A 72,089-nucleotide genomic window follows, 5' to 3' on the forward strand; every position below is an offset into this window, starting at 1 on the left:
TAGGAGAGGGGGTTTTAAGTACCTTGGGTCTATTATTCAGGGGGATGAGGAGATTAATGAAGATGTCGCACATCGTATTAGGGCGGGATGGATGGAATTGAGACTCGCTTCGATATTTTGTGTGATAAGAAGGTGCCACCGAAACTTAAAGGTAAGTTCTACCGAGTGGTGGTCAGACCAACGATGTTATATGGGGTTGAGTGTTGGCCAGTCAAGATCGCTCATGTCCAGAAGATGAAGCTAGTAGGGATGAGAATGCTGAGATGGATGTGCAGTCACACCAGGTTAGATATGATAAAAAATGAGGTTATTCGCGACAAGATGGGTGTGGCCGCTATTGAGGACAAGATGCAAGAAGCGCGACTTAGATGGTTTGGTCATGTAAGGAGGAGGAGCATATACGCCCCGGTGAGGAGGTGTGAGAGGTTGACATTAGAAAGCCTACAGAGAGGTAGAGGTAGGCCAAACACTACTAAAAAATGGCCCATTTCCGACCGAAATTTCCGACAGAAAATTGTAGTCGGAAATTTCCGACGGAATCGGTCGGAATATGCATAAAAATATAATTTTCAATTTTTAATAATACTTACGACTAAGATTCCGTCTATGTCCGTCGTAAATTTTGGCGGAAAATTCCGCGCCACTTGTAGCGACCAATTCGGTCGGAAACAATGAAAAAAATGAAATAAAAAAAAATAGTGACCGATTCGGTCGGAAATGTTTAGTAAAAGTTGACTACTTTTGACCAAATTACCGACCGAATCGGTCGGAGAGTTTTTTAAAAAACTCTTAGCGGCTTCCTTTCTTTTCCTTTTCCTCTTTTCTTCCTTCTCTCTTCTCTTTCTCTCACTTAAACTTCCCCCACCCAAACCCGCCGCTTCCATCAACGAGCAGCACTCGCCAGCGCCGCTGCAAGTCCATCGAGATCCTCCACTGCCAGGTAAGTTCCCCCCCACCCACCCACCCACCTAAACCCTCCTTTGTTATAAGAATTTAAGGATTATTGCAAATCTGTTGCTCTGTGTTCCATTTGTTAAAACAAAAGAGTTAAGGCATGAAATTATACTGACGATGGTTCTGTGAGTATTATCATTGTTGAACTTGTTAATAGGTTTCTTTGTTTTGTGTGATAAAGTGTACTTTTTGATATTATATATTTCAGTTGTTAAAATAATGTATTTTTTTTTTTTAAAAATTCAGTAAATAAATGAGAAGTGTTCTTTGGAATTATAGTTCCATACCTGGGGATTGCTGAAGTCGGTGCATAGATTTACTAAAAGAAGGCTGCCATAGTTCATCAAGTTCCTTTTATTTCCATATTTTTCCGGTAAATAGTTTGATGTCATAGTTTCTCTAGCAATTTTATATCTTGCCATCAGGAATTCCAAAGAAAGAAAAAAAGAGTCAGCAAAATGCGTCAACTAGGACAAGCCAAGCCATCACCCTTAATTTTAATTTAATTGATTTGGTCCCTTTTGGGAAACAGAGATTCTTGTTGAAATTTCTAGGTAATCAAACCTTTATCACCTGGAGCTTTGCAGCTAGTTCAATTCTTATTAGGCTGTAGCTAGAGAAATTTGACCCAAGTCTTTCTTCCAAGTCATCTTTATCATCCTTATTTTCCTTTTTTCTTGTTTCTTTTTTCCCCTTCTGCCAAGCCCCTAATCTCTTACCAATTCACATACTGACATTCATTATGTAATAGGAGTATTACTTGCAGTCTTTTTGGCTAGTTTGACTCGATACATAATTTAAAATAAAAAAATTTTGAAATCTGTGATTGTAAAGGCTTAAGGGATAAAAAAATTATAGGGTCATAAAATTTGTGTGACTACAAAATTTTTTTATTTAGGCTAAAATATGTAAAATAAAAAATTTAAAATTAAATTATTTTTAAATATAAAAATATTTTTTTAGTGAACTAATAAGAAAAGTGTATTATATAAATTGAAACGGCGGGAGTAACTTTTTCACATTACTCATTGTTAAGCTCGAAACACAAAGAGACCAAATTTGTCTCCTCTTCAATATTCTTTTATACTTATCTTAATTTTTTTCTCGGGAGAAATGGGTATGAGAAAAGACAAATGAATTATGCCAAGTTGGGCTTATTTCATTATTATCACTATTATTCCATAAGTACAAACCCTCACATCAAATATATAGCAAACACATATCACTTGGAGAGAAGAACCCTCCATCCAAACATCTATATATCTATATAAAGTTAGGAATAGGAAAGATGATGTGGCATCTTTCATAGCTCAAAAAAGTCCTCCATTTTTTTTCTAATTTTTTTTTGGCTTTTATCCATTACTTGATGTAAAAATCTATAGAATATTAAAATATCATATTTATGTCATCCTTATTATTGTCATTTATGGAAGGCTTAAATTGCATATTTATCTTCTTCCTTTTAGAGAGTGACTAAACAAATTCTACAATCAATTTGAAAATGAAAACGGTCAATCAATTAATTAAGGAAATTGAACGGGTTCTCCACCATTATCTTCACCGGACTTTCATGGTAGTCAAAATGGTGGCTCACCAGCTGTTGCACCCTCGGTTTTTTATGGTAGTCAACATACTGACTCACTAGTTGCTGCACCCCTGGGCTTTCATGGTAGTCAGCATACTGGCTCACCAGCTGCTGCACCCCCCAGCTTTCATGGTAGTCAGCATACTAGCTCACCAGCTGTTGCACCCCCGAGCTTTCATGGTAGTCAGCATGATGGTGCATCTTTTGTTGCTCCATCATCTTCCAGTCCATCATCATCATCCATTCCCAGCATATCTAGGTTGGATATTGGAGGCTCTCGCCCAGCTACATCTAGTGTTGCTTCTGCACCATCTCGTAGACGCAGACAGAATCTTGGAGGGGATGTACAATTTGATAGTTATAATCGATTGATAATTGTCCCCCACAAGGATGGGTAAGAAGGTTCTTATACAAATTCTTATGTTTTGAATGTACATTTAGATATGTTAACATTAAGGAGTATTTATATGAAATTAAAAGGTGTTTATTAATTATATATATGTTAATTTAATGCAGGTTTTTGCCATCCTTTCAAGCTACACATTTGATTACAGATTCTATGAAGCCATTTTATCATGAGTCGTGGACTTCTTGGAGAAAGATACCGTACAGCATTAGAGAGCAAATGTGGAATCAATTTAGGGTAAAAATTAATTATATTTATTTAATAATTATCGTCTTCATCTAATGTTACTTTTTTATATTGTAGACAAGGTGTACATGGCATCCTTAGCATCAAAATGCAATAAATAGTATTTTCGAGAAGAAAGCTGCTACAAGGATTAAAGATACTATGTGCGCTACTCGGAATTCCGGTAATATGCCGGAGTGGTTAAGAGAAGATGTTTGGGATAAACTTCTTGAGAAATGGAATACTCCATAATGGAAGGCAAAGAGTGAACAAGCAAAGGCAAACTGTGCCTCTAAAAAAGGTGGCTCGTTGCACACATGAGGTTCGATTACTTTTGAGGCCCATAAACTAAGAATGGTAATTTTTTATAAAAAATTTCTTAGTTTTACATATAAAATTTTACGTTTGTAAAGTCTAACTCATACTTTTTCTTATGAAGGAAAAGGAAAGAGGGCGAGATGTGAGTTACGCTGAGGTTTTCGAGGAGTTGCATAAGAAAAAGAAAAAGGATGGTACAAGAGAACACTGGGTGGAAACGCGTGCGTCAGACACATATGTAAAATTCTAACTTCATAATTATTATGGTTCATTAATATTAGTTTGTTTACATAATAGTTATGTTTTTCATTTCAGGAAGATTATCATAAAAGGTTGGAAGAATGGCAACAAACTCAGCCTCCTTCAACTCAACCAACACCTGATGATATGGCTTCATTGTGGACAGAGGCAGCGGGTGGAGCAAACACAGGCAGAGTCTACGGACTAGGAATACATAGACTTACAGGTCATCCAAACTCACTCTTAGCCAATTCTTCTTCTCCTCAAAATCAAGAACAGATGGAAGATATGAGAAACGAAATTCGTGAATTGAAGCAACAATTGGACTCCCAATACGGAACATTTGTTAAGATGCAGAAATTCATGCATAAACATTGGCATGATTTATCTGATAATGAGGATGAATAAACTGAATCTGATGTGTAGCAGTTTAGTTGTGATGTTTTGGTTGATTGGTGAACTTGATTGTGAGAGACAACTTTATGTATTGCTTTTAAACTTGAATATGGGCTGCTATTTGGATGTTTTTATGCCCAAAATTGTTAGGTTTAAATGTTGGTTTAAGTTGTGTTAATGGTTGGCATTGTTGGTTTAGAATTTGTTAATGTATTGTTAATTTAGATAGTGTTAATGTATTGTTGGTTCGTATTATTTTATTATTATATTAATGTATCGTTGGTTTAGATTGTTGATTGGTATTTTTTGGTTTGTGATAGTTTGACATGTGGGGTAGCTCGAAATTGGGCAGAATTTTGCCTAGTTTTGTACAAAATTCCGACTAAAACGGTCGGAAAGCTCCCCAGATTTAACAATAAATTGTCAGATTTCTGACTGAATCAGTCGGAATTTTTTTATAAAAAAATTAATCTTCAGAACTTTTCGACGGATTCCGTCGGAAATTAAATAAAATTTAATTTTTAATTATTAATTTCCGACATATTCGGTCGGAAATTTCAAAAAAAAAATATTTAATATTCAACAGTTTTCGACAGATTCCGTCGGAAAATAAATAAAATTTAATTTTTAATTATTAATTTTCCTTGTATTATTACGACCGATTCAGTTGGTAAATTCCGACCACTTTAGTCGGAAAGGTGAATTATTTGGTAGTTTGACCTTTTCGAAATTTGCGACCACTTTGGTAGGAAATCACCGACAGATTCGGTCGGAAATTGTTTTCCGACCAACTTTTTTCCGACCGACCAAATTCGGTCGGAAAGTAGTCGGAAATACGTGATTTCCGACCGAATTTCGACCATTTTGGCCGTCGGAAATCTACCATTTTCTAGTAGTGAAAGAAGAGGTGGGAAGAGGTGATTAGGCAAGACATGAAGCAACTTTAGCTGACCAAGGACATGACCCTTGATAGGAAGGTATGGAGGTCGAGGATTAGTGTAGTAGAGTAGGTAGTCTAGAGTGTTCATAATAGTAGTATTGACACGCAGTCTTGCTTTCTGTTGGTAGTAGATTTTTATGACTAACCGTTATTTTCTTTTATTGTTGATCACATTACTGTCTTGTTGTTTTTATTCTACTTTTATATGGTTTTTGGGTAATGTTCCTTCTTGTCTATATTTTTATTAATGTGGTACTTATGCTTTCCTGAGCCGAGGATCTATTGGAAACAACATCTCTATCATCACAAGGTAGGGGTAAGGTCTGCGTACACACTATCTTTTGAGTACACACTACCCTCCCCAAGATTCAACGGCAGTGGCATGAAAATAACAATTTTTTAACGAATGACATGAATAGACTATTTCTGAAAGTTGAATGGCATTTTTAGGCCTTTTCCGTTTAATCAATCAAGTTTCGGGGTACCCCGGACTAATTCCCTCTTTTCCGAAGATCAAATGCCTTTTTTCATTGTAAAAATAAAAATAAAAAAATTGCACGGTAAGTAGGGCGTTTTGGTAATTGAGCGTCCAGAGTGGGCCTCCAAAAATTGAAAATCCGGTATTCTCCTAAGCTCCTTTCGCGCTACATATGAAAAGACACGTCCTGCTTGACGCCTTCTATATTTCTCCTTCCTTCGTGAAAGTCACCTTCAAAACCCTCAAAGACATTTTCAATAGGTACATTCTTGTATGGAAAAACAGAATGTACCTATAATTCCCTATGAATTTTGCCTCAGAAACTTCGAATTTTGAGTATTCATTGAAACAAATGGAAGAAATGGAGGATTTCAGTGTAGAATGTTTGGACGTATATCCGGAAATTGACTGGGAATACGAGTTTGACGCGGCATGGTTTTATGATTTTTGTCGTCCGGAATCACCTTCTGAGGCTGCAGAAGCCGAACGCTGGTTCCAAACAGCCGGAAACTATCCTCCATCTCGTAAGTCTTAGATGAAGGAATTAATATCTGATTGTCTGTTCTCTTCTTTTGTTGGTTGATTGAGCGTGCAAAAGTTCCCCACTTTTACTTTTCTTCCTTCATTTTTTTTCCTATGTGACATAAGGGCAGTGGCGAAGCTAGGAATTTTCCCAAATTCAAATTTAAAAAAAGTGAAAAAAAAATTCCGACAAAGGGTGTTCGATATTATGTTATACTTCTAAAATGTAATATTTTATCTATATAAACAGTGTAAGTTTTCGATCAAGGGGCATGTCTTGCTTCTTTGTGTTGAAAATATAATTAAGTAACAACTTAAGTTTTTTTGATGAGAGGGTCACACAATTCAATATGGTATCAAAATAGGGTGCCAGTCATTATCAAAAAGAATTTTCACATCCTTGGCACATGAAAAGATAATAATCATGTCCATATGGTGCAAGTGAAGGGGCGCGTTGAAGATATAATTAAGTAAATAAATGACTGTTCTTCCTATCCTAAGCTTTCAGTTGAGATGGTCATGTTTAAGAAGTAACACGTTTCTTATGGAACCCTATATTCCTGTACTAATACGAGCACTTCATCCATGGGATATTAAAAAAAAAAAAAAAAAAAACAAGCTTGATGATTGTCATGTTATTTCCCTTTCAGGTTTTAATTTGGAGAAAAAAAATGAGCGATACATACGACTCATTGAATACTTTCTGGTCACTTAAGTTAAAGAAAGGCCAACTCTCATGTTATGCAAAACAAAAAAATGCTTGGTTACTGAATTGATGGGGCATTTACCTGAGAATGCTGATATATACAGTGGACATGTCATGGAAGTGATTGTTGTAATTTTGAAAGAGAGAAAAGATGTGGAAACTGTCACACCTAATAGCTTACTGTTGGACTTTGTAAGCACCTCATATGAAACTTAAACTGTTAAGAACTTTTTGATTTATTGATTTTAGGTCAGCCATATGCAGTTGGAGTGAGAGTATGGTTCTTTGTCTTGGTTCAAACACGCGAATGTCTTCATCAGTGTTGATGGTAGGCTCAAGTTCATGATCCTTGCTATCCTTATAACCCACCTCATCTTAAAAGATTATACTATTAGAGAGGGAACACTAGATTTTCTTAATCAATAAGCTTCTTTCAGTGTGTAACTTGTTGTTTCCGTACTCCTGCAATTTTGATTCACTAATTCTTGCTCTTCCCTTTATCTGTTTTATTTCTTGATCCGCTAACCGGAGTTTTTGTAGGGTGATACTGGTTGATCACTGTCCTCACTTTTTCTTTTTTCCCCTATTTCTTTTGGAACTTCATAGCTCTTGTTGTAAAGTTGAACCTGGTGAAGGACAGCGCAGCAGAATGTTCGTGTGGTCCCTCTAGATTACGAGAAGAGCAAACTGCAAAATCAAGCAGCAACACCTCGTATATTCATATTAACTCTGCAGTTTCACCCTGTAAACCGAAAAATGAAGGTGTGTTTTTATGCACAATCTCATTAAAACCTTTGTATTATCCTCTAGTTACCCAGAAGGTTGGCTTAGGTTACAAGCAACAACTTTTGGCAATGACTTTCTAGTTACATGTTGGCTAAGCTTTTCAGGGTTTCCCTTATTATGACAAAGTCTAATTGGTATAAACTCTGCAAATTCAGGAACATTTTCTAATAGTCCAATGGTTCATGAAAGTTCTAAAGCTAAGATAAAGTCAGAGCCCAGATCCTTGAAAGCCAGAGAGTCAACTTTAATGAAGCCCACTGCTAGTCATCTGGCTAAACTAAGGTGTGTAAAAAGACTTTCTAACTTCTCTTCTGAAAGGTTTTATCCATTTCAAGGTGATATTATGTTGCTTAAGCGCGGCTTTGTTTACTTTTCTTCCAATCGTTCTTGCCAAATGATTTCTGATCTCTAACTACTTCCAATCAAAGCGGAAATATACTGTAAAAATTTCTCTTCAGGCTTATGTATGTTTCTGCAGTTCCAGTCTGTTCACTTTGTTAGTCCTATTCACTTGTAGGTTATTTCTCAAACCATATTTTAGTGTTTTCTTTAACTAAGTATTTAGATTTTCACTTGGCTTAACTTAGTATTTAGATTTTGTTTTGTTTCTAATTTTTCAATTGCTAGGTCCCAGAAACCACCTAACGAGACCGATATGAGAAGCTCATGGAATTCTTCAGGATCTTACAATTTAGCTACTAAAAGACAAAAGCTAGAGAGTGGTTATCTGCGCAAGGTGCATGCAGTTAGTTACTGTTTTTTGATAATTTCCTGTTATGATGTGCTTGAAAGTGCTATGAATTATAAAGCTATCTTAAAACAGAAGGGAAGAAATTCTGAATTCTCTGTCCACTTTCAGTTCAATGTTCCATCTGCCTTAATTCCGTCCAAAGGATTAATATTTTTTCCTTTTAGTATTCCAAGTTTAGATTTGAAACTTTTACTTCATACTTCCTTGGCTACTCTTTTCCTACATCTTTGTGGCAATGCCTTATGAGTTCTGATTCGATAACTTGAAAAGGTATTGCCAAAGGACTACATTGTTTGTTCACTTTGAACTTGGTCCACTTGAGGGAAGTGACAATCAAATCACTAGCTCGTAATTATGGTCAGATACCACCACAGCTAAAAGCTTGAAATTCCCTGGATGTACACAATATCTTCACTTTTTTTTGTTACTAATATTTAAGCTGCTAAAAAAAATCGTCACCATTTTATCTTGCCAACCATGTTGAGCATCAAAGTTCTGCTATTGCACAAGATATCCAAAAAAGTCTAACGCGAATATTTATTGCAGTTTACAGAATATTTATCCTAGTTTCAAGTTTCTCTAACTTGACACGTTCTAAATTTAAGGTCACTGTTCCTAGAGATCCTCAACTGGAGACCATGCAAAGGGCACAAAGACGAAGGTATGTTATTGTTGAGTATAAAGGTCTTGAGTCACTCTAACAATTATCTTACTTTCTCATGGTATTTAAATGAACCTTTTGTGAGTCCATTCTCACACTTGTAAGTTGCACTAAAGTCACATATAGGGTATAAAAGCCAATTTTGGCTACGTTACTCACTGTGAAAAGATTTTGGGTTGACACTCAGATTCTTACACAATTTTAACTGGGTAGATTTCTTGGTTTATTTAGCCCTTTATCTTGGTTTGAAACATTAACAGTTGAATGATCAACTTTTGGGTTATCTAAAAGTTTCAGGTCCAAGAATGATTCTGAGTCAAGTGATTATGCAAAAGCTAAAGGCCAACCTTCAAAGGCACAGCCCTTGAATATAAAAGTTGGTAGTTTTAGATACTGCTCTCTTCCTGAACTCTACAAAATCAATTAAACAGCTTTGACACATAATTTACTAAGACTTGTTCTTTGTGCTTTCTCTAGATTCTCAAACCTCCTCATCCGAAGAGCACACTGCGGTCGCCAAATTTTCATGTAATGTGATTGCTGATCTTTTGGCTTGGAAAGGACTATATAACTGAGTTCTTTCACTATATAGGATAGCTAATTTCGACACAGAAATTTTAAATGCTATATGAAAATTTGACTCTACAACAATTAGCTAGTCGTATTCAGTTTCTCACGGAATTGATTCTATATGTAGAGGGTACAGGATGAAATCTCTTTATAAATTGATAGAAGCTAATCTCTCTCTGTTTGGTTATTGCAGTTATCGAACAGCCAAACTGCTGAGTCTGCTGCACATAGCACTTCTGTGGACTTCAAAAGGTCAGATTGATGGGTTTTTGACTTCATCCAGTAATTGAATTATAAGAATTTAGCTTATAAGTGGTATGTACTAGGTTTATTCATCGACTAAACTTCACTAACTGTTTTAAAGGCTCGGATCATCACTTCAGAAGTTTCTCTTCTGGAACTATTTGTAATTTCCTCTCGTGGACTATGAGATTTTGATTGATACCGATTACAGTTACGCTTTAGATAATGATATTTTTGCTTGAGATTCTAAATTTTCTCTTTTACATCAAGAATAACATTACCTTTTCAAAAAGGAAACTTGTTTCAAGCATCATAAAGTATCAGTCCTAATATTGCCGCTCTTTGTCTCTCAGACCAAACACTAAAAATGCTGTGAAGCATGGGAATTCTATAACACTGCTCAAATCAAAAGCTCTACGATGTAACAAGGTACACAATTAATCTAACCATGTGAGCCTCTTTTGTATTTTTTCTTTTTGAGTTTGTGGTATATGCTAATTGTGAAACCATATCATGTCTTTATACAGATCTTCCCAAGTAGTGAAGATACTAGAATATGTGAAAACATTGGAGAAACAAGTATAACCTCAACTGTAATATACTACTTACTCCTTAGTTTACTTCGATAGATCTTTCATTAAGTGTTTCTTTACCTTTTCTTTCTCTCTTGTTATATGAGGCTCTTGTATCCTATCCTTCCACAGGATTCTAAATCTACACCTGATAAGAGGCTTCCACCAGTTGAATTGTTTAATAAGGTATGGACTTCAATATGAAAATTTAGTCATATCGGATCGCTTTTAAGTGTCAGTATATGATCTAAGCCATGAATTGAATGAATTATCTTTATATTCAGCAATCAGCAACTTACTCTTATGCGTTCCTGCCAAGCAATTCTAATATTTGTTTCCTTTTTAATCCCATGCAGTTGTCCCTTAGATCTGAAAGGAAAACTAGTGTAGTATCTCGGCCAAAAATCCATGCCTCTTGAAAGGTGCCTTTGAAAATTTTGAGGAATCCCTTGTGCGTGATGGAAATGAGTTAATTTCAATACTTGTTTCTAAAACGGACCTAAAAGAGAATTCACCAAACACTTTGGATGCAAAGGGGTTTGACGAATAGCACAATTTATTCTTATACCTGTTGATATCTATTCAGAAATGTATTCGGAAGCCAAATCAGTGTGGGCTCGGAGGAACACACCAAGGATTGGATACCGTTCAGCATGAAGAGGTAACTATGTCTTGAATTCCATGAATAAGAAACAGGAAGATAGTAAAATGACATTAATTGCTGATAATCTGTTTGTATATGTACCTGTCAACCTTTTCGTCAAGATTAATCTTGTATATACATGAAAAGGCCAAGAGGATTCAACATCTATATACATAATAAATTAATTTTGATCATGTATATACAATGTAATGTTCTGGAGAACCCCCTTGCACCCCTGGATCTGCCCCTGGTATGAATACACCAGCTATGTGGGCAGATACCAACAGATTCTATAGGACATATAGTTAATTAACCCCACATGATCAACTCAGTTCAAACTACAAGTCCTATCAAGATCTGATTTCCTGTCAAATTACGACAGAAATCTCAATGACAATAGTGAAACATGCAAGGAGAGAACTCAAAGTTGTCTACATCAATAAATTAAGGAGAATAAAGGTATAATGATCTTGGTTAGAAGAAGCCTAATATGGATGATTCTTGATGTAAGTGGATATCCGAATACATGAGGAGAACAGAAGAAGTTACTCTTAGCTGAATAACTAGAGGTCTTATGCCTTGTTGGGGTCGTCTTAATTAATGGACCATCAGGCTTAATTTTATTCAAACAAGTGCGAGAAACAATGGAAAAGAGAAAGCTAGCTTCTACCATCAATGACCGTCGGCTAACATATTCAGTGTCAGTGTGATTGGAGAAAGTAATGAATTTGAAGGAACTTATCTTGTTAGAGTTGAATGTCGATGCTTTATCCACGTATTCAGTTGGAATGATCAGTCAAGCAAGCTAGTTAAGAAAAGTAAGGCAACCTTTTAAGACTTAACTGCTGAGTGATGTATCGAATGTTGACGTAGAAATTAAGCTAGCTTAAGTTAAATATAACTGAAATGAGTAATAAAATAATTAAGCAATAAGTGGATTTGAAGAAACATTTTACTGTTTTTCATTCTTTAGAAGGAAAAAATGAAAAAGAACCCAAAAGAATGTCATGGGAAAATTCCAAGAACATGAACAAATATTGACATTTTACATAATATAAAATTCAAATATTATTGGCTGTTATATCTTAAACGAACAACCAAATGTAAGATTAAGAGTTAGTTTTGTACGAAGGAAAATATTTTTCTAGTTTTTGGTGTTTGAAATTAAGCAAAAAATATTATTCCAAGATAGTATATTATTCCAAAAAATATTATCCCATTTACACCTTAAAATCCAACATGACAAGCGCAAAACACAACACAAAATTGATGCTCGCTAGCCAAAGATAGTATAGTATGATTATCATCTCCACGTGGATTGGATTTAAGCAATGCTCTAGTAATTCCTTGTTTAACTGCTATTCAGGATGATCAAAACTTAATTGGAATGGTTACGAACTACGATTAACTACTATAAAGCAATTGACAATTGACTACAAAGAACTAGAGATTATCAGAGTTGGTTTCTTATCAATGTGAGAAATAAATGATTTGACATGATAAGTGCAAGATTGTTATTATTTCACTCTTGACGTTCTATCGGTTCTCACGAATTCAATCGGTGATTAGCTTAATTATACTTCCAAATCACATTCCTCTCTCAATTAAATCAAAATCTTTCAAATAAACTAATGTAAAGTGTGGTGAAACTTGCAAGACTCTATTGGTAGGAATGATCTAAGAGAAACTTCTCGCGAATATTTCTCAATCTTAATTTAAACGGTAACTCAAAAAGCTCTATCGATTACTTCGAAGAATCACCAAAATAAACTAAGTCATACGCTGCAATAATATTCAATAAGATATTCCTCTTTCGATTAAACACTATAATAATAAAATCACAACTATATTAAAGTTCCTCCAATAAATTCAAGCAATTAAGCGGTAATTAAATCCATAAATAACAACCAAGTCACCAAATAATGTCAAACTCTAAGGTAAGCTACTCCATAATTATGGAGGAAGTCATCACAAATATAATTAAAGAGTGAGAAAGCATCAATCTAACGTTACAATCCAAACCCCCGTATTGAATTGACGGAAAGATGATAAATTCTGTGTCTTGTAGCCTCTAATGCTCTCCCAAAGCTTCCAAGGTCGATAGTCCTCTAAAAATCTTATTTTTGGTGTATTTATACCAGTAGGAACGGACCGGACGAAACTATCATTTTCAAGCCGAAGCAGGAGAAATACTTTGTAAAATTTGCACATGCGCGGCGCATGATATGCCGCCCCACGCGGTGCGCGATATGCCGCCCCACGCGGTGCGCCTGTGGAGAAGTTCAAAGAGTTGATTTTTACACTCTGCAGGAACTTTGCACTAGCGCCCCGCGCCGCGGCGCTGTAGTGCATTTTTTCCAGAATAATCTTTTCTCACTTTTTGACTTCCAGACTTGGTCCTCGACCCCCGAACATGATCTCGACTTAATTTTTTAGGCTTATGTTCAGACTTCAAAGCTCCAAATCATCCATTTTATCTCTAAACTCAATTCTTCACTCGAAATCATATCCTACACAACATAACACACGTAATAAGTACAAGTACTAATAATTAGGCTCAAATACAATCAAAGTGTAGTAACTAGAGTGCAAAATATTATTAAAAGCGTGAGTTCCTAGCCTACCATCACAACAGCACCATATTTCCCAAGAATAAGGTTCTTATGATCCGCTGCCATGAAATATTTTTCGATCAACTTCAATGAGTTTCTGAAGGAGCAAATAAAGTTTTTTATTGTTCTAGTAAATTTTATTGGGTTTTGGGTAAGAGAGAAGGCGAGAAAGAGATAGAATAAAATTCAAATCTGTTTTATCTATATTTTGAGAGCTGTTAGCCAAAACATAATCCTGAATCTGTTTAGAGGGAGGTTTTGAGAAAATAAGGTAGAGAAATGGGTTAACGAATAGAAAAGGGACAGAAGAAAGCAGTTCCATGGTGACAGGAGTGGAGAAGGGGTGGCATAAAGGAGAAAGTAATGATGGAGAAAGAAAGAAAAATAAATAAAAAGTCAAAAAAAGGGAAAAGTCAAGGTTATTTTTTACTTTTTGGGGAAAACAAAAATAATGTGGCGTATATGATGCGGATTCTGACATCAGTAAAATTAAGAGTGGCAGAGAGGTTTAAAAGAAACTTATTTTGAATTAGTTCATATGTATGGATGAAACCTCGTAGAGCAGGGGAGCTGAAATATCAAACCGGCGCAAATAAAGGTATGTAATAAGTTATTATGACGTAAATGAATAAGATGAAAAATCTGAAGTGCACCTAAAACCCTAAACCATCCAATTTCACATAAAAATTTAGGCGAAATGGCTTCGTGACCACTTAAACTTGTGCCCGTTTGTAAATCGATACATAAACTTTTAGTTTTTTCATTTGAACACTCTAACTTGACGAAATGAATATTAATAAATCACTTTGATCATTGACTATGCTTATGTGGCAGTGACATAGGTGATGTGGACAAAATGTGTATCAATCACGCAGAAAATGCGCATGAATGCAATAATCTGATTAAAGAAAATACTATAATCAGTAGGAAAAAAATTTAAAAAAATAAAAAAGAAAAGGAAAAAAATGACCCCTAGCCTGTCAGTACTCATTTCCGCTCTCTTTCTTCTCTTCAACTTAAGCGAGGAGAGAGAACAACAGAAACTTTAATTTCGGCTAAAATTCGATATGAAGATTGTGTATATTTACTTATATCTTACGATTTTGGAGTTTTAGAAAAGATGGGATTATGATTAGTTGCTAGCGAAGTAGAGGTGGCAGCCATTTAAGTTTCATGGTGGTCAAAAGTACTTACCACTCTAAACCACTGGTGGTCTGAAGAAAACCCTATCATCGAATCTCTTTGCCAAAACAACAGCGAAAAAGGGCAGATATTTGCAATGGTATTCAGCGGCCTCCATTGTTTCAAAACCATAGATTCCTATTGAATTTCTGAAATTCCAAAATTCAAATTTTTTTTCCTGGTCTAATCATGACCATAGTGGAGTTGTGAAATTGATTCAGAATAAGAGAGAGAAAGAACAGTAAGGAAAAAGAGAAATGAGAAGAAAGAATAAGAATAAGGTAAGAAAGGGAGGTGGGTGAACTGAGAAGAAGGAAGTGTCACGCCTTTTTCCTCCTTTTCTTTTTTCTGTTTTTAATTTGTAACTTCTTTTTTGTTGATTTAGTATTTGAAAATGGGAACCACAAATCACATGTCAAGTAATAAATAATCTAATATATACCGTGTTGTACATGTCTCGCAATTGATATACACGCTCTACTAGATGTATTTACTAGTACTCATTCTGTCAAGCTGGAGTGTTCAAATAGAAAAACTGTAAGTTTATGTATCGGCTTTACAAACGAGTACAAGTTTAAGTGGTCACGATGCTATTTTTTTCTCCAACTTTAGACAGTCATTAATACAGTATATTCAATTTGAATTGATTATGGTAGCTAATTGCGGGGAACAAAATGAATACAGTTGGATGTTCACTTAGATAACACTAAAAAATATATATGTAAAATTCTAAAGCTAAGGAAGCAAATTTTAACTCGTTTTAGCCGAAACAAAGTCACACATAAGTATTACTAGATTCTAATCCATTCCTTTTTGATAATTTTAATCAATCATGAATCCTACATTTTAGTGATCCATAATCAGATTGAGCAATTGATGAATATGAGTAGTTAGGTTATGCAATTGTCTTTTACATAAGAATCATACATCCTTACTGGTGCGGAGCCGGAATTTTTTTTTGACATATTACTTACGTCCAAGCACGTGAATCAATACTCCTAAAAGCTCTTTTCATGCGAATCGACCTCCAAACGGCTCGAATCTAGTAAAAAATAACACAATAACATTAATCACGACTATAGAAATCGATTTCAAGTATATAGATTGTGGTGACGCGGGATCACCCATGGGTATGTGCGTGGCGAGCTTATACAGTAATTGGAAAACTTTGGAATGATTCTTGCTACGTTCGAGAATGAATGTATGTATAAGTGGGGGAGAATGTAATGACCCGATCAGTCGTTTTGAGTTCTAGCATTACATTCTGTGACTTGAGACTTTGAGCAACTTCATATGATGTATTTGACTTGCGTGCAGGGTTGGTTTTGATTTTCGAGTGGTTTGGAATTGATTTGATAGAGTGATTCTCAATTTAGACGCTTTAAGTTGAAGAGTTGACTAATTTTAATTTTGAGTAAATGACCTCAGATTCGTCTTTTGAATGTTTCAATAGGTTAGTATGGTGGTTTTGGACTTGAACATATATTCGGATTTGAACGCGGATGTTCGTAGAAGGATTTGGTACTATTTGTCCAAAGTTAGCAATTTGAAGGTTTAGAAATTTTATAAGTTTAACCATGACTTGATTTTGAGGTTATCAGGTTTGGATTGTTATTCTAAGACTTGGAATACGTCTATTTTATCATTTGAAACTTCTATGCAAAGTGTGGTTTCATTTCGAGTTGATATGTTAGGATTCGAATGTGTTCCGCGAAGTTTGAAAGTTAATAGAATGATTTTGATCTTCGATTCTGGGTTTTGATGCTATTTGCGATGTTTCGAGCCTTTGGATAAGTTTGGATGATATTGTAGACATGTGATTTTTGACCTTCCCCAAGATTTTTCATATTTTAGCATATAAATATTTAATTTAGGCTTAATATAGCTATTTCAACTATTTTTGACTTCTTTCCTTTATTTTTCGTCATAAAAATGGAAAATTACAAAAAATATTTTAGCTCACGTATCTTTCACAAATTTAAATAAAAATATACAAAAATAGTACCTTATTTTTATCTTTACATAATCTTGAAAATACAAAAATATATAATAGTTTCATGTTAGCTTTTGCATTATGTAGTATTTTTATCTTATTTTAAAAGGAGTCGATTAAGGTGTTGGATCATAATTTTAAGAGTTTTAGAACCCAGTTCTTGGCCCAATTCGGATTAGTCCATTAAGCCTAGGGACCCTTCTAGACTCTTCTTTGAAATAAAAACAAACAAAAAGACCCTAAGGACCTAATACACAAAAGACCTAGGGACTAATGGGCAAAATACACAAAAATATACCTAAACCTAGATTCTACCAATAAAGTAATGCTTAAAAAATCTAAAAGGAGGGGAGAGAATAACACTGAAGGAGGACATCAGCGCAGCTTTTGACAGAACTCACTCCCCATCGTTCTTCATCTTCTTAAAAGAGAAGCCAGCCCCATCTCTCTTCTCAAGGATTAACTCCATAAAGTAGCGATGAAACCTCGCTAATTTTCGATCATGTTCAGCCATAGAAATCAGCCTTAAGAACAGCCCCAAATTCTCTGTTAAACCCATCCCAAAATCCGCACCAAAAACTAGCAAAAACAATTCCAAAAATCAGCTCCAAAACCTTCCCAAAATCACCTGAAGCAACTCAAAAAAAAAATGCATCTAATATCACCCTCTAAACTCGAGCAAAAGCAGCCCGAAAACCTTGCGAAAAGCAGCTCGAAGACGCAGCAAAAGTTGTTGTCGAGCTCACACAAAAACCTTTCTTTCGAGGTCAAGTTTGAAGCTTTTCTCGTCCAACTTCCGCCGTGGTTCAATTTGCAGCCTCTCGTTGTGTTTGCAGTCAGTTGGAAGCTTTGTTTCCATTGTACAAATTTGGAGGAACATATTCAATAATAAAGCTGAGCTCTGGCTTTTTCTCTGTTGCCTTCATTTGTTTTTTTGTGACTCTATTGTCACCTGAATCATAGGTACACAATGAAATCCCTTAGTTTTTGTTTAGCTCTACATGGTCGATTTATGAAGTTATTTGAATACCCTTGAAACGTGATTCTGCTGCTACTTTTGTTTTTGAATTTTGGTGCTTTCATTTGCTTAGTATGCTATCCTTGGCCAATTTTTTATTGTTTTTCTTTCTTTCATTTTTTATATCTGTTTTGAGCTTCAATGTTTTATTTTGTCTTTGGCTCTTTAATAGAAATCAGTCATTGGTTGTGTTTGTGTTTGTGTTTGTGTTAGAATCTGTATTTTAATTTAATGGATTGTAGCTACTGTTGAGAGAGGCATCTATATAATAAACTCTAGATCTGGATTATAGTAATATTTTGTTCTCTTTCTTAGTTGGATGTTTGTTAGTCTACAGGGATGATGGGAAAGGATTGTGTACCACCGTTGGCCATTTTTAAACTATAATGGCAATTTTCTTTTTGATGTAATAGGTATAACTAACAAAGCATGAATCACTTACTATTATTATAGTTAAAGTTTTGCAATGACATTGAGTAGTCGTGCATATTTGCCATTGCGTGTGTGGGGTTGTATTCATTAATTTCACAATGCAAAGCTTGCAGAAGCATAACAATTCCATGTATAAAAAAAAATTAACGATTGAAGCATATGGTCTCCATTATGTGAAATCCATCGTTATCTTTTAAGTAGCAATTTGCATATTTTTGTCCCTAATTGAGTTCCGTGATTTTGGCTTCCACGCTTGACGTAGGAAAATAAACAACTTACACATATTTGTAGTTTACTTTCGACGCGATTAATAACAGATTATTGTGGCCATGGGTACGGCTCTCGTAGCATGGTTATGATACGTAAATCTCAATTGAGGTGTGCCATGCCAAATAAAATCTCAAAACCCATGGCCCTCATCTAATTAATTTTAACCCTTTAGAAATCGAGGTGTGCCATTTAGTTAAATTTTTCATGGCCCTCGCAAACTTGAAAGTGCGTAGTTGCTTTAGGCGCGTAATTTAAATTAATTTACTTAAACTCGGGTGTGCATTTCATGTGACCCAAATCCAAATCTCAACAACGTTAAATAAAATGTGTCTCGGACTGCGGGTGCATTTCATGTGGCGTGGTCCAAAGACGCATTTTAGATGACGTTGAAATCTTCTTAAAATTAATTAAAAGCGGTTAATTGTTTAAAATATACCATAGGCTAAAACATGTATTAAAATCATATAATATGACAATTGTGATAGTTTAAGCAACCGTGCTAGAACCACGGAATCCGGGGGTGCCTAACACCTTCCCTCGGGTTAATCCTTACTTAGAATTTCTGGTTCACAGACTTCACAAGGAAAGTCGAATCTTCCTCGATTTGGGATTTAAAAATAAATCGGTGACTTGGGACACCAGAAAACAAACCATCCCAAGTGGCGACTCTGAATTTTAATAAATAATTCCATTTCGAATAATGTCACTTAAAGTGGAAAAACTCCCATGTACTACCTTCGGGTGTGTAAAAAGGAGGTGTGACAGCTCTGGCGACTCTGCTGGGGATCGAACCCAGAATCTCTGATTCAGGGTTCAAGAATTCGCGCTTAGAATAATTGTTATAGTTAGCTTTATCCATTATCTGATTTTGTTACATGATTTAGGCCTAATATGCTAATTGATTGCTTTTACCGCTTTGATATTTCGTGAACTGTATATAAACTGTTGCGAAATCTCTCTTCTCTCTGAGTTTTCTAAATCATGAAGAAGTGTGCACTTCGTGTGACTTATTTTCTGTTAGAGACATATTCCAAATTTAGAACGAGGTTCGGACAAGTTGCAAAGCCGGTGAAGCTTCTGTATTCCCGGTACGTAGCCCCCCCCCTCCCGGCTCGAGTTGTCCGCTCGGGTAAGCCAGGTCTAGAACAAATAAACCCAGGTTTTTAAACCTAGTATAACAATACCTCATGCCGGATCCCTAGTAGGAACGTTTGTTTGCATCATGTGCATTTTGACTTTGGAGACTCAACACAGGGGTTGGGTCTGTCTAGGACAGGTGCACCCAAAATAAAAAGACCATCCTGATGCATCTTACTTGCTACTTGTGCATTTATTTGCTTCGGATTTGCATGTTGACTGGCTTTTGAATAAAAGGGAGAGAATTTGGAAAAGAAAATAGCAATGTGAGGTAATTACCTGCGGTGAAAACCAATGTCCCTAAAAGTATACTGAAACTCTGCCGAAATTTTGAAAAAGGAGGGGAATTTTGTGAATTTTAAAGAAAAATAGGAAAAAATATCTTTGTGTTTTTGGGATAAGAAAAAAGAAGTTGGATTTATTTTCTTAAAAAAAATTCCCGAACTACGTCAGTTTGATTCTCACAGGGTATGAGATACGTAGGCAACCCCCATCGGGCCCAACTTCCTTTTTGCAAAAATAACACAAAAGAACAAAAAATTTACTTTTATTTGAAAATAATTAGGGTGATGTCATTCTTGTCAAAAATAGCCAAATGTCCCTAAAAGGGCGCCGGAAGTCTGTTTTTGCAAGAACAACCACTTTTAGTCACTTTTAAAGGTTTTGGCTGGTTAACTGACACAGCCTTAAAATCTTCATTTTCGAAGTGCTGAAAGGCCGTATTGGCAAAGCCGGATATTTGTGTGAAAATTTTGGGGAAAAAAATATGGTTATTTTTCTTGAGTCAAAAACGAGTCATAGTTTCCTTTTAATTAAAATCACCTTAATAAATGTGCAGGATGAGCACAATTCAAAATGAACCTTTCTCAGTCCGTGAAGAGATCCCTTTAGAGCTACATATATGGTGGCATGATTTGGGGGAAGATAACATAAAGGCTGTGACAAAAGCATTGGGCGGTCTTATCGGGCTCTTGAAGGTTAAGCCAAAAAAAGACATGATTAAGGCCTTGATACCATTCTGGGACCCAGCGCATAATGTATTTCACTTCGCTGATTTCGAGTTAACTCCTACACTGGAAGAGATAGCAGGCTATGTCGGTTTTGAAGGGAATCTTAGAAGTCAATACCTGGTGGCACCAATAACAGTAACCCCTCATAAATTTTTGTACTTGTTAAGCATCAGTCGTGACATCCGAGACGGAAATTTGGCCAAAGGATTCTGTACCTTCTACTTTCTGTATCGACGTTATGGGAATCCCCGTGGCTTTGAAACGCCAGATATCGGTCTTACTCACGCGGGAAACCAAAACAAGTGGGAAACTCGGAGAGGATTAGCTTTCATAGAGGCGTTCCTGGGTATTTTGGTTTGTCCTAGAAAAGACGGAAACATAGAGGTGGGACTTGTAGGGATAGCCGACTTTATGATGAAAAAGGCAAATGGGACTATAGTGCCGTTGATCTTGGCGGAAATTTACCGAGCACTGACCCATTGTCGAAAAGGAGGGAAGTTCTTTCAAGGGTGCAATATGTTGTTACAACTATGGATGGAGGAACACCTTTGCCACCGTTCCGGATACTTGAATTGTGGTATGACTGACCTTGAATGCATCGAAAAACATGAAAAGTGGGTAGAGGGTTATGAGTTCCCGGATGGTACAGAAGCATGGCATGTTCATCTGAGATCTCTGACTGCAAACAAGATCGAATGGTCGATCGGGTGGCTCTCGATCAGTGAAGTAATCTATATGTCGGCTGAGGCATGTTTTTTGCTGTTGATGGGTCTTCGAAGTATTCAGCCTTATGCTCCGCACAGAGTCCTACGTTAGTTAGGCCGATACCAGACCATACCACACGATGAAGATTTGAGTCGGCAGGTCATTGAGTTAGAGCCAAAAGCTGTCTTCCCAGAAGAAAGAGTGCGTCGGATTTGGCATCAGTGCATATTCTTAGGGCCTAATACTCAAGTACGAGATCTATCCAGAGGCGAGGTAGAGCCTAGTTATACTATTTGGTATGGTAAAAGGTCCTGGGTTTAACATGAGCCCGAAAGGCCTACAAAAAGACCACATGTCCAACAGTTCACTGACGGAGCACAAGTGCCATGGGACTGGTTGGCCAAAGAAAACGAGTATAGGGCTACCATAAGCAAATTAGAAAAACAAGTTAGGGACCTTCAGTTTGAAAATAGCTTGCAAGCCGCGGCGGACAAAGGGGAAAAGAAAAAGCTAGTCATAGAAAATGAGGCCCTTCGAGCCCAGATTCAGAAAATGAAAATAGCGGCAGAAAACCCAGCCCGAGGTGCCAAAGATGACAAAACTCATAGCTAACTTAAGGCAGAAAGTGAGTGACTATAGTTTTGATTTGAACAAATTAGAAAATGAACTAGCCAAGGCTCGAAAATAGTTGGCTAAAAATACAGATGAACGACCACACCTGGTTAAGAAGTTGAAAGAAAAGTATGACGATGAGGTCGCGAGATTAAAGAAAAGGGTTATCGCCACGAAAAACAAAATGATCAAACAGGCTAAAGACTTCAAAGTTGAAAGAGAGCATTGTTGTACAGCATTGGCACAATTAGAAATAGATTTGCAACAACTTCAGGAGTAGAATCAAGTGGCCGAGCAAACTTTGGAGGCCAGGGCCCAGCAGATTGGGCGTTTGTTACAAGAAAAAGGTGTCATAAGAGAGAGAATTAGAAACATCGCTGATTACATCGTTATGAAGTGCCAAATCTGTGAGGATATGACTTGCACTACCTTCTTTGCGGCAGTGATGACATTCGTTAAGCAGATAATGAGTGACTTGGACCGACTTCAAAGGTATCTTGCATATAGGCCCGCGGCGAGACCGAGTGATGTCCCGCGGGCACCAGGAGTATTGATGTATTCATGATTTTTCATTTGAGTCTGTATTTCCTTTTTCATTGGAGTCTGTCAGTTGTGTTGAGTCTGTATTTTCTTTCTGCTGGAGTCTGTCATTTGTTGTCAAGTCTGCATCTTCTTCTGTCGGAGTATGATAGTTTATTTTTGGAGTCTGTATTTCATCTCTTCATCAGCGTCTGTTAGTTTCTCTTAGAGTCTGTTAGTGTTGAGTCTTTGTAATCAAAGCATTTGTTTTTCATGAAATTGAAAATCCCAAAAATTGTTTTATTGTTTACTTCGCACTTATCTTTCCGAACTACGCTCGGTCTGATTCATGCGGGGTCATGATACGTAGGCAATCTCCACAGGATTCGACCATAACCAAATGGAAAAAAATAAGAAGAGAGGGAAAAAAACAAGAGAAAAAAAATAATAAGAGAAAAACAATGGCAAAATAAGAGGGAAATGAGAAGATAAAAACAAAGAAAAGCAAAGGCTAGAATGGAAAAAGAGAAGAAAGAGAAAGAAGTTGCAAATGGAAAAGTCGGGATGACGCAAGCAGCCGATCAAATGCATAATAGAAACGGTTAACTGCTTAGGTGCATTCATTCCCCAAATGTGTGATTACTAATTTATTAAAGCCCTAACCACTAACGAGGTTGTTGTTGATGTATTGAGTCCAGGCAGGTGGTTAGTTGATTGGCATTCTGGCAACTCACTCATACAACACCCGATCAAAAGGCATGTTGAATATGGCCAACCAAGAACCGGAGACAAGTATTGTTGACCCGTCAAAAGAGGTGGAAGAACTGGATGTTAATGTAATGAAGGAAAAGATGTATAAGTTAAAGCAGCAGATGGCTGAAATGTACCAAGCCTGGGCCAAGGGGCATCCACCACCGGCTTATCCCGCCAACCCGCCTATATCCCACCATTGTCCCAACCTTAGGAGCCTCCCACTGTGAACTCATCTCCAGCCTTTCCCCTCTACCAACAATTCTATGGCGCCACTTCCCATACTTCTTAAGCTCTACCACCCAAACAAGTCCCATACCCTCCCCCGCCAATCACACTTGTTTTTGTGGCACCTCCACCTGCTACATTACACCGATCTTCCAGTGAACCTCTGCTCCAAACTCATGACAACCAGTACTGTCCCCTTGAACCCACCTTCAAAGCTCCAGAACCATATTCTTACACCCCTCATCTTGATCTCCCAGCAGAGACCGAGAAGCCACCCAAAAATCCCGAGCATGAAGAGATGATCAGAAAGGTCAAAAGCTTAGAACAATCGTTCAGAGATATGAGGGGGCTGGGAGGTCAAGTAAGTGTGGCCTATAAAGATTTATGTCTGTTCCCAGATGTTCAGTTACCGGCAGGGTTCAAAATGCCCAAGTTTGATTTGTATGACGGGCATGGTGACCCAGTAGCACACTTAAGAGGATTTTGTAGCAAGATGAGAGGAGCAGGCTAAAGAGATGAATTGCTGATGGCATATTTCAGCCAAAGTTTGAGTGGATCGGCATTAGAATGGTATACCAGACAAGATCACAGCAGGTGGTACACATGGGACGATTTGGCCCAAGCTTTTGCCTGCTATTTTCAGTACAATCTCGAAATTATCCCAGACCGTCTGTCATTAACAAAGATTGAGAAGAAGCCCGGTGAGAGCTTCAGGGAATATGGATTCCGGTAGAGAGAGCAAGCAGCGAGGGTTGACCCTCCGATGAAAGAAAGTGAGATGGTTGATTATTTCTTGCAGGCCTTGGAACCCACTTATTTTGGTCACTTGGTGTCAGCAGTGGGCAAGTCCTTTAATGAAGTTGTAAAAATGGGAGGCATGGTTGAGGAGGGACTCAAATCCAACAAGATCATGAGTTATTCAGCAATCAAAGCGACCACCCAGGCCATTCAAAATGGTACTGGAGGTGTACTTGGGAAGAAGAAGAAAGAGGATGTTTCTACAATTGAGTCGGGAGCTTGGGTTGGATCCAGGAATCTTCCACGTTTCTACAACCCGCCTCGACCCTACCACCAAACTTACCACCACACTCCATATAGTCCACCACAACACTACTACTCACCGCCCGATCCCCATTTTTCCGTCCATCACGCACAAACCTATACCCAACCTCCCGCTCACGCACAATGGCGTGCGCCGGCTCCACAAAGTCCATACTTAGCTCCACAAAATGCCCATCCACCCCCAAGAGCCTACATAAATCCCCCTGGAATAGGTTTTCGGCCAAATCAAGCCTTTAAGAATGAGAGGTTGCAGAAACAGACGACCTTCACTCCTCTAGGAGAATCATATGCTAGCCTATTCCACAGATTGAGACAGTTGGGTATGTTGAATCCGATCGAGGCTAAACTGCCAAATCCCCCTCCCAAAAATCTTGACCGCTCGGTGAGTTGTGAGTATTGTTCAGGGTCCCCGGGTCATGACACCGAGAAATGCTGGAAATTGAAAACAGTTATTCAAGAGCTCATCGATATTAATCAGATTGAAGTCCAAGCCTCGAAAGCACCCAACATCAACCAGAACCCGTTGTCGGCCCATCATAAGACTAATATGATTGAGATAGTGCATAAGGAAGGGGAGCCTAAGAAGCCTTCGCAAACTGTCATGATGATTCGGGCTAGTGAAGCCAAGCCGTTTGAAAAGTCAACAAATGAGAAGTCTGTGATCAAGTTGAACGGGACAAATAATGAACCATCTGCGGAGGTCAAGAAGGGGTCCTCAAGTGACGTTGCAGGAAAACATGAAAGAACAAAAGTGGTTGTGCCAGGAGTGACGAACAAGCATGTGGTAATTGTGAAGGGCGCCTGCACAGATCCTGTCGTTATCAAACAGGTAACTCAATTACCAATTGTCAACAACAAGGCAGTCCCATGAAATTATGAACGAGTGACAGTGACTTACAAGGGGAAAGAGGTTAAAGAAGAAGTGTGTGAGACCCATGGTTTGACTCGATCGGGGAGATGCTTTGCCCCCGAAGAGTTGAGAAAAGCTAAGACCTCAAAAGATAACCCAGTGTTGGTGAAGAAAGCGGTGACCGAGGAAGAAGCAGAAGAATTTCTGAGAAAGATGAAAGTACAGGACTATTCCATCGTGGAGCAGTTAAGGAAGACACCGGCTCAGATCTCGCTCTTATCATTATTGATCCATTTAGACGAGCACCGTCGGGCTTTAATGAAGATCTTGAACGAAGCCCACGTTCCTGACAAAATCTCAGTAAACCACTTGGAAAAGATAACTAACAAGATATTTGAGGTAAATAGAGTCACTTTTTCTGATGATGAGTTGCCCGTGGAGGGTACCGAGCACAATAGAGCCCTCTATCTGACGGTGAAATATGAAGATTCTGTGGTTACTCAGGTACTGGTTGACAATGGTTCCAGTGCAAATATTTTCCCTCTTTCCAATCTAAACAAGTTGAAGGAGGATGATGAAAGAATTCACAAGAATAGTATCTGCGTTCGGGGATTCGACGGTGGAGGGAAAGATTTAGTCGGGGACATAGTGCTCGAGCTTACAATAGGGCCAGTTGAATTTACTATGGAATTCCAGGTGCTCGATGTGGTTGTTTCTTACAATTTGTTATTAGGTCGACCCTGGATTCATGCTGCCAAAGCGGTCCCGTCCACTCGACATCAAATGGTTAAGTTTGAATGGGATAGACATGAAATTGTTGTGCATGGCAAAGATAATTTGTGTGTTCTCAGTGATGCCACTGTTCCGTTCATAGAGTTTGAAGACGACAAGGGGCTATGGGTTTATCAGGTTTTTGACACGGTATCGGTAGAGAAAATTCCTGAAGGGAAGTGCGTGCCAATTCAAAGGGTAACTGCTGCATCAGTCATGGTAGCCGTTAAAATGTTGAAAAATGGTTTTGTGCCGGGCAAGGGTTTGGGGGCATCTCTGCAAGGTATCGTACAGCCGGTTTCTCTCCCTAAGAACTTGGATACATTTGGTCTGGGGTTCAAGCCCACAGTCGTAGATGTGGAAGAGCCAGAAAAATGAAATAGAGAGCATGGGCCCTTCCAAAGCCAGTCCTGCGTCTTTCCCGATCATTTGTCAAGCTTGGTACCCGAAAGCGCTCAGTAAATATGGTCCCCAGTTCGGTGGTTGATGTGGATGGAGATTTGATGGAAAGGTTCGAGAGAATATTCGCCGATATAAACGTGTTGGAAGCTGGAGAGGGTTCTAGCAAGGCGGATGTGCAATTTGTTGGGCCCAGTGCAAAGATTAACAATTGGAAGCTACTCCTCTCCCCACCAGGAGGGAGTTTTGATAGTTTGCTTTGATTTTCTTTCAATTTATCTAGATTATTCCACGGTTGTAATTCATATTCTATGTTTCGTCCGTTTGGATGTATAAACTCCGTTATCTTTAATTTCAATGAAATGTAATTTCTCTTTTCCTCTCTTCTTGATAGTTTTATTTTTGTTTTCCTCTCTTCTTTGTACAGTTATTTTTATGCTGACTTCAATAATATGACATGCATGCGGAATCTCCGGCCCAGTCTTAAAAGCCAACCTAATTCTGAAATAGTAATTCAAAAAGTAGAGTGTGATGTTGAATCGGAATATGACGAGGATGAAGCCATTGAAGAGATTAGTAAAGAATTAAGCCATTTTGAAGAAAAACCCAAGCCTAACCTGAGTGATACAGAAGCAATCAATTTGGGGGACCAAGATAATGTCCGGGAAACTAAAATAAGTGTCCATCTTGAACCACAACTCAGAGAGTAGATAATTAAAACACTGTTCGAGTATAAAGATGTTTTTGCATGGTCCTATGATGACATGCCAGGTCTAAGCACTAGCTTGGTGGTTTTCAAACTGCCCACTGATCCGGCATTCCCCCTGTCAAGCAGAAGTTGAGGAAATTTAAAACTGATATAACTGTGAAAATTAAGGAAGAGGTCACCAAACAGTTTGAGGCCAAGGTTATTCGGGTCACTTGGTATCCCACTTGGTTAGCCAATGTAGTGCATGTGCCGAAGAAGGATGGCAAGACCAGGGTGTGTGTTGATTATCGAGACCTCAACAAGGCGAGTCCCAAGGATAACTTCCCACTGTCGAACATCCATATATTGATCGATAATTGTGCCAAACATGAGATTGGTTCTTTTGTGGATTGTTATGCGGTCTACCACCATATCTTAATGGATGAAGAAGACGCAGAAAAGACAGCATTCATCACTCCCTCGGGAGCGTACTGTTATCGGGTCATGCCATTTGGTTTGAAAAATGTTGGGGCAACCTACATGAGGGCAATGATGACCATATTCCACGACATGATACACAAGGAGATCGAGGTTTATGTGGATGATGTGATTGTAAAGTCTAGAAAGCAGTCTGACCATGTCGGAGATCTGAGAAAATTCTTCCAAAGGCTTCGCAGGTACAAACTCAAGCTCAATCCTGCCAAATGCGTGTTCAGTGTTCCATCTAGAAAGTTGTTGGGATTCATAGTCAGCCGGCGAGGTATTGAATTAGACCCGTCAAAAATCAAATCCATCCAGGAATTGCCCCCTCCAAAGAACAAGACTGAGGTGATGAGTCTGTTGGGAAGATTGAATTACATCAGCCGGTTTATTGCTCAGCTCACGACAACTTGTGAGCCTATCTTCAAATTGTTAAAGAAAGATGTTGCAGTCAAGTGGACAGATGAATGTCAGGAAGCATTTGATAAGATAAAGGGATACTTGTCAAACCCACCTGTGTTGGTCCCGCCAGAACCAGAGAGACCTTTGATTCTGTATTTGACAGTCTTGGATAATTCATTTGGATGTGTGTTGGGACAACATGACATCACTGGCAGGAAGGAGCAGGCCATATATTATCTCAGCAAGAAGTTCACATCTTACGAGGTTAAGTACACTCAGCTTGAGAGGACGTGTTGCGCCCTAACTTGGGTAGCCCAGAAGCTGAAACACTATTTGTCATCTTATACTACTTACCTCATCTCTCGCTTGGATTCGTTAAAGTATATCTTCCAGAAGCCTATGCCCACGAGAAGGCTCGCAAAGTGGAAGATCTTGCTCACAGAATTTGACATTTTCTATGTGGCTAGGACCGCAATGAAAGCACAAGCATTGGCCGACCATTTGGCTGAGAATCCTGTGGATGAAAAATACGAACCTTTGAAGACTTACTTCCCTGATGAAGAGGTAATGCATATTGATGAGTTGGAACAAATTGAAAGGACAGGATGGAAGCTTTTCTTTGATGGTGCTACTAACAGAAAGGTGTTGGAATAGGAGCGGTACTTGTTTCTGAAACAGGGCATCATTACCTTGTTATAGCACAGCTTCGGTTCTACTATACTAACAACATGGCGGAATACGAGGCATGCATTTTGGGTTTGAGGATGGTTGTGGATATGGGTGTCCGGGAAGTCTTGGTCTTGGGTGACTCGGACCTTCTGGTACACCAGATTCAGGGAGAATGGGAAACACGGGATTTAAAACTCATACCGTACCGGCAATGCTTGTATGATCTTTGTCAATGGTTTCAATCAATAGAGTTCAGGCATATTCCGAGGATCCACAATATGGTCGCCGATGTTTTGGCTACTCTGGCGTCAATGTTACATCATCTAGATAAGGCTTATGTAGACCCGTTGCATATTCAGGTCCGCGATCAGCATGTTTATTATAACATGGTGGAAGAAGAACTCGATGGTGAACCTTGGTTTCACGATATCAAGGAATACATCCGAAGGGGAGTATATCCGGTACAAGCTACAGGTGATCAAAAGAGAATAATTCGTTGCTTGGCAAGTGGATGTTTCTTCAGTGGAGGAGTTTTGTACAAAAGAACTCCAGATCGTGGGTTATTAAGATGTGTAGATGCCAGACAGGCCGCGATAATCATGACTGAAGTACATTCTGGAGTCTGTGGACCGCACATGAGTGGGTATGTGCTGGCAAAGAAAATTCTCCGAGCAGGTTATTATTGGCTCACTATGGAGCGAGATTGTATCCGTTTCGTGCGTAAATGTCATCAGCGCCAAGTGCATAGAGATTTGATTCATTCTCCACCATCTAAATTACATACAATGTCTGCACCATGGCCTTTTGTTGCTTGGGGAATGGATGTCATTGGACCAATCGAGCCAGCAGCGTCCAACGGGCACAGGTTTATTCTGGTGGCCATCGATTATTTCACCAAGTGGGTAGAGGCTAAAACATTCAAGTCTGTAACCAAGAAGGCGGTGGTTGATTTTGTGCATTCAAATATCATTTGCCGGTTCGGGATACCAAAGGTGATCATTGTCACACCTCCTTTTTTACTACACCCCCGGGGGGCTATGAAGGATTTTTTCCAATTAAAGGACAATCAAAACGGGATCATATTATTAAAAGATTCGGAGTCACCACTTGGGAGATTTATGGTGTCTCAAGTCACCGGTTTAAAATCCCGAATCGAGGAAAGGTTGACTCTGTATTACAGTCCGCGAAGTAGAAATCCGAGTAAAGAATTCTGTTAACCCGGAAGAAGGTGTTAGGCATTCCCGAGTTCTGTGGTTCTAGCACGGTCGCTCAACTGTTATAATTGGCTCAATTATCTAATTTTAGAAAACTTTTAAACCTATGTACATTTTTAACTTTAAAGCCGCTTTAATTTATTTTAGGAAGATTGCAACGTCATTTAAAATATGTCTTGAACCACGTCACATAAATATAGCCGTAGTCCGCAACACATTTTATATAACATTGTTGAGATTTGGATTTGGGTCACATAAATGCGCATCCGAGTTTACGAAGGTAAATTATTAAAATAACGCGCTTAAAGCAACTAGCGTTTTAACTTTGCGAGGGCCATGGAAAATTCGCTAAATGACATGCCTCGAATTCTAAGGACTAGAATACTAACTAAGCGAGGGTCATGCATTTTAAGATTTTATTTTGGCATGGCACCTCAATTCCAATTCTAAAAGGGAATTCGAACAAAGTTTAGAGGGCCATAAATTATTTTTATGTCTAATATGGCACACCTCCAATTTAATTTTAAAAGAGTCAACATTGATTAAGGAAAAAGCCTCGAGGACTTCAAAGGGCCTTTTATGCCAAAGTTAAACTTACATTGCAGCCTAAGTGATTAAATGTCCGCTTCCTTTTCAAATCTGGGCCCAAGGGAGCCCAATAACTCATTGCAAGTGTTATGAAAATACTGGTTTTAAATGACTTGAACTAGGCCCCAAAAGAGGGCCCGATTCGGAAACATGGCGCAATAGCAAAGCAGGGACTCAGGATCGAGTTTCTGCAGCAACACGACCATCACACAGACAAGGAATTAAATGATTCCAAATCGATGCTTTCAACATTAAAAGTTACAGGAAAGGCACACTGTCATGCTAATTCAAATTCGGGCAGCAGGCTATTACACATTGCACAGACTATTTCATCATTTAGTCCATACATTCGAATTTTCAACAAAGAGAGCAATTCTTAAAAGGACTTTATACATATGCTAAGTTCTGGTTTCACATTAGCACACTTAAATAACCTCATGGTTTCAATTTGTTAAAATAAATATAAGAAGAACTAGACTAGGCCGGGACACTCCCAGCACAAAACCAAAATTGACGTCTCTTTGAAATTCCTCATTGAAACAGAATACTTACACGAACCAAAGAGAAATGTTGGACAACAAACTCCTGAAATTACTGTACTTCAAACCATAAGAAAGCAGGTTTTGAAAACTCAATGGAAAAACAGGATATGAACCAATTGTATTGGACCCAAAGGTTCGAATTAATGCCTTTGAACCATGGTCAAGCCTAATAGCTTCAATTAATCAACTGAAAACCCCACTCCCTAATTAAATAACACACTTAAAAGTCCAAACAGTCCTGAATCATTACATTCAAGCCAGTTCAAATCCAAATCATAAAACGAAATACAATATTAACGATATAAAACGACTTCACGTGATGACTACACCAGAGAACACATGAAGAAATTATAGGGAAATCCAATAAGCATTTGACAAAGAAACATATAGCCACTTCAACTTGGTCGCATGACCTTCAGCTTTACATTTCATACACGATTCAGGGGTCAATACATACCTGGAATTGAAGAAAGGAATAAGAGAACAAAGGTTAATCAACAGCAGCAATAGAGTCAGCCCAGAAACAACAAAGAAGAGATATCAAATGTCATTTGAACTAATTTTGAAACTCCAGATTTGATTAGGACTCCAAACATAAAACTTAACCCAGAATTAGTTTGCAAGAACACATCCAAACTCAGACCGTTCTAAGCCTCAGAAAATGCTTCAGGACTCGAAAACTTCAGAAATCAAAGAAGAAAGGAAAAAGTCCAATGGAATAGTGAAAACTTTAGCCATTTTTCTTTTTCTGGATTTTTTCTCCTCTTCCGGTCCCCCCTCCTCTTGAGCCTCAAGTAACAATGCCTTTATAGGCAAGTTACTAGGGCAGCAAATATCAGCTATGTTTTTTTAGACCTTTCTTAGTTTTCCTTTTTGCTACTTAGTCCCTCAATTACTGACTTGCTTGCCAAGCAAGTCTCTTTTGCAGCTTCTAAGAAGTTTCCTTATCAGTTACTTGATAGATTCCCCAAGTACATTACCCAAAACACCCTTAGTTACCCCTAAAATTTACTCTTAAGTCTCAGATGGGTTATGGGTCAAATTGACCCTGGGCTGACCCATTAGACGGAACCCCATTTTCTCTGGTCTTTGATTCAATCAACAATCAAATCCAGTCCATTGAAGCCCAAATAAAATTCAAACCCAAAAATGATTAGAGATTTAAAGTGAAACCAGAATAAAGGAAAAAAAGAGATTTAAAATTAATCAGGAAAACCAAAAATGACTTAAATAAAAAGAACAACAATAAACAGAAAGGGTGATGGAAACCTACCGATTCAACCCTGGACTGGACTGACCCTCTCAATTACACCGCAGGATAATGTCAATCATCTGTTCTTTGTCAAGAACAGGCAAATGACATCATTTTGCGATGAAATTGGCCCTAAAACATCATGAGACAGGACCCTCGACCTTGCATGCGTAGTTTCAATTTTAGGCTTTTAGGGCTGAAACCTTTGATTTGATATTCGAACCGCTCCGGAGATGTTTGAAGGAAACTGAGTTAGGATTTGGGAATAGGGGTTTGTGGAGGTCCCGGGGTGAGGATTGGAGCTGGCGCCGCCACCGGAGAAAACAAGGGCGGCGGCTAGGGTTTCGGAGTTTTGAGGGATTCTGGTGGGATTTTAAGGAAGCTGATGGTGGATTCATGATGAGGAAGGGGAGAGGGAGCTTTGGTGTGAGTTTTGTGGTGTTTAGTGGTCGGCCGCCACCGTGGGCGATTTCCGGCGGGCGGCAAGCGGTGGTTTAGGGTGGGGCTAACGGGGGGTTTCTGAGAGAGGAAATGAAAGAGGTGAGACGGGGGGTGCGAGATTCAGACAGTTAAATAATAAACCCCACCCCACTTCCCCACCGTTGTATATGATTAATCTCGACGGTTCTGATTGATTCGAGCCTGGACGGTGTCGTTTGAGGAGGAGGGAAAATTGGACCGGGTTGGACGCGGGTTTGGGCTGGGTAAAGGGTATTTTGGACGGGTTTCTGGTGCAGGGGGTTTGGGCTTGGGGTAAATTTGGCACAGAACTGCATTTGTTCTTATTCCCTTTTCCTTTTCCTTTTCATTTTTTATTTTTTCTTCTAATTTCCTTTAAATTGAGATTAAAAATTAAACATAAAACCTAAATTAATTCCTAATCAAATTATCCTATCGAATTAAGTTAACTAACTCTAAATAATAATTACCACAACTAATTAAATACCAAATTAAAGAAAACCTCCAAAATTCGAGACTAAAATTAAAAATGCAAAAATAAGTTATTTTTGTGATTTTTTCCATTTTTATAAAACAACTAATTTATCAATTAATCCTAAAATGTAAAATTAGATCCTAAATGCAAATGCAGCACAGACAAATGCAAATAATACCAAACAAAAATCTACGAAATTGCAAATACTGAAAGAAATTATTTTGTTTTGAATTTATGGGAGCAATTCATATAGGGCAAAAATCACGTGCTCACAGCTGCCCCTCTTTGCCCGGAAATACGAAGAGTTTTCGTGCAAAGATAAGTGAGCGTATACGAGCGATTTTTGCCCATTTGAATACTCCGTATGAAGCATTTTTGAAAGATTTGATCGCACCCTACTTCTGAGGTTGCCTACATATCCTTGGCTAAAAAGGAATCAGGTCAGTATAGTTCGAGAAGTTTTGGTAGCTGGGACTACCATGAAGCCGTGATTTCACTGTTGCTGCTGTTGCTGCTACTGCTTACTGCATCCCCTTATTACACCATGATAAAATAAAAAGAAGTTGGGCTAGACTATGATCTACGCTTTACAAAATCCTATCTAGATCTTCAAACTTGCTTTTGTGTTTCTTGTTGCCTTGATGATGTTTTTCCTTTCTCCGATTGGACGCTTGATTGCTGAACTTGAATGTATTCCATACTCTCCAGGCGGGCTCCTGATTGCTGAACTTGAAATGTATTCCCTGCTCTCCAGGCGGGCTCTTGACTTAGAATTTGAATTGTACTCCCTTATTCTCCAGGCGGGTTCCTGACTTCAATTTGAAACGTAATCCCTGCTCTCTAGGCGGGCTCCTGACATCAACTTGAAACGTATTCCCTGCTCTCCAAGCGGGCTCCTGACTTCAACTTGAAATGTATTCCCTGCTCTCCAGGCGAGCTCCTGAGTTCAAAATAGACAAAATAGAGGATTTGAAGGTTAAACTTAAATTGTACTCCCTTGTTCTCCAGGCGGGCTCCTGACTTCAACTTGAAACGTGTTCTCTGCTCTCCAGGCGGGCTCCTGATTGCTAAACTTGAATGTATTCCCTGCTCTCCAGGCAGGCTCCTGACTGCTAAACTTGAATGTATTCCTTGCTCTCCAGGCGGGCTCCTGACTTCAGCAAAATAGACAAAAACAAAGAAAATTTGCTGCCCCAATTTGGGTATGTGGGCCCATGTGTAAGTGTAAAACGAATCACATTGCCGAATATCAAAGAATTTTGAAAACCAAAACTTGAATTTTACTCCCTTGTTCTCCAAGCGGGCTCCTGACTGCTAAACTTGAAAGTATTCCCTGCTTTCCAGGCGGGCTCCTGACTTCAGCTTGAAAGTATTCCCTGCTCTTCAGGGGGCTCCTAACTTCAACTTGAAAGTATTCCCTTCTCTCCAGGCGGGCTCCTGATTGCTAAACTTGAATGTATTCCCTGCTCTCCAGGCGGGCTCCTGACTTCAACTTGAAACGTATTCCATGCTCTCCAGGCGGACTCCTGATTGCTAAACTTGAATGTATTCCCTGCTCTCCAGGCGGGCTCCTGACTTCAACTTGAAACATATTCCCTGCTCTCCAGGCGGGCTCCTGATTGCTAAACTTGAATGTATTCCCTGCTCTCCAGGCGGGCTCCTGACTTCAATGAAATAGATAAAACAAAGAAAAATTTCTGCCCCAGTTTGGAGGTTGGGCACAGATGTGAGTGTTAAACTGAATCATATTACCAAATATTACTAAGAATTCGAAAGCTAGGTCCCATTATCCAGGGGGTCCTGACAATTCTTACCTAAACGACAATTTTAAATCTAAGTTATATCTTCTAAAGGTGTGGCTTCCGCTAAATCTTGTTATCTAAGAGGGTCTTAAAGCTACATCCTATTATCCAGGAGGGTCCTGAAACTCAAAATCAAATCTTGTCCTAAAAATTGACACTTTTACGACTAAATTATATTACCCTATAGCAGAGCTTATGATACATCTTGTGATCTAATGGAAATCTTAAAACTAAATCACATTACTCAGGAGGGTCCTGGAAACTTCTAATTGAATCCTATCTCAAACATGCAAACTCATAAGCTAACTTATATTCCTTTTGGGGTACATTTATGCTAGATTATGTTATTTCTGAACTTTAAACTAGGTCCCATTTTTTAGGAGGGTCCTAAAAATCAAAAATCAAACCTATTTGGTGACCGCCTTTCTCCGCGGAGGGTTTATTCAAAACAACCGAAATTTCCTGCCCCTGTTTTAATCAAAGAAAAATTTTGTCAGTTTAAAATGTGGAGGTTAGTTGATGGCATTCTTTGCTGAAGGTCTCTCTTCCGCACTGACCCTGGTCCACTTGATTTTCCGATAGACTTTCAAAACCCCATGACTTTGGATGACCCGAGTGTTCTATACCCACACCATTGTTTCACACCTCTGACTCTTTTAACTGAAACTCTGCATCTCCCATGAAATTACTAAATCATTTTGCTGATGGAACTTCCCCCACTTTACATCATGTCATCTTTGGTATGCTCTGGCCGCACTGTGATTTGCCATTTTGAAGCTGGTAGTGAGCTTTGAAATTCCTTCTTATTTGCTTTAGAGAAATAAACCCAAAGAAATGAAATGCAATGACTTTCAGAGTTAAGGATAAGGAAGTCCAAAACTGGAAGACTATCTGAAGAGAAAAAGAAAAGAGACTTATCTGAGTGGAACAGCTGACACCAATGATCATGACATGCAAATTGGATTAATCGGCTCAATCTGTCCAACCAATCTACTTTCAGTTGCCATACTTTGTAGCCCCAGAATTTCCATAACCTGATTTCTTCACCTCAAATCCCGACCTTGTTCATCCTGCGGTGCCTTGAAAGGTTTTCACCAGCAGACCTCTCTCATTCCTTCATCTGTCAACTTACTTTGCCTTAAGGTGCTCGTGAGGATTTTTACCAATAAGACTCTCTCATTTTGATTTCTCTCAGCTCTCGTCGCCTTACGGTGCCCGTGAGGGTTTTCACCAATAAGACTCTCTCATTTTGATTTCTCTCAGCTCTCGTCGCCTTACGGTGCCCGTGAGGTTTTTCACCAGTAAGACTCTCTCATTTTTGAGTTCTTTTCCCTGTTTGGACCAAAGCGTTGCCCCTGACATGAATTACCTCTACATGCTTGACTTGGTATTTCCCGAAGACTGATCGGAAGGTCTTTCCTTGTACCATAATGTGGCTTTTGGATGGGTTTAGAAAGGAAGGGTATAAAAAGCTCAAAACCGTTTGATTGGGTTCAAATTTGCAACCTTTGGAATCAGATTTCTGATAACAACCACAACTTCTGCCCCAGTTTCTTGTTTGGGGACTTTTGAATTTTTATTTTGATGGGACCGAACCATGAGGCTGCCTATGTATCCTTAAAAGGAATCAGGTCAAACGTAGTTCATGACATATGAATTACTTTGTTGTTGTGATTTTCTCTTTTCTCTCTTTTTTGCTTTCTTTTTCTCTTTTTGTTTTTTTTTCTTCTTTCTTTTTCTTTTCATTCTTTTCTTTCTTTCTTTTTCATTTTTTCTCTTTTTTTCTTTGATTTTCGTTTTTCTTATCTCCCTTTTTGTTATTTTCTTTTCTCCTTTTCCTTTACTTTTCTTTCATGTTTGTGTTTCTAATCTTTGCTACTGATTCCGAAATAGGGGTATGAAAGAAAACAAATAAGGCTCAAGAGGGGTGATAAGGGATAAAGTGTTTGGATAGCAGAAGAAAATGCCTTCGTCATCTCAATATTCGAGACATGCCAAATACAAACAAGTACAATCAAAGAAAGAAATCATACATAGTATCTCTTGACTGCATCAGAATTGATAGCCATTTCTACACATTTGCCTTCTACATCTGTCAAATACAATGCACCATTGGACAACAATCTAGTCACAACGAACGACCCCTACCAATTTGGGGCGTATTTTCCTTTTGCTTCAACCTGATAAGGAAGAATGTGTTTCAATACTAACTGTCCCACTTCAAACTTCCGTGGGCGCACCTTCTTGTTGTATGCTCTTGTAATTCTCTGTTGATAGAACTGGCCATGACACACTGCTGTCAGTCTCTTTTCATCGATCAAACTCAATTGTTCCAAGCGGGTTTTGACCCACTCTTCATCATCGATCTCTGCCTCCGCGACAATTCGAAGGGATGGAATTTCCACTTCTACGGGTATCACTACTTCGGTGCCATACACCAACAAATAAGGAGTCGCCCCTACTGAAGTACGGACAATAGTGTGATAACCTAGCAATACAAACAATAGCTTTTTATGCCACAGCCTAGAACCTTCCACCATTTTTCGAAGTATCTTCTTTATATTCTTGTTGGCCGCCTCAACTGCTTCGTTTGCCTTAGGGCGGTATGGGGTAGAATTGCGATGTGTAATCTTGAACTGCTGACATACCTCTTCCATCAGATGACTATTGAGATTATCCCCATTGTCGGTAATGATCACCTTCGGTATCCCGAACCGGCAAATGATATTTGAATGCACAAAATCAACTACTGCCTTCTTGGTTACAGACTTGAATGTTTTAGCCTTTACCCACTTGGTGAAATAATCGATGGCCGCCAAAATAAACCTGTGCCCATTGGACGTTGCTGGCTCGATTGGTCCAATGATATCCATTCCCCAAGCAACAAAGGCCATGGTGCAGACATTGTATGTAATTCAGATAGTGAAGAATGAATCAAATCTCCATGCACTTGGCACTGATGACATTTACGCACGAAACTGATACAATCTCGCTCCATAGTGAGCCAATAATAACCTGCCCGGAGAATCTTCTTTGCCAGCACATACCCACTCATATGCGGTCCACAGACTCCAGAATGCACTTCGGTCATGATAGCAGCGGCCTGTCTGGCATCTACCATCTTAATAACCTAAGATCTGGAGTTCTTTTGTACAAAACTCCTCCACTGAAGAAAAATCCACTTGCCAAGCGACGAATTGTTCTCTTTTGATCACTCGTGGCCTGTACCAGATATGCTCCCCTTCAGATCTATTCCTTGATGTCGTGAAACCAAGTCTCCCCATCGAGCTATTCTTCCACCATGTTACAATAAGCATGCTGATCACGGACCTGAATATGCAACGGGTCAACATAAGCCTTTAACCGGATGATGTTACATCGATGCCAGGGTAGCCAAAGCATCAACGACCTCAGTGTGGATCCCCAGAATATGCCTGAACTCTATTGATTGGAACCGTTGACAAAGATCATGCAAACATTGCCGGTATGGTATGAGTTTTAAATCCCGTGTTTCCCATTCTCCCTGAATCTGGTGTACCAGAAGGTCTGAGTCACCCAAGACCAAGACTTCCTGGACACCCATGTCCACAACCATCCTCAAACCCAAAATTCATGCCTCGTATTCCGCCATGTTGTTAGTACAGTAGAACCGAAGTTGTGCCGTAACAGGGTAACGATGCCCTGTTTCAGAAACAAGTACCGCTCCTATTCCAACGCCTTTCATGTTAGCAGCACCATCAAAGAAAAGCTTCCATCCTGGCCTTTCAATCTGTTCCGACTCATCAATGTACATTACCTCTTCATCAGGGAAGTAAGTCTTCAAAGGTTCGTATTCTTCATCCACGGGATTCTCAGCCAAATGGTCGGCCGCTTGTGCTTTCATTGCGGTCCTGGTCACATAGATAATGTCAAGTTCTGTGAGCAAGATCTGCCACTTTGCGAGCCTTCCTGTGGGAATAGGCTTCTGGAAGATATACTTCAACGGATCCAAGCGAGAGATGAGGTAAGTAGTATAAGAGGACAAATAATGTTTCAGCTTCTGGTCTACCCAAGTTAGGGCACAACACGTCCTCTCAAGCTGAGTGTACTTAACCTCGTAAGATGTGAACTTTTTGCTGAGATAATATATGACTTGCTCCTTCCTACCAGTGATGTCATGTTGTCCCAACACACATCCAAATGAATTGTCTAAGACTGTCAAATACAGAATCAAAGGTCTCTCTGGTTCTGGCGGGACCAACACAGGTGGGTTTGACAAGTACCCCTTTATCTTATCAAATGCTTCCTGACATTCATATGTCCACTTGACTGCAGCATCTTTCTTTAACAATTTGAAGATAGGCTCACAAGTTGTTGTGAGCTGAGTAATAAACCGGCTAATGTAATTCAATCTTCCCAACAAGCTCATCACCTCAGTCTTGTTCTTCAGAGGTGGCAATTCCTGGATGGCTTTGATTTTTGACAGGTCTAATTCAATACCTCGTCGGCTGACTATGAATCCCAACAACTTTCCAGACGGAACACCGAACGTGCATTTTGCAGGATGGAGCTTGAGATTGTACCTGCGAAGCCTTTGGAAGAACTTTCTCAGATCTCTAACATGGTCGGACTGCTTTCTAGACTTTTACATAAACCTCGATCTCCCTGTGTATCATGTCGTGGAATATGGTCGCCATTGCCCTCATGTAGGTTGCCCCAGCATTTTTCAAACCAAATGGCATGACCCTATAACAGTACGTTCCCATGGCGTGATGAATATTGTCTTTTCTGCGTCTTCTTCATCCATTAAGATCTGGTGATAGCCCGCATAACAATCCACAAAAGAACCAATCTCATGTTTGGCATAATTATCGATCAATATATGGATGTTCGGCAGTGGGAAGTTATCCTTGAGATTCGCCTTGCTGAGTTCTCGATAATCAACACACACCCTGGTCTTGCCATCCTTCTTCGGCACAGGCACTACATTGGCTAACCAAGTGGGATACCGAGTGACCCGATGACCTTGGCCTCAAACTGTTTGGTGACCTCTTCCTTAATTTTCACACTCATATCAATTTTAAATTTCCTCAGCTTCTGCTTGACAGGGGGGAATGCCGGATCAGTGGGCAGTTTGTGAACCACTAAGCCAGTGCTTAGACCTGGCATGTCGTCATAGGACCATGCAAAAACATCTTTATACTCGAACAATGTTTTGATTATCTCCTCTCTGAGTTGTGGTTCAAGATGGACACTTATTTTAGTTTCCCAAACATTATCTTGGTCCCCTAAATTGATTACTTCTGTATCACTCAGGTTAGGCTTGGGTTTTTCTTCAAAATGGCTTTATTCTTTACTAATCTCTTCAAAGGCTTCATCCTCGTCATATTCCGATTCAACATCACACTCTATTTCTTAAATTACTATTTCAGAACTAGATTGGCTTTTAAGACTAGGCCGGAGATTCCGCATGCACGACATATCATTGAGGCCAGCGTAAAAGAACTGTACAAGGAAGAAAGGAAAACAAAAATAACACTATCACGAAGAAATGAAAAGAGAAATTGCATTTCATTGAAATTAAAGACAACATGGTTTATACATCCAAACGGACGGACCATAAAATCTGAATTACAACCCTGTAATAATCCAAATAAATTGAAAGAAAATCAAAGCAAACTACCAAAACTCCCTCCTGGTGGGGAGAGAAGTAGCTTCCCAATTGTTAATCATTGCACCGAGCCCAACAAATTGCACATCCACCTTGCTAGAACCCTCTCTAGCTTCCAACACGTTCACATCGGCAAATATCCTCTCGAACCTTTCCATCAAATCTCCATCCACATCAACCATCGAATTGGGAATCGACGTCACGGGGCACTTTCTGGTACCAGGCCTGACAAATGATCGGTAAAGATGCGGGACTGGCTTTGGAAGGGCCCATGCTCTCTATTTCATTTTTCTAGCTCTTCTCACGTCTGCGACTGTGGGCTTGAACCCCAGACTAAATGTATCCAAGTTTTTAGGAAGAGAAACAGGTTGTACGATACCTTGCAGAGATGCACCCAAACCTTTGCCCGGTACAAAACCATTTTTCAACATTTCAACGGCTACCATGACTGATGCAGCAGCTACCCTTGGAGTCGGCACGCACTTCCCTTCAGGAATTTTCTCTACCGTTACCGTGTAAAAAACCTGATAAACCTACGGCCCCTTGTCATCTTCAAACTCTATGAATGGAACAATGGCATCACTGGTAACACACAAATTGTCTTTGCCATGCACAACAATTTCCTGTCTATCCCATTCAAACTTAACCATTTGATGCAGAGTGGACGGGACCGCTTTGACAGCATGAATCCAGGGTCGACCTAACAACAAATTGTAAGAAACAGCCACATCGAGCACCTGGAATTCCATAATAAATTCAACTGACCCTATTGTAAGCTCAAGCAATATATCCCCGACCGAATCTTTCCCTCCACCATCGAATCCCCAAACGCAGATACTGTTCTTGCGAATTCTTTCATCATCCACCTTCAACTTGTTCAGAGTGGAAAGAGGGCAAATATTTGCACTGGAATCATTGTCAACTAGTACCCGAATAACCACGAAATCTTCACATTTCACCGTCAGATAGAGGGCTCTATTATGCTCGGTACCCTCCATGGGCAACTCATCATCAGAAAAAGTGACTATGTTTACCTCAAATATCTTGTTAGCCATCTTTTCCAAGTGGTTTACTAAGATTTTGTCAGGAACGTGGGCTTCATTTAATATCTTCATTAATGCCCGACGGTGCTCGTTTGAATGGATCAATAACGACAAGAGCAAGATCTGAGCCAGTGTTTTCCTTAACTGCTCCACAATGGAATAGTCCTGTACTTTCATCTTTCTCAGAAATTCTTCTGCTTCTTCCTCGGTCACCGCTTTCTTCACGAACACTGGATTATCTTTTGAGGTCTTAGCTTTTCTCAACTCTTCGGGGGCAAAGCATCTCCCTGATCGAGTCAAACCATGAGTCTCACACACTTCTTCTTTAACCTCTTTCCCCTTGTAAGTCATTGTCACTCGTTCATAATTCCATAGGACTGCCTTGTTGTTGACTATGGGTAATTGAGTTACCGATTTGATAATGACAGGATCTGTGCAGGCGCCCTTCACAATTACCACAGGCTTGTTCGTCACTCCTGGCACAATCACTTTTGCTCTTTCATGTTTTCCTGCAACGTTACTTGAGGACCCCTTCTTGACCTTCATGGATAGTTCGTTATTTGCCCCGTTCAACTTGATCACAAACTTCTCATTTGTTGACTTTTCGAGCGGCTTGGCTTCACTAGCCCGAATCATCATGACGGTTTGCGAAGGCTTCTTAGGCTCCCCTCCCTTATGCACTATCTCAATCATATTAGTCTCATGATGGGCCGGCAACGGGTTCTGGTTGATGTTGGGTGCCTCCGGGGCTTGGACCTCAATCTGATTAGTATCAATGAGCTCTTGAATAACTGTTTTCAACTTCCAGCATTTCTCTGTGTCTTGACTCGGGGTCCCTGAACAATACTCACAACTCACCGAGCGGTCAAGATTTATGGGAGGGGGATTCGGCAGTTTAGCCTCGATCGGATTCAACATACCCAACTGTCTCAGTCAGTGGAATAGACTAGCATATGATTCTCCCAATGGAGTGAAAGTCTTCTGCTTCTGCAACCTCTCATTCTTAAAGGCTTGATTTGGCCGAAAACCTGTTCTAGGGGGATTTCTGTAGGCTCTCGAGGGTGGATGGGCATTTTGTGGAGCTAAGTACGGACTTTGTGGAGTTGGCGCACGCCATTATGCGTGAGCGGGAGGTTGGGTATAGGTTTGTGCGTGATGGACGGAAAAATGGGGATTGGGCGGTGGGTAGTAGTGTTGTGGTGAACTATATAGAGTGTGGGGATAAGTTTGGTGGTAGGGTCGAGGCGGGTTGTAGTAATGTGGAATGTTCCTGGATCCAACCCAAGCTCCCGACTCAATTGTAGCAACATCCTCTTTCTTCTTCTTCCTGAGTACACCCCCAATACCGTTTTGAATGGCCTGAGTGGTCGCTTTGATTGCTGAATAACTCATGATCTTGTTGGACTTGAGTCCCTCCTCAACCATGCCTCCCATTTTTACAACTTCATTAAAGGACTTGCCTACTGCTGACACCAAGTGACCAAAATAAGTGGGTTCCAGGCCTGCAAGAAATAGTCAACCATCTCACTTTCTTTCATCGGAGGGTCAACCCTCGCTGCTTGCTCTCTCTAACGGAATCCATATTCCCTGAAACTCTCACCGGGCTTCTTCTCAATCTTTGTTAATGACAGACGATCTGGGATAATTTCGAGATTGTACTGAAAATGGCAAGCAAAGGCTTGGGCCAAATCATCCCATGTGTACCACCTGCTGTGATCATGTCTGCTATACCATTCTAATGCCGATCCACTCAAACTTTGGCTGAAATATGCCATCAGCAATTCATCTCTTCCACCTGCTCCTCTCATCTTGCTACAAAATCCTCTTAAGTGTGCTACTGGGTCACCATGCCCGTCGTACAGATCAAACTTGGGCATTTTGAACCTTGCTAGTAACTGAACATCTGGGAACAGACATAAATCTTTATAGGCCACACTTACTTGACCTCCCAACCCCCTCATATCTCTGAATGATTGTTCTAAGCTTTTGACCTTTCTGATCATCTCTTCATGCTCGGGATTTTTGGGCGGTTTCTCGGTCTCTGCTGGGAGATCAAGACGAGGGGTGTAAGAATATGGTTCTGGAACTTTGAAGGTGGGTTCAGGGGGATAGTACTGGTTGTTGTGAGTTTGGAATAGAGGTTCACTGGAAGATCGATGTAATGTAGCAGGTGTAGGTGGCACAAAAACAGGTGTAATTGGTAGGGGAGGGTATGAGACTTGTTTGGGTGGTGGAGCTTGAGAAGTATGGGAAGTGGCGCCATAGCATTGTTGGTAGAGGGGAAAGGCTGGAGATGAGTTCACAGTGGGAGGCTCCTGAGGTTGGGCCGATGGTGGGATATAAGCAGGGTTGGCGGGATAAACCGGTGGTGGATGCCCCTTTGCCCAGGCTTGGTACATTTCAGCCATCTGTTGCTTTAACTTATACATCTCTTCCTTCATTGCATTAACATCCAGTTCTTCCACCTCTTTTGAAGGGTCAACAATACTTGTCTCCGATCCTTGGTTGGCCATATTCAGCCCGTCTTTTGATCGGGTGTTGTATGAGTGAGTTGCCAGAATGCCAATCAACTAACCACCTGCCTAAACTCAATACATCAACAACAACTTTGTTAGTGGTTAGGGCTTTAACAAATTGGTAACCGCACATTTGGGGAATGAATGCACCTAAGCAATTAACCGTTTCTATCATGCATTTGATTGGCTGCTTGCGTCATCCCGGCTTTTTCATTTGCAACTTCTTCCTTCCCTTTTCTATTCTGGCCTTTTCTTTCGTTTTTATCCTCTTATTTCTCTCTTGTTTTGACATTGCTTCTTTCTCTTATTTTCTCTCTTTTCTTTTCTTCTTCTTTTTTCTTCTTTTTTTCTCTCTTTTTTTCCTTCTTCTTCTTTCTTTTTCTCTTTTGGTTATGGTCGAAGCCTATGGAGATTGCCTACGTATCATGACCCCGCATGAATCAGACCGAGCGTAGTTCTGGGAAATAAGAACGAGAGTAAAAAAACAATTTTTGGGATTTTCAATTTCAAAAAAAGCAAACGCTTTGATTACAGAGACTCAACACTAACGGATTCCAAAAGAAACTAACAGACGCTGATGAAAAGATGAATTATAGACTCCAAAACAAACTATCATACTCCGACAAAAGAAAATACAGACTCGAACACAATTGACAGACTCTAGCAAAAGAAAATACAAACTCTAACGGAAAAGGAAATACAGACTCAAATAAAAAAAATCATGAATACATCAATGCTCCTGGTGCCCGCGGGACATCATTCGGTCTCGCCGCGGGCCTATATGCAAGATCCATTTGAAGTCGGTCCAAGTCATTCATTATCTGCTTAACGAATGCCATCACTGCCGCGAAGAAGGTAGTGTGAGTCATATCCTTACAGATTTGGCACTTCATAACGATGTAATCGGCGATGTTTCTGATTCTCTCTCTTATGACACCTTTTTCTTGTAACAAACGCCCGATCTGCTGGGCCCTGGCCCCTAAAGTTTGCTCGGCCACTTGATTTCGCTCCTGAAGTTGTTGCAGATTTATTTCTAATTGTGCCAATGCCGTATAACAATGTTCTCTTTCAACCTTGAAGTCTTGCGCCTGTTAGATCATTTTGTTTTCTGTGGCGATGGCCCTTTTCTTTAATCCCGCGACCTCGTCATCGTACTTTTCTTTCAACTGCTTAACTAGGCGTGCTCGTTCATCCGCATTTTTAGCCAACTATTTTCGAGCTTTGGCTAGTTCACCTTCTGCTTTGTTCAAATCAAAACTATAGTCACTCACTTTCTGCCTCAAGTTAGCTATGAGTTTCTCATCTTTGGCACTTCGGACTGGGTTTTCTACCGCTATTTTCATTTTCTGAATCTGGGCTCGAAGGGCCTCATTTTCTATGGCTAGCTTTTTCTTTTCTCCTTCATCCGCCGCGGCTTGCAAGCTATTTTCAAACTGAAGGTCCCTGACTTGTTTTTCCAATTTGCTTATGGTAGCCATATACTTGCTTTCTTTGGCCAACCAGTCCCATTGTTCCTGTGATGCCTCGACGAATTCCTGAAGATGGAGTCTTTTAGTCGGCCTCCCAAACTCAATTTCTCTCCTATACCAAGCAAGGTACCCTGGTGAAACCTCACCTTTAGATCGATCACGCACACAGGTATTGGCTGTTAAGTATTGACATTCGCTCCAGACTTAGCGGACTGCTGCTTCATGAAATTGACCGTTAGGTCCGATCTCGACTACTTGGGCACTAAGATCTTCATCTCTCATAACTATCTAGCATCTCCCCAGCTGCCTCAAACCCGATATGGAACATAAGGCTGGATACTCCTGAGTCTCATCAAGAGGAAATGAGGCCCGGTGGCTGGCATGTATATGACCTCATCAATAGACAACCATCCAAACGTCCATTCTATTTGGTTTGCAGTGATGGAACGGAGGCACGCTTCCCACTCTGTGACCCCCTCCGGCAGGCTGATCCCATCAACTCTTGTGTAAAATTCTTCTACGCATGTCTTCTCTGTCAACCCATAGCTCATAAATTGAGGACGATGGCATAAGTGTTCGATCATCCACATCTGCAACAACACGTTGCACCCCTCAAAAAAGTCTCCTCCGGCTTTGCAGGCTGTGAGAGCGCGGAAGATTTCAGCTACTATCATGGGTGCGAGGGTGTTGTTGGCTTGAGTAAGCAAAGTGCTGACAACTCCGGCTATTCGTATGTCAATATTCCCATCTTTTTTAGGAAACACCAAAAGTCCCAAGAAGACCACCATAAATGCGAAACACCTGTGTTCTTCCCATTTTAGGCTGTTTCCTTTGCTGCAGATTTTATTTTTCGGCTTGTTGAACCCTCCTACATGACCATATCTGTTGTATATAAACTGCAAAGTACAAAAAACAGCTGCCAAGTCTGGGTTGTGGACCCCCCTGCTTATTTTCAAAAAGTCTAAGAACCTGTGGACGGCTACGACCCTTGGAGCAATCAGGTACTGGTGTCTCAGGGGAACTTTGGGATTCCCAATATATCCGACTATTTCTTCCAATGTTGGGGTAAGTTCAAAATCTGAAAAATGAAATATGTTGTGGGCCGGGTCCCAAAATGTAACCAACGCCTTTATGATGTCCCCCCTAGGATTAATCTTCAACAACCCAGTGAGGCCTCCCAAGTATTGATTGACTGTGTCTTGTCCCGATTTACCCAAATCATCCCACCACATATGCAACTCCAAAGGGATCTTGTTCACGTCTGTTATTGGCAAATTCCGACTTGTGCTCATTCTGCACATTTATTAGGGTGGTTAAGCAAAAATCACAATTCAGTTGACTCAAAAACAAATTGACACTTTTCCATTTAAAAATAAAATCCGGTTTTGCAAATACAGCCTTTCAGCACCTCGGAGTAAAAGATTTTAAGGCTGTGTTGGCTAACCGGTGAACACCTTGAAAAATATGACCACAGGTGGCTGTTCTTGCAAAAACAACCTTCCGGCGCCCTTTTAGGGACATTCGGCTATTTCCAACAAGAATGACATCACCCTAATTATTTTCAAACAAAAGTAAAATATTTGTTTTTTGGGGGGGCTATTTTTGCAAAAAGGAAGTTGGACCCGATGGGGGTTGCCTACGTATCCCATATCCGGTGGGAATCAAACTGGCGTAGTTCGGTCAAATTCGTCAAAATAAAACCAACTATTTTTCCTTTCTAAAACACAAAGATTTTCCTCTTTTTTCTTTTCTTTGAAAACTACAAAATTCTCTCTCTTTTTTCAAAATTTCGTTCGAGTTTCGGTATGATTGAGACATTGGTTTTTCAAAACAGACACTTATCCCTCTCAACCATCTCATTAACCCTTCTAATTTTTCCTTATAAGTCAGTCAACATGCAAATCCGAAGCAAATGAATGAACAAGTAGCAAGTAGGATGCATCATAATGGTCTTTACATTTCGGGTACACCTGTCCTAGACAGACCCAGCCCCTGTGTTGAGTCTCCAAAGTCAAAATGCACATGATGCAAACAAACGTTCCTACTAGGGATCCGGCATGAGGCTGAGTTATTCTAGGTTCAAAACCTGGGTATATGTTCTAGACTATGTACCCGAGCGGACAACTCGAGCCGAGGAGGGGGCTACGTACCGGGAACCAAGAGGCCATCCGGCTTAGTAACTTGTCCGAGCCTCTTTCTTATTTCAAGGTATGACACTACCAGAATAGGGAGTCTCGACCAGCTAGCACATCCCCGAAGATGAGAATAGAAGGGTTTTGTAGCAGTTTATATACAGTTCAGATAATATCAAAGCGGTAAAAGCAACATTTAGCACATTAGGCCCAAACATGTAACAAAATCAGATAACAGATAAAACCAAATATAAAAATTCATCTAAGCTCGAATTCTTGAACCCTGAACTAGAGATTCTGGGTTCTATCCCCAGCAGAGTCGCCAGAGCTATCACACCTCCTTTTTCACTACACCCCCGGGAGGGATGAAGGAGTTTTTCCAATTAAAGGACAATCGAAATGGGATCATATTATTAAAAGATTCAGAGTCGCCACTTGGGAGATTTATGGTATCCCAAGTCACCGGTTTAAAATCCTGAATCGAGGAAAGGTTGACTCTGTATTACAGTCCGCGAACCAGAAATTCGAGTAAAGAATTCTATTAACCCGGGAGAAGGTGTTAGGCATTCCCGAGTTCTGTGGTTCTAGCACGGTCGCTCAACTGTTATAATTGGCTCAATTATCTAATTTTAGAACACTTTTAAACCTATGTGCATTTTTAACTTTAAAGCTGCTTTAATTTATTTTAGGAAGATTGCAACGTCATTTAAAATATGTCGTGAACCATGTCACATAAATGCACCCGTAGTCTGCAACACATTTTATATAACATTGTTGAGATTTGGATTTGGGTCACATAAATGCGCACCCGAGTTTAGGAAGGTAAATTATTAAAATAATGCGCTTAAAGCAACTAGCATTTTAACTTTGCGAGGGCCATGAAAAATTCGCTAAATGGCACGCCTCGAATTCTAAGGACTAGAATATTAACTAAGTGAGGGTCATGCATTTTAAGATTTTATTTTGGCACGACACCTCAATTCCAATTCTAAAAGGGAATTCGAACAAAGTTTAGAGGGCCATAAATTATTTTTATGTCTAATATGGCACACCTCCAATTTACTTTTAAAAGAGTCAACATTGATTAAGGAAAAAACCTCGAGGACTTCAAAGGGCTTTTTATGCCAAAGTTAAACTTACATTGCAGCCTAAGTGATTAAATGTCCGCTTCCTTTTCAAATCTGGGCCCAAGGGAGCCCAATAACTCATCGCAAGTGTTATGAAAATACTGGTTTTAAATGACTTGAACTAAGCCCCAAAAGAGGGCCCGATTCGGAAACATGGCGCAATAGCAAAGCAGGGACTCAGGATCGAGTTTCTGCTGCAACACGACCATCGCACAGACAAGGAATTAAATGATTCCAAATTGATGCTTTCAACATTAAAAGTTACAGGAAAGGCACACTGTCATGCTTGTCACACCTCCTTTTTCCACCCCCGCGAGGGGTGAAGGAGTTTTTTCCAATTAAAGGACAATCGAAACGGAATTTATTTATTGATTTCAGAGTCGCCACCTGGGAGATTTAGGGTGTCCCAAGTCACCAATTTTAATCCCGAATCGAGGAAAAACATGACTCTGTATTACAGTCCGCGAACCAGAAATCCGGATAAGGAATTCTGTTAACCCGGGAGAAGGTGTTAGGCATTCTCGAGTTCTGTGGTTCTAGCACGGTCGCTCAACTGTTATATTCGGCTTGATTATCTGATATAATACGTATTATAAACTTATGTGCAAATTTTATCCTTTAGCCGCTTTTATTATTTTTTATTTATTGTTATTATTTTACGGAGAATTGCAACATTGTGAAAACGTATTTCAAACCACGTCGCAATCAATGCACCCGTGGTTATCGACACATTTCGACTCCGTTGAGATTTGGATTTGGGTTACATAAATGCACACCCATATTGAAGAAAATAATTTGTTAAAGACGCGCCTAAAGCGACTAGCGTATTGTTGATTTGGGAAAGGCCGTAAAATTTCACTAGACGGCCAACTCCGATGTTCTAAATAATTAATACATACATTTGTGAGGGCCCCACAATCTATACATTTTACTAAGCGAGGCTCATCTCATTTATTTTAAATGGACAAATCTTAAAGCGACTACATTTTTCTATTAAAATTAGTCTCTAAAATAAAGAAAGAAAATCCTAATTAATTACGCTTTTTTTTAATTATTATTTTAAGAAAACATGGATTCTATTGCTGGATTAATACAAATATTGATGAAAAGGAATTTTACTCAAAAAATTCGAAATTATAAATAAAATAAAAATTCGACAACTAATATTCAAAAGAATCAAATATAGCTAGATTAAAACTCAGCATTGTTATAAAAAAAACTATTGATATTAATTATTCACAACCATTTGAAACTAGATTTTAGAAAGTTTATTAGACTTAAACGTTCTTCTAATCTTGCTTGAACTCAAATCATGCCTTAATGCCTAATTTACGAAATTTAATTTAAATTCATGCCTTAGCTAAATTTAGCTACTTGTTCATGATTAACCTACTGTTGATAATCTTGAAACCTTCATAACTAGTGAATTAACCCGTTTTGCCAAACCGATTCATTAAAGACTAACTTATGTTATTTTTTCTTATTCCAATTATTATTCAGTAATACATGAAATAGCTTAAATACAATCAATAAAAGGAACAAAAAAACGAAATTAAAACTTCAAAATTTCATTCTTCATATGTATTCATGCTTCCACATTATTAGCTTGCAATAGCTAGTATTACAGTCGTGTACCTGGTATTGGAAACAAAAGAAGATGAAGATGAGAATCAGCAGCAGTAATAACAATACAGCACAACAACAACAGCCCAGCAACAGTAACACCCAGGAACAGAGTTTGCAAACCGGTGGAGTAGTAATCCCAAAACAAAAGCTTCAAGCTTCAATGAAACAACAACAATTAAGGCTAATTTCAAACAATGAAAGAAAGTAGAAGATTTTTTGTTAGTTTTTTATTTGAAAGTTTTAATATTTTTCGGAATTTTTCTTTCTCTCTTAAATATTCAGCTCTCTTTTTCTCTCTCTCTTATTCTCTCTATTCTTCTCTGTTCGTTTTTTTTAGTCCCCAGCTCTCAAATGTAAAAGTCTGTCCTTTTAAAATCTGATCCCGTTTCTCTATTTATTTCCCATCCCAAACCCTTTAATCCATTAATAAAACCACACTTTCTCCTACCAAACTCATTATCTTCTCACTCATCCCCCACTACATTAAACAAATATATCAACCCCACCCCATTACATCTTGTCCCCCATGCCTAACATAAACAAATACAATATTCTCTTCCACTACATTATGTCTTGTCCCCCATTATATTAAGCAATTATATCACCCACACCCATTATGTCTTGTCCCCCATGCTTAACATAAAGAATTACAAAATGTACAATTCCTAAACTACCCCTCCGACCTTATTGCAATTACCATTTTACCCCTGAACATACTGCAATTTACCAAACTACCCCCATCAGCTATAACCAATCAATTAATCAAACTCAACCAAAATATAGCCAATATGACCAATTTCTACACAAATTCAAACAACAAATCACATGAACACGATTTCTGAACCAATTCAACAACAAATCACATGAACACAAATTGAACAACATCAAATTAATGTGCATAAATTAACCATATTGGGAACCAATCCTGGTTAACTTAGACCAAAAATTGATGAGCAAGGAAACAACAATATTAACAACACAATACATGATTCAAACTAAATCAACAAATCAAAAACCAAAACCTAAACTCACATTAAATTACTGGATGAACTTCAAAAAACATGCATTAGATCCATATTAAATAAACATGACGGATTCAAATGATTTAAACTAAATCTAACAATATTAAATTAAACTAACAATTTCTTCTACAAAAATACAAAATAAAAGCATATGAAATAAACTGAAAAACTAATTAATCAAAGTTCCATTTGAATCTGAAAATTAAATCAACAAAACATATGAACAAACTAGAAAAATTATTTCAACGATGAACAAACAAAACAAGAATTGAATCATTTACCGATTTTTGGATCCGAAAAATATCAAACAAAAATATGGACAAAATTGAAACTTAAACCAACTAACCGGTTCAGAACAACGACGAAGAACGAAGAAGATGAAGCAGCATGAACGGTGGTGAGGCAGTAGCAGCTGGTCGTTTGGTCGACGCAGAGGCAGTAGGAAGCAGAAGCGTGAAGGCGACGAGGGAACTGAAGCATGGCGAGGCATTGAGCGACGACGAGGGTGGAAGAAACAGCAGCAAACATGGTAGAAAGAAGAGAAACAGCAATACTGCGGAGAAAAGAACGCAGCAGCGGCGACGAGGAGGCGGTGAAGCAGCTGGGTCTGTTTGGAGAAGGTCAAGGTCGACGAGCTGTTCGTCGTCGACGACTGGACGTAGCAGTATCCATAGATGTCGAGCAAGCTTCGAGCTTGACTAAAGAGATGAAGCAATGGCAGCGGGGTCGCTTGGCGTGGCTATGGAGGTTCGACGACTTCAGGCGAGTTTTTGGCGTGTGTGTTTGTGTTGTGGTCGGATTTGTTGTTGTTTAACAATGGTGAAGGGAGTTCAAGATGAAGAATAAGAAGTGAGGTCGTTTGGACGTGAGAATGGAGGGTAAAGGGAATCCATGGGAGGTGGGGTTTGGAGCAGGAAGATGGTGAAGGAGAAGAGAGAAAGAGAAGGGGGGGCGGATGAGTTTATTGTTTTGCTTTGTTTTTTTTTTTGAAATGCAAGATAGGGGGTGTTGGGTTATGGATTGGGTCGACCCGGTTTGAAATGGACCGGGTCGTGGGGAAGGTTGGACAATTGTTTGGGCCTGGGGTTGAAATTTGAAGAAGTGGCCCAATCCGATTTTTCTTTGTATTTTTGCTCTCTTCTTCTTTTATTTTTCTAAAACTAAATTCTAAAAATCCTTAAATTATTATTAAGAACTAAATTAAGTTATAAAAATGCAAATTAACTCCCAATAACAATTAACGTACAATTAAGTAATAATTAAGCATAAAATTGTATATTTGGATATTAAATGCTAAAAATGCAAAAGATGCCTATTTTGTAATTTTTTAATTTTTGTAAAAAAAACTCAATTACTTAACAATTGTAGAATTAAATTCTACATGCAAAATGCGACATATTTTTGTATTTTTTATTAATTTAACAAATAAACATGCACAGACAAATACAAATAATTATCCAAAAATGTCACAAAAATTCTCAAAATTGCACACCAAGGAAAATCATTTTATTTTGCATTTTTTGGGAGTAATTCTCATATAGGGCAAAAATCACGTGCTTACAATGCTAATTCAAATTCGAGCAGCAGGCTATTACACATTGCATAGACTATTTCATCATTTAGTCCATACATTCGAATTTTCAACAAAGAGAGCAATTCTTAAAAGGACTTTATACATATGCTAAGTTCTGGTTTCACATTAGCACACTTAAATAACCTCATGGTTTCAATTTGTTAAAATAAATATGAGAAGAACCAGACTAGGCCGGGACACTCCCAGCACAAAACCAAAATTGACGTCTCTTTGAAATTCCTCATTGAAACAGAATACTTACACGAACCAAAGAGAAATATTGGACAACAAACTCCTGAAATTACTGTACTTCAAACCATAAGAAAGCAGGTTTTGAAAACTCAATGAAAAAACAGGATATGAACCAATTGTATTGGACCCAAAGGTTCGAATTAATGCATTTGAACCATGGCCAAGCCTAATAGCTTCAATTAATCAACTGAAAACCCCATTCCCTAATTAAATAACACACTTAAAAGTTCAAACAGTCCCTGAATCATTACATTCAAGCCAGTTCAAATCCAAATCATAAAACGAAATACAATATTAACGATATAAAACGACTTCACGTTATGACTACACCAGAGAACACATGAAGAAATTATAGGGAAATCCAATAAGCATTTGACAAAGAAACATATAGCCACTTCAACTTAGTCGCATGACCCTCAGGTTTACATTTCATACACGATTCAGGGGTCAATACATACCTGGAATTGAAGAAAGGAATAAGAAAACAAAGGTTAATCAACAGCAACAATATAGTCAGCCCAGAAACAGCAAAGAAGAGATATCAAATGTCATTTGAACCAATTTTGAAACTCCAGATTTGATTAGTACTCCAAACATAAAACTTAACCCAGAATTAGTTTGCAAGAACACATCCAAACTCAGACCGTTCTAAGCCTCAGAAAATGCTTCAGGACTCGAAAACTTCATAAATCAAAGAAGAAAGGAAAAAGTCCAATGGAACAGTGAAAATTTTAGCCGTTTTTCTTTTTCTGGATTTTTTCTCCTCTTTCGGTGTTACACCCCAAGTTTTCATACGTGAGAGTACGTCGTAAGTCATTGATGTAAGCTCGAAAATGAGATTATATTTGGAAGAAAATAAAGTAAGTTAATCATGTTATCTTGGAGGTTACAAATATTTAAGATCATGAATAACGAGTACCAAGAGGGTTGGAAATCTTGGAAGTTAAACCAATTGAAGAAATTAAGTTTTGTCAAAAGTCGACAAGTTTAGAATGTTATAACATGTACTTTGGGGTGAGACTAGGGTTCTTAACATGATAAGGAGGTTATTCTATGAGTTATTTTAGTCGTATGATACTCATTTTCTACATTTTGAAGGCAAGCAAGTTATGGAACAAGAGTTGGCAAAGATCATCACAAGTTACATTCATAAATTTGCTGAAATTTAGGTCAAATGTATCTGAGAATTTCTCCAAATATACTTGGCATCATGGGGTGTTCTACCTACCAAATTGAAGATCTACGAGTCTGGTTTCTAACGCATTAAACCGTTCGTCAATACGACATCGGAGTAAAGAGATATTCGTGTTTTCGCGAGACCGCGCAAGCAGCTCCCAATGGGACCCACTTAGGCGGTGGTTGACCAACTTCAATTTATAAACGATTTGAACGCCTATTTTTGCTCATTTTTCAACTAAAATTCGTCTCCAAACTTTTCCTAACCCTCCTAAGCATATACCACAAGGGTTTGAAGTGATTCCAAAGTGATTACACCATATTTCAACATCAAAACTTAGTTCTAGTGAAGAACAACACCTCTTTGTGGTTGTGTTGTCATTGAGGATTGTTGTGGGCTGTATTTGGATGAAATTCCAAGTTGTTGCTACTGTCTAAGGTGAGTATAACAGCCTACTAATTGTGCTTAATCTTTCTTGTATGTTGGTTAAGTTGTTAGGATGATAAACTACAAGATAATACTTAGGTTAACTTAAGTCACTTCTATGGTGTTGTATTGCCATTGAGGGTTGTTGTAAACTGAATATAACTTGGATTTTGACTTGAAGTTACTGTAGGAGGTATTTATATTGTGTTCTTACTTGTGCCTAAGGTTATCTTGATGTTGATTAAGTTAAATGGATGGGCTAGACATGAACTAGTGAATAAAGTTGCTAATTGAGGATAGTTGAAGTTGTGGATTATTTTCGTTGTTATAAATATATGGTTTAAGGCTGGAATCATTGATTAATGACTTCATTACCATGTTAATGATACTTTTATGTTGAAGTAAGAATTCTATAAGGATTGATAAGGGGTATACGGATTCCAATCGGAGCTTACCGCTCGTCATAATGTAGTTGTGACTTGTTGTTGTTATATGGTGTCTTGATATTGATAATTATGTATTGATGGATTGCTCTGGTCATTGTTGTTTGTATATGGTATTGGAGGAGGCCCTTGTTACAAGGGAGATGCTGCCAAAATTTACGTAAACGAGCTACTAGCTTAAGTTATAGACTTAGCCTTTGCTCAGCACTGATTTTGAATCTCCTTATACTATGATAGATTGAGTTGACTTGTTTGAAGAGTTGCTTGGAAGTGATTAAGGACTCAACGGGTTTAAGGTATGTTAAGGCACTTTCTTCTTTCTTTTGGCATGATCTAAAGTGAAATGAATACGCTACTTCATAACGGATCTACTCCTAGCAACTAAGGTTGTCCATGTTGTTCTTTCCTTATAAAATTATTCTAAGCAAGTGTGTATGATCCTTGAATCCTACTAAGGTTCATATTGAGGGTATGGATGTCCATAGTGTTCTTAAGTCACTCAAAAAGGTTTAGAAGGTGATTCCATGAGTCTAGCATGCATTATATATAGTATCTATTTTACTCTACCGAGCCGCTCTATAGTCGGCCGGGTACGGCACCTATTGTGCAATCACTGATCAGTTGGGTTTACCAAGCTCCATATGGTCGGGTACGATTCTACCGAACCTTATGATGGTCGGGTACGCTTTTACCGAGTCTTCTTTGAGGCCGGGTACGATATGATGATGATGATGCCCACAGAGGCGAATGTTCTAAAAAGTTTATGTATATATATGTATTATGCATTTCATATCGTAGCCCCTAGAGGCACTCAGATATTACAGGTTGTATCTCCTCTATCTCTCTCTTTACATTACTGTTCTTGTTTATGCTTTCCTGCCTAACATACTCGGTACTTTATTCGTACTGACGTCCCTTTTGCTTGGGGACGCTGTGTTTCATTCCCGCAGGTCCCGATTGATAGGTTGACAGTCCTCCTAGTAGGCTATCAGCTCAGTGAAGGTGTTGGTGCACTCCACTTGCTCCGGAGTTGCCTATTTGGTCAGTATGCTTTGGATATGTATTGATTGGTATGGCGGGACCCTGTCTCGACCTTTATGATTTTATGTACTCTTAGAGGCTTGTAGACAGATGTCAGGTGTATGGATAATTGTATGGCCTTGTCGGCCTATGTTTCGAGTTTACTAATGGTCATGTCGGCCTTATAGGCCCGTATGTCACATATATTAGTTTGTATATCATGTTGGGTCTTCATATGTTGAGTATTCCCTTATGTTTTATTCTTGTTATCTCATGACGGGTTTTCTGGGTCATTTACTCATGATAACATGTTAAGAAAGATAAGTTACTTTGGTACTCGGTTGAGTAAGGCATTGAGTGCCCGTCGCGGCCCTTCGGTTTGGGTCGTGACATTCGGTCCCCCCTCCTCTTGAGCCTCAAGTAACAATGCCTTTATAGGCAAGTTACTAGGGCAGCAAATATCAGCTATGTTTTTTTTAGACCTTTCTTAGTTTTCCTTTTTGCTACTTAGTCCCTCAATTACTGACTTGCTTGCCAATCAAGTCTCTTTTGCAGCTTCTAAGAAGCTTCCTTATCAGTTACTTGATAGATTCCCCAAGTACATTACCCAAAACACCCTTAGTTACCCCTGAAATTTACTCTTAAGTCTCAGATGGGTTATGGGTCAAATTGACCCTGGGCTGACCCATTAGACTGAACTCCATTTTCTCTGGTCTTTGATTCAATCAACAATCAAATCCAGTCCATTGAAGCCCAAATAAAATTCAAACCCAAAAATGATTAGAGATTTAAAGTGAAACCAGAATAAAGAAAAAAAGAGATTTAAAATTAATCAGGAAAACGAAAAATCTGAAACCAAAAATGACTTAAATAAAAAGAACAACAATAAACAAAAAGGGTGATGGAAACCTACCGATTCAACCCTGGACTGGACTGACCCTCTCAATTACATCGCAGGATAATGTCAATCATCTGTTCTTTGTCAAGAACAGGAAAATGACATCATTTCGCGATGAAATTGGCCCTAAAACATCATGAGACAAGACCCTCGACCTTGCATGCGTAGTTTCAATTTTAGGCTTTTAGGGCTTAAACCTTTGATTTGATATTCGAACCGCTCCGGAGGTGTTTGAAGGAAACTGAGTTAGGATTTGGGAATAGGGGTTCGTGGAGGTCCTGGAGTGTAATTTTGGTGAGGATTGGAGCTGGCACCGCCACCGGAGAAAACAAGGGCGGCGGCTAGGGTTTCGGAGTTTTGAGGGATTTCGGTGGGATTTGAAGGGAGCTGATGGTGGATTCATGATGAGGAAGGGGAGAGGGAGCTTTGGTGTGAGTTTTGGGGCATTTGGTGTCCGGCCGCCGCCGTGGGCGATTTTCGACGGGCGGCAGGCGGTGGTTTAGGGTGAGGCTAACGGGGGGTGGGAGATTCAGACAGTTAAATAATAAACCCCACCCCACTTCCCCACCGTTGGATTAGATTAATCTCGACGGTTCTGATTGATTCGAGCCTGGACGGTGTCATTTGAGGAAGAGGGGAAATTGGACCGGGTTGGACGCGGGTTTGGGCTGGGTAAAGGGTATTTTGGACGGGTGTCTGGTGCAGGGGGTTTGGGCTTGGGGTAAATTTGGCCCAGAACTGAATTTGTTCTTATTCCCTTTTCCTTTTCATTTTTATTTTTTCTTCTAATTTCTTTTAAATTGAGATTAAAAATTAAACATAAAACCTAAATTAATTCCTAATCAAATTATCCTATCGAATTAAGTTAACTAACTCTAAATAATAATTACCACAACTAATTAAATACCAAATTAAAGAAAACCTCCAAAATTCGAGACTAAAATTAAAAATGCAAAAATAAGTTATTTTTCTGATTTTTTCCATTTTTATAAAATAACTAATTTGTCAATTAATCCTAAAATGTAAATTAGATCCTAAATGCAAATGCAGCACAGACAAATGCAAATAATACCAAACAAAAATCTATGAAATTGCAAATACTGAAAGAAATTATTTTGTTTTGAATTTATGGGAGCAATTCATATAGGGCAAAAATCACGTGCTCACAATCATTACAAACAATGGGGCTAATCTCAATAGTTATCTGATGAAAGAGGTATGTCAGCAGTTCAAGATTACACATTGCAATTCTTCCCCATACCGCCCTAAGGCAAACGAAGCAGTTGAGGCAGCCAACAAAAACATAAAGAAAATACTTCGGAAAATGGTGGAAGGTTCTAGGCAGTGGCATGAAAAGGTGCCATTTGCACTGCTGGGTTACCACACTATTGTCCGTACTTCAGTAGGGGCGACTCCTTATTTGTTGGTGTATGTCACTGAAGCAGTGATACCCGCAGAAGTGGAAATTCCATCCCTTTGAATTGTCGTAGAGGCTGAGATCGATAATGAGGAGTGGGTCAAAACCCGCTTGGAACAATTGAGTTTGATCGATGAGAAGAGACTGGCAGCAGTGTGTCATGGCCAGTTGTATCAACAGAGAATGACAAGAGCATACAACAAGAAGGTGCGTCCACAGAAGTTTGAAGTGGGGCAGTTAGTATTGAAACGCATTATTGTTGTTGGTATATGGTATTGGAGGAGGCCCTTGTTACAAGGGAGATGCTGCCCAAATTTACGTAAACGAGCTACTAGCTTAAGTTATAGACTTAGCCTTTGCTCAGCACTGATTTTGAATCTCCTTATACTATGATAGATTGTGTTGACTTGTTTGAAGAGTTGCTTGGAAGTGATTAAGGACTCAACGGGTTTAAGGTATGTTAAGGCACTTTCTTCTTTCTTTTGGCATGATCTAAAGTGAAATGAATACGCTACTTCATAACGGATCTACTCCTAGCAACTAAGGTTGTCCATGTTGTTCTTTCCTTATAAAATTATTCTAAGCAAGTGTGTATGATCCTTGAATCCTACTAAGGTTCATATTGAGGGTATGGATGTCCATAGTGTTCTTAAGTCACTCCAAAAGGTTTAGAATGTGATTCCATGAGTCTAGCATGCATTATATATAGTATCTATTTTACTCTACCGAGCCGCGCTATAGTCGGCCGGGTACGGCACCTATTGTGCAACCACTGATCAGTTGGGTTTACCGAGCTCCACGTGGCCGGGTACGATTCTACCGAACCTTATGATGGTCGGGTACGCTTTTACCGAGTCCTCTTTGAGGCCGGGTACGATATGATGATGATGATGCCCACAGAGGCGAATGTTTTAAAAAGTTTATGTATATATATGTATTATGCATTTCATATCAGTAACCCCCAGAGGCACTCTGATGTTACAGGTTGTATCTCCTCTATCTCTCTCTTTACATTACTGTTCTTGTTTATGCTTTCCTGCCTAACATACTCGGTACTTTATTCGTACTGACGTCCCTTTTGCCTGGGGACGCTGCATTTCATGCCCGCAGGTCCCGATTGATAGGTTGACAGTCCTCCTAGTAGGCTATCAGCTCAGCGAAGGTGTTGGTGCACTCCACTTGCTCCGGAGTTGCCTATTTGGTCAGTATGCTTTGGATATGTATTGATTGGTATGGCGGGGCCCTGTCTCGACCTTTATGATTTTATGTACTCTTAGAGGCTTGTAGATAGATGTCAGGTGTATGGATAATTGTATGGCCTTGTCGGCCTATGTTTCGAGTTTACTAATGGTCATGTCGGCCTTATAGGCCCGTATGTCACATATATTAGTTTGTATATCATGTTGGGTCTTCATATGTTGAGTATTCCCTTATGTTTTATTCTTGTTATCTCATGACGGGTTTTCTGGCTCATTTACTCATGATAACATGTTAAGAAAGATATGTTACTTTGGTACTCGGTTGAGTAAGGCATCGGGTGCCCGTCGCGGCCCTTCGGTTTGGGTCGTGACAGAAGTGGTATCAGAGTAGTTTTCTCCTAGGGAGTCTACAAGCCGTGTCTAGTAGAGTCTTGTTTATGGGTGTTTTGTGCACCACACTTATAAGCAAGAGGCTACAGGGCATTTAGGTCTGCCACTCTTTCTTCTTACTCTAGATCGTGCAGTAGAGCTTAGTTGTAATAATTCAAACTCCTAAATTCGACTTTAGTAGTAATACAACGATACCTACATCCACAAAGACAGTTGGTAAGAGATTGCATGTGGATATGGAAGAGTTGAGTCAGAGGAACTCGATTTCACATTATGCTTATGATGAGTAAATATGAGGTCTTCAACAGATCATATGTGTGCTAAGATGTGTATGCTTCTTAATAAGGAACCTTAAGGCACGAATATCTATTCACGAATATGGTGAAAATCTATGAGGAATTCAGAAGCTAGATACAAGTTTTAACAAGTAAAAGAAGTAAGGTGAAGAGGGGTACGAGACACCCAGATAATGAAGATTATCAATATTTTCAAATCAGGCAGAGAAATATAAGCATTTTGGTACCTTCATCAATGACAGAGGTAAGTACAATTGGCCACACCCATCTCAGTTATGTTCTATGGGAGCTAACAGATATTATTTAAGAGAAAGATGGGATATCAGGATCCAGTTGGAGTTAGAGTAACCCAAAAATTGTGGATAGGTTGTTATCATTAACTAACGTTTCCGAAAGATGGTGCAAATGTGGTAATAGATCTCCTTCTAAGACACCCAGATGGTGAACTCTAGAGTAGTACAATCAGATACGAATACTGGAATATTCAGAAATTTCAGAAGATAGGCAGTGGGATCCTAGAAGGGACAAATATTTACCTTAGTATGACTCTAGCCCCGAGTAAAAAAAGAATGTTAGGCATTCCCAAGAGCCAGTGAGATGAAGCTAGGGGAGCTTATAGGGAAAGAACTTTTTGTTGAAGTTTTCAGAATAAAGTGATAGACAAAAAAAATATTATCTGGAGAATAAGAAGAAAATAAATGAAGCATCATGAGTAAGATGTGATATATGTGTGATAACAGTAAATCAAAATATGACACGATGACAGAGTCTATAGTCAAGTGAAGGAAAATACAAGAGGTGACAAGCCTTAAGGCAATAAAAGAGTATAAGCCATAAAGTCATATTCTTATTTCGAGAAATGAGATGGTGACTTCAACGTGATTACCAGGAGGAAAGGTTAGACCCCAGAGTAATAAAAATCAGTATGGGCTGGTGAACAAGATAAAACCAAACATGAATTAGGTACCGGAGGATTTGATAATGGTCGACATCGTGAGAATTTCAAAGATCGTGCTCCAACAATAATAGAATAGACAACAGACGAATAACCTTTAAAGGCCATTTAAGAAGTCACTTACCTAAAGCAAGAACTCTGAGCAGAGTTAATCTTAAGGGACTAAGTGTGCCAGTTACCGTAGGTGTCACCTTCGTGCGTAAGAAATTTAGTTATCCCTGGTACAGAAGGTTACCATAAGGTGATTAAGGTTCATTGATAATGTGAAAAGACGCCAAATATGAAAAGGTAAAACAACTATAGGTAGATCATCGTAGTACTAAATCTTAGTACTCCCCTAAAGGGGGAATATGGTGTGATATGATATTAAGTCAGAGTTAAGCGGTTCAGTTAACTATGGAATGGTAAAGAAAGAATGTGGTAAAAAAGAGAAAGGGATGATGTTGCATTTATTCAGTTCCTGCAGATATGTTGCGACTCCAGAACATTATACAAGCACGACATCGGAGAGAGGCAGTAAAAGTTTCCGGCCAGGATGTTATTGATAAATAAGTATGAATGGACACTTGATACATTAGGAGCTAGTAGCGAGAGATAAGTTAAGACAAAGGATATATCCCAAGAGGGATTATGCAGAATATATATATATATATATATATATATATATAAGAATAGACCAACGAGTAATTAGTAGTTGATTCAGGAAGAGCCCAGTTATGGCAAGACAAGAGGTCACAGATAAATCAATAGATCATGCAAGATAAATATAGTGAATCGCAGCATAGTGAATTCAGTCTCACAGATAGGAGTTGAGGCAGTTAAAGGTACCATTTTTAAGGTTTATGAAAATAAGAGAGAGTGCCACTAAGGAGATAATAAAAATTTGAGCTTAGAAGTAACCCTACGAGCACAAAGGCATAAATTTATGTAACTAAGGATTATTATAGGCAAGTAAGAATAACGAAAATTACCTTCGGGTGTACGATATATCAAGCTCGCAACTTTACAAGAGCCAGAAGGTCTCCCTAAGTACTACAATGAAAGACTAGCTGAGGAAATAAGGAAGAAGGTTTCCACCTAAGCATAGTGAGCTAAAGAGTAAATGATCCTGTAACAACAGTCTCACTACAATATTGTATACACTCCATAAGAAAGTGGCACCTATCATGGCTAATGAATGGTAAAAAAAAGCCATCAAAGGTGATGTTTGAGATCATATGAGGTACAGGAAATTATAGTATTCGTGGGCAAAAAGACAAGCCAAGTATTCATGCAACAAGTGATAGAACGACCAGCAAAAGTAATTGCTTACATTTAAGGACAACTGAGAAGGCACGAAAGGAAATTTATGGTGCTAGCAAGTTAAAGGAAGGTTGCGAGTAGTATAAATAGATCGGTGTAGGTCCTAAGGTAAAGTATTGTAGAGCAACAAGGTTTTAGGTAGATAGGAGTAAGGATATGAAAAGGTGAGTGAGAAGGTGACGAGAATATGTATGTCCTCGGGATTAAACCCATCAAAACAAGGGAGCTGATGATTTCCATATGTAATAAAAAGCTCGGTACAGCCTGAATGAACACAGAGGAGTCTGAGACTAGGTGCATTTAGAAGAGATGGAATGCTGCCCTGGCGGTAGAATAAGGGTGTAATTGTGATAGATAAGAGGATGATTCTTAGGCCTTTGATTGAGTAATGATTTAACGAGAAAGGGATTTCATTAATTGCACGGGATTAGAATACCCCCATAAGATGAATCGCGTTGGGATGCAATGAAATACGGTTATTGAAGTATAGTATTATCCCTAGGTGGATCAGGAAAATCACTTCATATGTTCCCCGATAAGATGTGAGCCCTAGTGACAGTGTATTACGTAAGAGGTTGCAAGTTATCAGTGATAGATTATAGATCAACATTAAGGTGAATAAACAATAGATGGGTACAAGTTCCAAAGTTCGAGATGAGATTTGTTTGTTATTCTTAGATGAATAATAATGAGGAAGCACTAAAGGACTTAGATTTATACATATAGGATAAGCAGCGAGAGAGTAACCTGGAGTTGGGTAGCAAACCTCGGTAATAATAAACCGAAGTAAGTTTTATGGTATAGTATAACCTACCTAGATGTAGTAAATCCATAAGGATAGATATACAAGGCTATGAAACAAGAGATAGAAATAGTCTTAAGTTCGATAAAGTACCAAGCGAAAGACATCAGTACACCTATAGATGCCTAGAGGGACAGCTTGTCATAATTCTGTGTATGTTCATAAAGTGAGGCTTAGAGATTGGCTAAAAGATGGAGGAAAAAAAGAATACGAGTCGGTAGGCGCTCATACAAGGACACAGTCGTACATGCTGCATGACATAAGGTAGCAAATGTTACGATGTTGGAAGAATTCCGACCACATGTCATGGCGTGACAAAGAGGCCTAAAAGGGGGGATGCCCAAGCATTTGGATTTATACACAAAACAGTGGCTTAGATGGAAAGATAAGCATTAAAGTATTCATAAGAGCTATAGTTTATGAAACTGATAAGCGCATCAATCAACATTCGAGGAAGAATGTTCCAAAGGGGGGGAAAGATGTTACACCCCAAGTTTCCATACGTGAGAGTACGTCGTAAGTCATTGATGTAAGCTCGGAAATGAGATTATATTTGGAAGAAAATAAAGTAAGTTAATCATGTTACCTTGTAGGTTACAAATATTTAAGATCATGAATAACGAGTACCAAGAGGGTTGGAAATCTTAGAAGCTAAACCAATTGAAGAAAATAAGTTTCGTCAAAAGTCGACAAGTTTGGAATGTTATAACATGTACTTTGGGGTGAGACTAGGGTTCTTAACATGATAAGGAGGTTATTCTATGAGTTATTTTAGTCGTATGATAATCATTTTCTACATTTTGAAGGCAAGCAAGTTGTGGAACAAGAGTTGGCAAAGGTCATCACAAGTTACATTCATAAATTTGCTGAAATTTAGGTCAAATGTATCTGAGAATTTCTCCAAATATACTTGGCATCATGGGGTGTTATACCTACCAAATTGAAGATCTACGAGTCTAGTTTCTAATGCATTAAACCGTTCGTCAATAAAACATCGGAGTAAAGAGATATTTGTGTTTTCGCGAGACCACGCAAGCAGCTCCAAATGAGACCCACTTAGGCGGTGGTTGACCTACTTCAATTTATAAACGATTTGGACGCCTATTTTTGCTCATTTTTCAACTACAATTCGTCTCCAAACTTCTCCTAACCCTCCTAAACATATACCACAAGGGTTTGAAGTGATTCCAAAGTGATTACACCATATTTCAACATCAAAACTTAGTTCTAGTGAAGAACAACACCTCTTTGAGGTTGTGTTGTCATTGAGGATTGTTGTGGGCTGTATTTGGATGAAATTCCAAGTTGTTGCTGCTGTATAAGGTGAGTATAACAGCCTACTAATTGTGCTTAATCTTTCTTGTATGTTGGTTAAGTTGTTAGGATGATAAACTACAAGATAATACTTGGGTTAGCTTAAGTCACTTCTATGGTGTTGTATTGCTATTGAGGGTTGTTGTAAACTGAATATAACTTGGATTTTGACTTGAAGTTACTGTAGGAGGTATTTATATTGTGTTCTTACTTGTGCCTAAGGTTATCTTGATGTTGATTAAGTTAAATGGATGGGCTAGACATGAACTAGTGAATAAAGTTGCTAATTGAGGATAGTTGAAGTTGTGGATTATTTTCGTTGTTATAAATATATGGTTTAAGGCTGGAATCATTGATTAATGACTTCATTATCATGTTAATGATACTTTTATGTTGAAGTAAGAAGTCTATAAGGATTGATAAGGGGTATACGGATTCCAATCGGAGCTTGCCGCTCGTCGTAATGTAGTTGTGACTTGTTGTTGTTATATGGTGTCTTGATATTGATAATTATGTATTGATGGATTGCTCTGGTCATTGTTGTTTGTATATGGTATTGGAGGAGGCCCTTGTTACAAGGGAGATGCTGCCAAAATTTACGTAAACGAGCTACTAGCTTAAGTTATAGACTTAGCCTTTGCTCAGCACTGATTTTGAATCTCCTTATACTATGATAGATTGAGTTGACTTGTTTGAAGAGTTGCTTGGAAGTGATTAAGGACTCAACGGGTTTAAGGTATGTTAAGGCACTTTCTTCTTTCTTTTGGCATGATCTAAAGTGAAATGAATACGCTACTTCATAACGGATCTACTCCTAGCAACTAAGGTTGTCCATGTTGTTCTTTCCTTATAAAATTATTCTAAGCAAGTGTGTATGATCCTTGAATCCTACTAAGGTTCATATTGAGGGTATGGATGTCCATAGTGTTCTTAAGTCACTCCAAAAGGTTTAGAAGGTGATTCCATGAGTCTAGCATGCATTATATATAGTATCTATTTTACTCTACCGAGCCGCTCTATAGTCGGCCGGGTACGGCACCTATTGTGCAATCACTGATCAGTTGGGTTTACCGAGCTCCATGTGGTCGGGTACGATTCTACCGAACCTTATGATGGTCGGGTATGCTTTTACCGAGTCTTCTTTGAGGCCGGGTATGATATGATGATGATGATGCCCACAGAGGCGAATGTTTTAAAAAGTTTATGTATATATATGTATTATGCATTTCATATCGTAGCCCCTAGAGGCACTCAGATATTACAGGTTGTATCTCCTCTATCTCTCTCTTTTCATTACTATTCTTGTTTATACTTTCCTGCCTAACATACTTGGTACTTTATTCGTACTGACGTCCCTTTTACTTGGGGACGCTGTGTTTCATTCCCGCAGGTCCCGATTGATAGGTTGACAGTCCTCCTAGTAGGCTATCATCTCAGTGAAGGTGTTGGTGCACTCCACTTGCTCCGGAGTTGCCTATTTGGTCAGTATGCTTTGGATATGTATTGATTGGTATGGCGGGACCCTGTCTCGACCTTTATGATTTTATGTACTCTTAGAGGCTTGTAGACAGATGTCAGGTGTATGGATAATTGTATGGCCTTGTCGGCCTATGTTTCGAGTTTACTAATGGTCATGTCGGCCTTATAAGCCCGTATGTCACATATATTAGTTTGTATATCATGTTGGGTCTTCATATGTTGAGTATTCCCTTATGTTTTATTCTTGTTATCTCATGACGGGTTTTTTGGGTCATTTACTCATGATAACATGTTAAGAAAGATAAGTTACTTTGGTACTCGGTTGAGTAAGGCATTGAGTGCCCGTCGTGGCCCTTCGGTTTGGGTCGTGACATTCGGTCCCCCCTCCTCTTGAGCCTCAAGTAACAATGCCTTTATAGGCAAGTTACTAGGGCAGCAAATATCAGCTATGTTTTTTTTAGACCTTTCTTAGTTTTCCTTTTTGCTACTTAGTCCCTCAATTACTGACTTGCTTGCCAATCAAGTCTCTTTTGCAGCTTCTAAGAAGCTTCCTTATCAGTTACTTGATAGATTCCCCAAGTACATTACCCAAAACACCCTTAGTTACCCCTGAAATTTACTCTTAAGTCTCAGATGGGTTATGGGTCAAATTGACCCTGGGCTGACCCATTAGACTGAACTCCATTTTCTCTGGTCTTTGATTCAATCAACAATCAAATCCAGTCCATTGAAGCCCAAATAAAATTCAAACCCAAAAATGATTAGAGATTTAAAGTGAAACCAGAATAAAGGAAAAAAAGAGATTTAAAATTAATCAGGAAAACGAAAAATCTGAAACCAAAAATGACTTAAATAAAAAGAACAACAATAAACAAAAAGGGTGATGGAAACCTACCGATTCAACCCTGGACTGGACTGACCCTCTCAATTACACCGCAGGATAATGTCAATCATCTGTTCTTTGTCAAGAACAGGAAAATGACATCATTTCGCGATGAAATTGGCCCTAAAACATCATGAGACAAGACCCTCGACCTTGCATGCGTAGTTTCAATTTTAGGCTTTTAGGGCTTAAACCTTTGATTTGATATTCGAACCGCTCCGGAGGTGTTTGAAGGAAACTGAGTTAGGATTTGGGAATAGGGGTTCGTGGAGGTCCTGGAGTGTAATTTTGGTGAGGATTGGAGCTGGCACCGCCACCGGAGAAAACAAGGGCGGCGGCTAGGGTTTCGGAGTTTTGAGGGATTTCGGTGGGATTTGAAGGGAGCTGATGGTGGATTCATGATGAGGAAGGGGAGAGGGAGCTTTGGTGTGAGTTTTGGGGCATTTGGTGGCCGGCCGCCGCCGTGGGCGATTTTCGACGGGCGGCAGGCGGTGGTTTAGGGCGAGGCTAACGGGGGTGGGAGATTCAGACAGTTAAATAATAAACCCCACCCCACTTCCCCACCGTTGGATTAGATTAATCTCGACGGTTCTGATTGATTCGAGCCTGGACGGTGTCATTTGAGGAAGAGGGGAAATTGGACCGGGTTGGACGCGGGTTTGGGCTGGGTAAAGGGTATTTTGGACGGGTGTCTGGTGCAGGGGGTTTGGGCTTGAGGTAAATTTGGCCCAGATTTGAATTTGTTCTTATTCCCTTTTCCTTTTCATTTTTATTTTTTCTTCTAATTTCTTTTAAATTGAGATTAAAAATTAAACATAAAACCTAAATTAATTCCTAATCAAATTATCCTATCGAATTAAGTTAACTAACTCTAAATAATAATTACCACAACTAATTAAATACCAAATTAAAGAAAACCTCCAAAATTCGAGACTAAAATTAAAAATGCAAAAATAAGTTATTTTTCTGATTTTTTCCATTTTTATAAAATAACTAATTTGTCAATTAATCCTAAAATGTAAATTAGATCCTAAATGCAAATGCAGCACAGACAAATGCAAATAATACCAAACAAAAATCTATGAAATTGCAAATACTGAAAGAAATTATTTTGTTTTGAATTTATGGGAGCAATTCATATAGGGCAAAAATCACGTGCTCACAATCATTACAAACAATGGGGCTAATCTCAATAGTTATCTGATGAAAGAGGTATGTCAGCAGTTCAAGATTACACATCGCAATTCTTCCCCATACCGCCCTAAGGCAAACGAAGCAGTTGAGGCAGCCAACAAAAACATAAAGAAAATACTTCGGAAAATGGTGGAAGGTTCTAGGCAGTGGCATGAAAAGGTGCCATTTGCACTGCTGGGTTACCACACTATTGTCCGTACTTCAGTAGGGGCGACTCCTTATTTGTTGGTGTATGGCACTGAAGCAGTGATACCCGCAGAAGTGGAAATTCCATCCCTTTGAATTGTCGTAGAGGCTGAGATCGATGATGAGGAGTGGGTCAAAACCCGCTTGGAACAATTGAGTTTGATCGATGAGAAGAGACTGGCAGCAGTGTGTCATGGCCAGTTGTATCAACAGAGAATGACAAGAGCATACAACAAGAAGGTGCGTCCACAGAAGTTTGAAGTGGGGCAGTTAGTATTGAAACGCATTCTTCCTCGTCAGGTTGAAGCAAAAGGAAAATTCGCCCCAAATTGGCAGGGGCCGTTCGTTGTGACTAGAGTGTTGTCCAACGGTGCATTGTATCTGACAGATGTAGAAGGCAAATGTGTAGAAATGGCTATCAATTCTGATGTAGTCAAGAGATATTATGTATGATTTCTTTCTTTGATTGTACTTGTTTGTATTTGGCATGTCTCGAATATTGAAATGACGAATGCATTTTGTTCTGCTATCTAAACATTTTATCCCTCGTTACCCCTTTGAGCCTCATTTATTTTCTTTCATACCCCTCCTTCGGAATCAATAGCAAATATCGGAAACACAAGCGTAAAGATAAGTAAAGAAAGGAGAGAAAAAGTGAAAGGAAAAAGAAAAGAGAAAGAAAGAATGAAAAGAGAAAGAAAAGAATGAAAAGAGAAAGAAAAGAATGGAAAGAGAAAGAAAAGAATGAAAAGAAAAAGAGAGAGAGAAAAAAAAACAAAAGGAAAAACAAAAGAAGAAAAGAAGAGAAAGAAAAAGAGAAGAAAAATCACAACAAACAAAGTAATTCCTATGTCATGAACTACGTTCGACCTGATTCCTTTTAAGGATACGTAGGCAGCCTCATGGTTCAGTCCCATAAAAGTAAAAATCCAAAAGTCCCCAAACAAGAAACTGGGGCAGAAGTTGCGGTTGTTATCAGAAATCTGATTCCGAAGGTTGTAAGTTGGAACCCAATCAAATTGTTTTGAGCTTTGTATACCCTTCCTTTCTAAACTCATCCAAAAGACACATTACGGTCCAAAGAAAGACCTTCTGATCAGTTTTCGGGAAATGCCAAGTCGAGCAGGTAGAGCTGATTCATGTCAGGGGAAACACTTTGGTCCAAACAAGGAAAAGAAATCAAAATAGGAGAGTCTTATTGGTGAAAACCCTTACGGGCACCGTAAGGCGACGGGAGCTGAGAGAAATAAAAAATGAGAGAGTCTTATTAGTGAAAAACCTCACGGGCACTGTAAGGCGAAAGTGAGTTGAGAGATGAACGGATGAGAGAGGTCTGCTGGTGGAAACCTTCCAAGGCACCGCAGGATGAACAAGGTCAGGATTTGGTTAAAGAAATCAGGTTATGGAAATTCCGGGGCAATAAAGTGTGGCAACTGGAAGTTGATTGGTTGGACAGGTTGGGCCGATTAATCCAAAATGCATGTCATGATCATTGGTGTCAGCTGCTCCACTCAGATAAGTCCTTTTACCTTTTTCTCTTCAGATAGTCTTCCAGTTTTGGATTTTCTTATCCTTAACTCTGAAGGTCATTGCATTTCATTTCTTTTGGGTTTATTTCTCTAAGATGTTCCCAATGTCAGTTCTGTTTAAGCAAATAAGAAGGAATTTCAAAGCTCACTACCAGCTTCAATGATTGCAAAGCACAGTGCGGCCAGAGCATACCAAAGATAGCATGGTTTAAGGTGGGATAAAGTGCCGGCAAAAGTTCCATCGGCAGAATGATTTAGTAATTTCATGGGAAATGTAGAGTTTCAGTTAAAGGGGTCAGAGGTGTGAAACAGCGGTTCGGGTATAGAACACTCGGGTCATCCCAGAGTCATGGGGTTTGAAAAGTCAGTCAGAAAGCACAGTGGTTCAGGGCCAGTTCAGGGAAGCTAGTCAAAACAAAACAGTGCAACGGAGAAACCTTCAGCAAGAATGCCATCAACTAACCACTACATTTTAAAACTGACAAAATTTTTCTTTGATTAAAACAGAGGCAGGAAATTTTGGTTGTTTCAGAGAAACCCTCCGTAAGGAAAGGCAGTCACCGAACAGGTTTGATTTTGATTTTCAGGACCCTCCTGGAAAATGGGACCTAGTTTAAAGCTCAGAAATAGCATAATCTAGCATAAATATATCCCAAAGGAATATAAGTTGGCTTAGAAGTTTGCATGTTCGAGATAGGATTCAATTAGGAGTTTTTAGGACCCTCCTAGATAATGGGACTTAGCTTTAAAATTTCGATTAGATAGCAACATTTAGCGTAAATTTTGTTGTAGGGTAGTATAATTCAACCATAAAAGTTATCACTCTTAAGATAAAACTTGACTTTTGATTTTCAGGACCTTCCTGGATAATGGGGAGTAGTTTAAAGACCCTCTTAGATAACAAGATTTAGCAGAAGTCACACCTTTAAAAGATATAGCTTAGACTTAAAATTGTCGTTTAATTAAAAGTTGCCAGGATCCCCCTGGATAATGGGACCTAGCTTTTAAATTCTTAGTAATATTTGGTAATATGATTCAGTTTAACACTCACATATGTGCCCAGTTACCAAACCGGGGCAGAAAAATTTCTTTGTTTTGTCTGTTTTTTGTTGAAATCAGGTACCCACTGGGAGAATAGGGAGAAGCAGTTCAAGTTTAGCAGTCAGGAGCCCGCCTGGAGAGCATGAAATACATTTCAAGTCAGCAATCAGGAGCCCACCTGGAGAACAAGGGAGTATAATTCAAGTTTTAGTTTTCAAGTTCTTATTGATATTTGGTAATGTGATTCATTTTACACTTACATATGCGCCTAGATACCCAAACTGGGGCAGAAAATTTTTCTTTGTTTTATCTATTTTGTTGAAGTCAGGAGCCCGCCTAGAGAGCAGAGAATACATTCTAAGTCAGCAGTCAGGAGCCCGCTTGGAGAGCAGGGAATACATTTCAGTTCAGCAGTCAGGAGCCCGCCTAGAGAGCAGGGAATACATTTCAAGTTTAGCAATCAGGAGCCCGCATGGAGAGCAGGGAATATATTCAAGTTTAGCAATCAGGAGCCCGCCTGAAGAGCAGGGAATGCGTTTCAAGTTCAGCAATCAGGAGCCCACCTGGAGAACAAGGGAATACATTTCAAGTTCAGCAATCAGGCGCCCACC

General features: G+C 39.1%; 3 protein-coding genes across 5 annotated transcripts; all 3 read left to right on the forward strand.

The window, feature by feature from the left end:
• The first annotated feature begins 2,412 nt into the window (after positions 1 to 2,412).
• LOC104234770 (uncharacterized) lies at positions 2,413 to 4,366 on the forward strand. Its single transcript, XM_070174072.1, has 5 exons — positions 2,413 to 2,933; positions 3,056 to 3,182; positions 3,249 to 3,527; positions 3,610 to 3,726; positions 3,804 to 4,366. Exons 3-5 carry the CDS (start codon positions 3,525 to 3,527, stop codon positions 4,134 to 4,136), a joined length of 453 nt encoding a protein of 150 aa, XP_070030173.1. The 5' UTR covers positions 2,413 to 2,933; positions 3,056 to 3,182; positions 3,249 to 3,524; the 3' UTR covers positions 4,137 to 4,366.
• Positions 4,367 to 5,746: 1,380 nt separating this feature from the next.
• On the forward strand, positions 5,747 to 11,164 carry LOC104234771 (protein TPX2-like). Of its 3 annotated transcripts, none has more exons than XM_009788403.2 (12): positions 5,747 to 6,066; positions 7,377 to 7,532; positions 7,712 to 7,838; positions 8,184 to 8,292; positions 8,913 to 8,968; positions 9,260 to 9,344; positions 9,446 to 9,496; positions 9,732 to 9,790; positions 10,135 to 10,210; positions 10,309 to 10,374; positions 10,486 to 10,539; positions 10,710 to 11,164. In XM_009788403.2, exons 1-12 carry the CDS (start codon positions 5,847 to 5,849, stop codon positions 10,770 to 10,772), a joined length of 1,122 nt encoding a protein of 373 aa, XP_009786705.1. In that variant the 5' UTR covers positions 5,747 to 5,846; the 3' UTR covers positions 10,773 to 11,164. The 3 variants fall into 3 exon arrangements, with proteins under 3 accessions (XP_009786705.1, XP_009786707.1, XP_009786708.1); XM_009788405.2 differs by having other exon boundaries at positions 9,266 to 9,344; XM_009788406.2 differs by having other exon boundaries at positions 10,309 to 10,360; positions 10,710 to 10,743.
• A 9,306-nt stretch (positions 11,165 to 20,470) lies between these two features.
• LOC138868989 (uncharacterized) lies at positions 20,471 to 21,466 on the forward strand. The gene has a single exon (XM_070146574.1). The coding sequence runs from the start codon at positions 20,471 to 20,473 to the stop codon at positions 21,464 to 21,466; it is 996 nt and encodes a 331-aa protein (XP_070002675.1).
• The last annotated feature ends 50,623 nt before the right edge of the window (positions 21,467 to 72,089 follow it).

The sequence above is a fragment of the Nicotiana sylvestris genome, chromosome 5, assembly GCF_000393655.2.
Source record: "Nicotiana sylvestris chromosome 5, ASM39365v2, whole genome shotgun sequence".
NCBI classification, from domain to species: domain Eukaryota; kingdom Viridiplantae; phylum Streptophyta; class Magnoliopsida; order Solanales; family Solanaceae; genus Nicotiana; species Nicotiana sylvestris.

Coding starts and splice junctions, on each gene's coding strand:
- LOC138868989 (XM_070146574.1), top strand. CDS start 20,471: ATGTGCAGGATGAGCACAATTCAAAATGAACCTTTCTCAGTCCGTGAA.
- LOC104234770 (XM_070174072.1), top strand. Junction 3,727..3,803: donor CGCGTGCGTCAGACACATAT/GTAAAATTCTAA, acceptor TTTTCATTTCAG/GAAGATTATCATAAAAGGTT.
- LOC104234771 (XM_009788403.2), top strand. CDS start 5,847: ATGAATTTTGCCTCAGAAACTTCGAATTTTGAGTATTCATTGAAACAA. Junction 8,293..8,912: donor AGAGTGGTTATCTGCGCAAG/GTGCATGCAGTT, acceptor TCTAAATTTAAG/GTCACTGTTCCTAGAGATCC. Junction 8,969..9,259: donor CAAAGGGCACAAAGACGAAG/GTATGTTATTGT, acceptor GTTATCTAAAAG/TTTCAGGTCCAAGAATGATT.